This window comes from Vigna umbellata, chromosome 2 (genome assembly GCF_029865625.1).
Source record: "Vigna umbellata cultivar VRB3 chromosome 2, Vumbellata_1.0, whole genome shotgun sequence".
NCBI classification, from domain to species: Eukaryota; Viridiplantae; Streptophyta; class Magnoliopsida; order Fabales; family Fabaceae; genus Vigna; species Vigna umbellata.
Window position 1 is genome coordinate 18,773,625 of NC_142166.1, and position 71,604 is coordinate 18,845,228.

General features: G+C 40.9%; 4 protein-coding genes, 1 long non-coding RNA gene and 1 pseudogene across 6 annotated transcripts; 1 reads left to right on the forward strand and 5 right to left on the reverse strand.

Annotated features, from left to right (window-relative positions):
• Nucleotides 1-862: 862 nt before the first annotated feature.
• Nucleotides 863-3,948, reverse strand: SKIP6 (SKP1 interacting partner 6). Of its 2 annotated transcripts, XR_015784185.1 has the most exons (3): nucleotides 2,742-3,948; nucleotides 1,079-1,279; nucleotides 863-972 (listed from the first exon to the last, which is right to left on the reverse strand). XR_015784185.1 is itself a non-coding variant. In XM_088106353.1 (2 exons), exon 1 carries the CDS (start codon nucleotides 3,841-3,843, stop codon nucleotides 2,752-2,754), a length of 1,092 nt encoding a protein of 363 aa, XP_087962479.1. In that variant the 5' UTR covers nucleotides 3,844-3,948; the 3' UTR covers nucleotides 863-1,279; nucleotides 2,742-2,751. The 2 variants fall into 2 exon arrangements, 1 of the variants encoding a protein (XP_087962479.1); XM_088106353.1 differs by having other exon boundaries at nucleotides 863-1,279.
• A 20,050-nt stretch (nucleotides 3,949-23,998) lies between these two features.
• LOC148203550 (uncharacterized) lies at nucleotides 23,999-25,646 on the reverse strand. Its single transcript, XR_015784548.1, has 2 exons — nucleotides 25,443-25,646; nucleotides 23,999-24,993 (listed from the first exon to the last, which is right to left on the reverse strand). It is a non-coding gene; the product is annotated as an uncharacterized LOC148203550 (long non-coding RNA).
• Nucleotides 25,647-26,547: 901 nt separating this feature from the next.
• On the reverse strand, nucleotides 26,548-32,277 carry DPE1 (disproportionating enzyme). The gene is made up of 15 exons (XM_047312549.2): nucleotides 31,695-32,277; nucleotides 31,518-31,606; nucleotides 31,385-31,445; nucleotides 31,144-31,222; nucleotides 30,465-30,601; nucleotides 30,194-30,352; nucleotides 30,013-30,089; nucleotides 29,405-29,544; nucleotides 29,293-29,324; nucleotides 29,143-29,217; nucleotides 28,579-28,651; nucleotides 28,386-28,474; nucleotides 27,479-27,523; nucleotides 27,236-27,388; nucleotides 26,548-27,072 (listed from the first exon to the last, which is right to left on the reverse strand). Exons 1-15 carry the CDS (start codon nucleotides 32,067-32,069, stop codon nucleotides 26,968-26,970), a joined length of 1,689 nt encoding a protein of 562 aa, XP_047168505.1. The 5' UTR covers nucleotides 32,070-32,277; the 3' UTR covers nucleotides 26,548-26,967.
• Nucleotides 32,278-32,993: 716 nt separating this feature from the next.
• On the reverse strand, nucleotides 32,994-34,183 carry LOC124837242 (MIZU-KUSSEI-like protein (Protein of unknown function, DUF617)). Its single transcript, XM_047312550.2, has one exon. It carries the CDS (start codon nucleotides 34,015-34,017, stop codon nucleotides 33,286-33,288), a length of 732 nt encoding a protein of 243 aa, XP_047168506.1. The 5' UTR covers nucleotides 34,018-34,183; the 3' UTR covers nucleotides 32,994-33,285.
• A 1,147-nt stretch (nucleotides 34,184-35,330) lies between these two features.
• LOC148203551 (uncharacterized) lies at nucleotides 35,331-37,192 on the reverse strand. The gene is made up of 3 exons (XM_088107647.1): nucleotides 36,320-37,192; nucleotides 35,624-36,140; nucleotides 35,331-35,497 (listed from the first exon to the last, which is right to left on the reverse strand). The coding sequence occupies exons 1-3, from the start codon at nucleotides 37,190-37,192 to the stop codon at nucleotides 35,331-35,333; spliced, it is 1,557 nt and encodes a 518-aa protein (XP_087963773.1).
• A 3,873-nt stretch (nucleotides 37,193-41,065) lies between these two features.
• On the forward strand, nucleotides 41,066-43,572 carry LOC148203552 (uncharacterized; annotated as a pseudogene).
• Nucleotides 43,573-71,604: the final 28,032 nt, after the last annotated feature.

Here is a 71,604-nt window from a genome sequence, read left to right on the forward strand (position 1 = left end):
TGTTGATATTTGTCTATGTTTTGTTTATCTTGCTTTGAGGTCCAAACTTGAGAATTGAGATGAAATTGAATTGTTTAAATCATTAGATTAGTTTGAAAATTGTAATGTAAATTTTGTAAAAAAGAAAGCCCATGGACTACCCTGGCCCATAGGGTTTTAGGGATTTTTAGCCATGTGACTTTTTTAATGAAGGGTTTCTTTTGGCTCTGTGGGTTTTTTGGCCCCAACCCACATGGACTAAGGCCAAATCTTATCAAAGGGGCTTACTTGACAGGTCTAATTTGATTGATGTAATAAATAAAAGAAATTTGTTTAATTAGTAAAAATTGAATATTACCAAAATAGCCTTAGTTATTAAAGTAATATAAAATGATTATTGTTAATATTATATTTAATTGTAAAATTGTTTATAAAGAGTAAAAAATTAACATTAATTAATAAAATTAATTTTAAAAATGTACAAAAATTATTATTTAGTAAATTGAATTTATTTTTAAATGTAATATTTTTGTAATATAATTTCACATAATCTTCTCGTTGACACGCACAAGTCATAACCAAAGAATTGAAATACAAAACATCTAATACATACACTAATCCTAACAAATAATTAACCATTGCACAAGACCATTCCAAACATTAATTACTACAATCAAATATTTCAAACCTCGAGCTAATTATTATGACTAGAAAGTTCAAATTCCATGTACAACTGCAATTGTTATAAAAGATTAATACATTGGATTATGGAGGCCTCTCTATTTCAATCAGCCACCCCACTATTCCAGGCAATGCCCACCCCATTTTCCATTTAACCTATATTGTCTCTTTTCCTCTCTCAAATTTGTTTTAAACGACGAGAGCAAGGAATGAAATGCATATTGAAGAGTGAATTTTAGTTTGTCATTGAACAACTGATATTATAACACACTTTTCTAGCATCAAAAGACTTCCTAACGACGATGAAAGCTTCTGCACGCAACAGAGAAGCAACATAAGAAAGAGAGAAGGGAATGAAAATTAAAAAATATTTCTTTATTGGTTTCTCTTAGGTGGAAGGGTGGGTTTTGTTGAGTACCGAGAACTTAAGAACTTTGGCAATTTGCTATCAGAAACATGGATAGGTCCTTGCCGAGATCTTATCAAGTGGAACTGCAAGCTTGAAGAGCCTCCACGTGCCCTCAAACTTGTCCATCTCCTTGGACTCAGATAAGAGCTCTTTATGCTTTGTTCTCAGCCTTGAAGACCAATATACCACTCCACTTGCCAAATGCACGACCTGAAAATCGAATAAAGATGGTTGGAACCGAATACAAGTTGCGGCGGAACCGAATACACTGATGCATTGATGAAGCGAAATCGGATACGCATGTAGGGGAACCCAATACACAATCCTAGAACCGAATAAGCCGGCATTCAATTTTCCTTGTTCAAGAAGAACAAAATACTCATCTTCTATAACCAAATACACCATGCTTTGGCGGGCTTCATTCTTCCTCTTCAGCCTCTTCAACCACTGCTGCCTTTGTCTTCACCCATCATTCTTTCTGTACGTGTTATTTTATACATAGTATTTCACAAATGAAGGAGGACAAATATAACATTTTAATTGAAATCACTGCAAAGCTTAGCACTTCTGCGAAGATTTGAAAACTCCTGTATCTCGCTAATCAATCCAATTCCATCATCTTGTATCACAAGAAACGAACACCAATTTATTTCGCAGTGAAGTAAACACAACCTAAATGATGGTAAAATGATTAGTGATTATCTTGAAAATCCCTTTGGTGTACTTTTATTTGGAATATTATTTATTTTATATGCTGTGCGGTGAAAGAAATTTATAAAATCATAAAAATATAGATTTTATAAAACTCTTGCCACAAAGTATAACTTAAAAGAAAAGCCTTAAAAATATACAGTGAAATTTATATATAGAGTAAACTAAAATCTCATAAAATAATTCATCGAAATGAATTTAGTCTTTAAATTTAGTGTTGAAAGATTGTTCAGGCCAAGCATGAAAATTCAGATCGCTTTATTTTTTCAGATTTCTGTTAAGCTCTAAGTGTATAGGGCACTGTCAATGGAGATGACAGTGGAGATCTGCCACTTCCTGTCCATCTCCTTCTGTGTTTCATTTTAATTCGCTCTTCTTGACAAACTAACTTCTTGAGCAAAGAATCCAACTTTGCATCACTGATAATTATAGCATGCTAATAACCTGTATCTTTCTGTTTGGAAAAAGAATGATGCATACACCAACAAGATGCAGAACACATATTTAGTGTTTAGGCGTAATTTGTGTAAGCACATTTTGACAAGAATTGTGTTGAACTTTTAGGACCAAATATTGTGAATGCATGAATTTGGGTTGCAACCAGAATACAAATTTTCCTAAATAAATGTGCTAGAAGATAGGTATTCTTGGAACTGATTGGTTTAAATTAAACCAGATTATAGTTTCCTGGCTAAAGAAACTGAGTGTCCAAAAATGAAAGGAAATATTTTATTGAGAGATAATAAACAGGTATAGATATACATTTCATGGCATTACCAGAATAACTGGCACCAGTAGATTTACTTACAGCAGCACTGCTAGTTGAGCAGCTCGAGTTATTCACAACTTCACAAACAATGGCACAAACACTGGAGCGATAAATGCCACCAGACCAAACACCAAAGAAACTTATAAGAGATAAAGTGGCAGGAATTCAAAGTAAAGTTTAAAGAATGCTTACAAGAGAAAGGTCACAAGGAAACAGAAGAACAATGCACAACAGAGGAGCCTTTGGGAACAGAGAGAACTTTCCCAAACCAACCAAGTTGACCCCACAGATTCCCATCTGGATCCTTCTGCACTCCAATCTCAGCGCACCAAATCTCCATTTCTTTCCCATTGCCTTGGCACTCCCACACCACACACAATTTCCCACCCAAATCAGCCATGGTGGCCCCACAAAGAAACCTAGGCAAGCCCTTCTCCAACCCCTTCAACTCTTCCCACACCCCGCGCCCCACATCGAAGCCTTTGATTTTCCCCAAATAGTCGTAGCAGTACAAAATACCCTCCACCACGCACGCCCTACCTCTCCACCCGAGATCCAATTCTCCGCCTACGCTCTCCCACGATCCACTGCGCGGCTCGTACGCGATGCCGCCGCGGTCCGCCATCGCGTACACCTTGTCGCCGACGACCGCGCTGGCGTGCATCCACTTCTCCCGGACCTCGGAGGGGCTGGCCACCCTCTCCCAGCGCCCAACGTCGGGGTCTAGGACCTCCGCCCAGTTGGCGGAGCGGGCCCACGTGTCAGCGACGCAGCCACCGAGAACGTAAATCTTTCCACCGAGGACCCCCGCGGCGGCGAACTCCCGAGCGACACGCATGCTTGGACCCGGAAGCCAGCGGTGGAAACGGCAGTCGAGGAGCCAGACGTGGGGGGAGGGGACATCGTTGATGGAGCCGCCGAGGACGTAGATGGTGGAGCCAAGGACGGCGTAGGCGGAGCCCACTGCGGGGGAGGGAATTGGGGGGAGCGGCGTTAAGAGGGGGCTAGGGACTGTGCGGTGGAGCGTGAACCACTGGAGGGAGGAGGCGGGCGTGCGGAGAGTGAGGTAGAGGAGGGGTTGCGTGCAGTTGAGGAGGCAGCGCGTGGTGAAGAAGAGAGGGGTAGAGAGGAGGGTGCGGAAGGGTTTGGAAACGAGGGATAGGATTGGGTGGTGGCAGCGAGGGATGCGTGCTATGCAGTTCAAAGCGACGTCGTCTGGAAGGGACGGGATCAGGTTGTTGGGTGGTGCCTTTGGTGCCTCTGCTTCTCCTTCTGTAGGAGAGGGTTTCCACATGGCTTCTGTTGTTCTCCAACGTTACTTTCCCAACACAACCTACTCATCCATCTCTTTTCTTTTTCTGCCTTCTCAATCTCATTCTTCACATACAATTAAACTAATATTATTTTATTTTTAAATTTTATTTATATCTTTTATTATAATATAAATATAATATTTTATTATTAAAGTAAGTCCCCGAATTATTTTAAAAATGGTATTTATCATAGAATTTCTCTTTTATTATTTGTTTATTTATTTAATAGTTTGATTTTTGTTCAAATGTGTAATAATTGAAAGTGTACCGTAGGATACCTAAATTCACCAACTGTCGACGGGTGCCACGGACGACAGATTGTTGACCCATCTTACGATTGCAATGTCACGATCGCAGGAGTAGCGAACACTTCTTAACGTCAATCGTTTGTTGAGGTCGACACCCATTTTGTTGAGGTCGACATACTGGTAGTCGACAAGCCAGCAACGATGTCCCGACATGTATCGCTCGCACGACGTTTCATATGTTTATGTCGACACAAACAGTGGTCGACATATAGTGAACGATATCATAGTAAACGGTTCAGCAGTTAAGAATAAGCAGTTACAAATATTAGCTCACGCCACGAATCACGCCACGAATCACGCAAGTATTTGACTCAGTATCAAACACGACCTAGCAGTTACAACTTTCAAGTAGTCCACTTCGGTAAACTGTCCGGATTTCCAGGTAAACGGTTTATTTTCCTGTTTTAAATATACAAAGCACACCAGAAAAAAGGTACGTTTTTCCCCTTAGAGAAATTAAGAGAGAGAAATTACTCTTCTTCTTGATCACTTTGAACCAAAAGATTCAGGTGACCCCTTATCTGACTTGAGCGTCGGAGTGCCTTTGCAGGTACCCAGCTCACCTTTTCCCCAGGAACAGAACATAAAGAGAGGAAGGAAGCATTGTGACAGACAACGTAAAGAGAAGCAGTTCAGTTTTGTTAGGTTTGTATCTCGGCCTCCACATCCCTACTGAAACATTTTGGCGCCCACCGTGGGGCCCGAGATTTAACATCCCAACTACGACCACCGGAGCTATGGAAGACTTCAACACTCGTGATTTAATCCAGCAACTACAAACCCAGATCGAGGCACAAGCACAAACTATACGGGAGCAGCAGGAACTCCAGCGCAAGCAGGCGGAGGAGCTGGCGGCACTGAGGGCGCAACGCCCACCGCCAGAAGAATCTGCCTCTAATCGGCAGGGTAATAATGGATCGAGTCACCATGGAGGACCATCTCACCCTTCTGGTGGGGGGAGGAAAGGGCCTACTTCCATGCGCCTCACCAATCTACTTCCGTTCACAGAGGCCATCATGCAAGCGCACATGCCGGACAAACCTCCCCCAACGTTAGAACGTTATGATGGCTCCGCCGATCCCGACAATCACCTGCGCAACTTTGTAGACGCCATGGCATTCTACACAGATAACGATCCTGTCATCTGCAGAGCTTTCTCCTTATCCCTCAAGGATGAGGCCTTGGAGTGGTTCCACACTCTTCCACGGAATTCTGTAGACTGTTTTGCGACAATTGAAACTCTATTCAGAAAACAGTACGCAACCAACAGAAAACCGGAGATGACGGCCGCTGAGTTGGTAAATACCAAGCAGGAAAAGGATGAAACACTGAAAGCGTTCATGCAACGATACAACGAGAAGGCCCGACGTGTGAAAGATATCAATCACACCTTCATTATCAGCAATCTACCTTCATGCTTAAGACCAGGATATTTTGCAGAACAACTATATGCTGACCCTCCAGCATCTATGGAAGAATTGCAATCCACAATTGCAAAATTCATCCGCATCGAGGATCTCCGAAATTGTCGGAAGAAGCAGCAACAAGATACCTCCAATCACGACGTCAAGAAAACCGCAAAGCGATCGACCAGCGACTATAAATCAGATCGACCGCCCCGAAAAGAGTCAGGGTGGACGCCTAAGTACGATCGTTAAGCAACCCTCAACGCACCCAGGGCGAGGGTGCTTGAAGAGGCCTTGCACGCCGAACTCTTGACAGTGCGGCAAAAGGCCACCCCAAAAAACGCAGACAACAACAAAACATGCCGCTTCCATATGAACCATGGGCACGACACCGAGGAATGCAACATGGTAAAAGACGAACTGGAGCGACTTATCCGTGCGGGTTACCTTCAGAACTACATCAAGGATAGAGTTTCCACTAGAGCCGCGACTCCTCACCGAAGAGATCCTTCTAGGCGAAGCCCCCAACGATCACCCCCTGCAGATGATCGACACCGCAGGCGAACGCGCAGTCCGCCTCGACGGACAGAGAGAGAACGCTCGGTCCGAGGCCGTATCGACACCATATCGGGAGGTTTGGCCGGTGGAGGTGTGTCAGCTTCAGCAAGGAAGCGACATTTGAGACAGTTGAAGTCGGTTCATATGGTCGAGCGACAATCTCGGTCGATCCCCGACATCACATTCACGAACGCAGACTTCCATGTACCCGACCCTGATCATGATGATCCTATGGTCATCATAGCTAATATAGCTCGATATGATGTCAGCAAAGTCCTCGTCGATCAGGGGAGTTCGGTCAACATTTTGTATTGGTCCACCTTTCAGAAAATGGACCTATCTGAGGATCTCATCGCCCCATTTAACGAACAAATTGTAGGATTCTCAGGAGAAAGAGTAGATACCAGGGGATACCTCGACCTGCGAACTCGGCTCGGAACAAGCCGGGAGGCACCGAAACTTAGAGTTCGATTCCTGTTGGTCGAGGCAAATACGTCGTACAACACCCTGCTAGGACGACCTTGTCTGAATGCGTTTGGGGCAATCGTCTCTACTCCCCACCTCGCCATGAAGTTCCCGACAGAGCATGGTACCATTTGTACCGTGAGAGCAGATCAACGAACAGCCCGACAGTGTTATGTGGCCGGGCTAAAAGTCACCCCCATTGTTCCAACTAGAAGGGCGAGGGGAGCCGAGGCAGCGGCAGTCGACTTGGACCCCCGAACCAATGTCGACGAGCGTCTGCATCCGCAAGGCGAGGTCAAACTCCTTTCCTTGACGAATGACGTGTCTAAAACCACCAGCATTGGCGGAAACCTCACCTCTAGCGAAGAGCACGATCTGGGGCACATACTGCGGAACAACGCAGATTTATTCGCATGGACGGCCGCCGACATGCCAGGAATTCATCCCGGGGTCATGGCCCACAAATTGTCCATCTTCCGGGAGGCACGACCTGTCGCCCAAAAGAAGCGACGATTCGGGGAGGAGAAGCGCAAAGCCATTCAAGTTGAGGTCGAGAAGTTGATGAACGCCCAGTTCATCCGGGAGTTAACTTACACTACGTGGCTGTCGAACGTGGTCATGGTTAAGAAGTCAAACGATCAGTGGAGAATGTGTGTTGACTTCACAGATCTCAACAAGGCATGTCCCAAAGATTCGTATCCCCTACCTAGCATTGACCGCTTGGTAGATGGAGCTTCGGGTCATGTGATATTGAGCTTTCTCGACGCCTATTCGGGATACAACCAGATCCCCATGTACGAGCCTGATCAAAGCAAGACCGCCTTCATCACCGAACGCGCTAATTACTGTTATGAAGTAATGCCGTTTGGGTTGAAGAATGCCGGGGCCACTTATCAACGCCTCATGGATAAAGTCTTCCATCATCAGATAGGACGATGCATGGATGTGTATGTCGACGACATGGTTATCCGCAACAATTCTGTGGAACAACACCTGCAAGATTTGAAGGAAGTTTTTGGCCAACTCCGACGGTACAGCATTGATGGACAAATTTGTAAGCACCAAAATATGATGTCACAAACTTGTTTCACAATCGGCAAGTATGACCGAATCGTTTCAAGTAATAAACTTGGTAAGACCAAGTATCGTTCTCCCAAAGGACTCACGGCCTAGTTTAGTTATGTGATTTGTTGATTAGCTAAAACTTAAGAACACAATAATTGAAGTTTAATATGCAAAGACGAAAATTAAATATGTATGCATGAATTGATCAATGACAGACAAAAGATAAACACTTTCAAGGAAATATATGAATGAATATGTTGTTGGGGGTCAATTTCATCTCATCCACTCTCATATATTTTAGGAATTCAACATTCAAATCATCATTGTTAATGCCACTCTCTAATGTACCATTCTAGATGGCTTCTCCCTAATCAAATAGTTCATACAATTCCTAGCATTCCTAATGATTAGTTCATGAGTGCAGGAGCTTAAAGGCAACCAATATAATATTGTCAGTATAATATTGGGAGAAATTCCCCGGATCTAGATTTCCCCGTACGTGTCCGTATCAACAAAACCAATAATCATGCATTAGAATGAGTTAAACAATGCAAGCATTGAGCAAAGAGGAAAAACCCTAACTAATGATGAAAGAAAGCATATGTCTTAATTCAAAGATGTACTCAACAAATCCATATATGAGAGCTTCAAGAGATTACTTTGATTCCCCAACAAACATACAAGGTTTAGTTCACCATATTCATGGTGAACCTAGATGAATTACAATGAAAGTATGAAAGAATAAACCCAATAAAGGTGAAGAGGTAGCCTGAGCATCCCAGATCCTCCTTCAAAGGGGTGAAAGAGAGAGTGTTTGCCTCGTTTCTGCCAAAGATGCTAACTATAGGACGTGCAAGCCCTTATATACTAATCTAGAGTTACAAAAGATTACAAAAGTCCAAGCCCAAAAAGTGCCGCTCAGCGGTATTTACCGCTCAGCGGTGATTGCGCGTCTTCTTTCTTCCCCTCAGCGGCCATTTTGCCCCTCAGCGGTTCCAACGTCACCTCTTGAGTGCCGCTCAGCGGTAGTTTGCCGCTGAGCGGTGCCTTCGACTTCTCCTTTTTGCACTCTTTCTTGTCTTTTCGAATGTCCTCTCTCTTATTCTTCACTTCTTTCACCAAATTCACCTCAAAACCTGCACAAGAACACTTAAATCAAGCATAAACCTGTCCAACTCTCTTATTTCTGAAAATATAAACAAAAGGCATGATTTCAAGCTAGTTTCTATGTCTAAAGGTTGCTTTTAGTATCAACTTTAAGCATGAAAATAACAGTTTTTCAACTGTTATCAAGCATGCGCCTTAATGATGGACAAATTTATGAACACCAAATTATGATGTCACAAACTTGTTTTTCAATCGGCAAGTATGACCGAATCGTTCAAGTAATAAACTTGGTAAGACCAAGTATCGTTCTTCCCAAAGGACTCACGGCCTAGTTTAGTTGTGTGGGTTACTGATTAGTTAAGACTTAAAGACAAAATATTTGGAGTTTAATATGCAAGACAGAAAATAAACATGTATGCATGAGGTTTTTTATCAATGGCAAAAAAACAAAAGATAAACACTTTCAATGAAATTTATGTATGAATATGTTGTTGGGGGTCAATTTCATCTTATCCACTCTCATATATTTTAGGAATTCAACATTCAAATCATCATTGTTAATGCCACTCTCTAAAGTACCTTTCTAGAAGGCTTCTCCCTAATCACGAGTTCATACAATTCCTAGCATTCCTAATGATCAGTTCATAAGTGCAGGAGCTTAACGACAACCAATATCATACTGGGAGAAATTCCCCGGATCTAGACTTCCTCGTACGTGCCCGTATCGACAAAACCAATAATCATGCATCGAATGAGTTAAACAATGCAAGCATTAAGCAAAGAGGAAAAACCCTAACTAATGATGAAAGAAAGCATAAGTCTTAATTAAAAGATGTAAAAACAGATTCCATATATGAGAGCTTCACAAGATTACATTGATTCCCCAACAAACATACAGAGTTTAGTTCACCATATTCATGGTGAACCTAGATGAATTACAATGAAAGAATGAAAGAATAAACCCTAAAAAGGTGAAGAGGAAGCCTCAGCATCCAAGATCTTCCTTCAAAGGGGTGGAAGATAGAGTGTTTGCTTCGTTCCAGCCAAAGATACCTAACCCTAGGAAACCCTAAAGCTTAAATACCATTCGTAAATTACAAAAACTTAGGTCCAAGCCCATTAAAGTGCCGCTCAGCGGTAAGTGCGTGTCTTGTTTTCTCCCCTCAGCGGCCATTTTGCCCCTTAGCGGATCTCCCGTGAGTGCCTGAGTGCCGCTCAGCGGTAAACTGCCGCTGAGCGGTGACTTCGGCTTCTCCTTTTGCACTTTTTGATGTCTTTTCTGATTTCATCTCTCTCCTTCTTCACTTCTCTCACCAAATTCACCTTAAAATCTGCACAAAAACACTGAAATCAAGCATAAACCTGTCCAGCTCTCTTATTTCCAAAAATATAAAGAAAAGCATGATTTCAAGCTAGTTTCTAAGTGTAAAGGTTGCTTTTAGTGTCAATTTTAATCATAAAAATAACAGTTTTTCAACTGTTATCCCAACCCCAAACTTAAAACTTTGCTTGTCCTCAAGCAAATAAGATGTAACTCAATCTTCAACCAATTCATATGATGGTTCACTCATTCAAAAATCCTCTTTTTCAAGATAAGTAACAACTTCACTCAAACTTATGACCAAGAGTTCAATCAAGATGTGCACATGCTTTAGTGTTCACAAAGTCATTTAAATTCCAACAAATGCTATTTTCATGAATGATCAATCAATTAAGCATGGATGTTCATGTGTTCATGTAATATTTCCTCACTAAGTCAAGTGTTTCACTCACACTCAAGTGTATAAGAGATGATCACTCATTCACTCTACTATCACAATGTCACATGAATCAACTTTGCCTTTCATTTTACCACAATCAAAAACATTCACATGCATGCATCATCACAAGGACTTTTCTATGGCTTATAATGTGGCTGGGCTAACAAGAAAATTGGTTTTTCTAGATCACAAAACCCTTGAGTTAAGAGAATCATACAACACAATCATCTTATTCTTTCCCAACTTTCTTTTGCCTTTGCATTGAGCTTTGCTTCTTTTTCTTTTCTTTTCTTTTTCTTTGCATATTCTTACTTTTTAGCTCTTAGCTCAATGCTTTTCATGTTTTCCCAACAACCCCAAACTTGAACATTTAACAATACCACACAAGATCTTCTACTTAACTCAAGGTAAAGATTTTTCAATCAAAGGTTTCAGTGTATGTTCAAGGCTAAGGGTTCAAAAGGATTTGAACACAAAGTGTTCTCTTTTAGTGGGCTAATTTTTACAAATTTGGCCAATAAAAAGGTTTCCAAAACGGCCTTGATCATATGATGCAAAACAAGCAATTGATTCAATCATAGAAAACCTGGGCAAAACCATTCATGCTTTCAAAGTAATAGCATTCAACAATAACAACTCTAGAGTTCAAAATCTCACATATAAGCTCATTCACATTTGACATACACATTCTGCTTAATTTCACAATCACAATCATAATATCATGCATTTGTTCACAAAGCTTGTGAATCACCTGTATAAGCATTTTAATGTGCACATCATCTCAACATCAATTAGTCATAAGCATCATTCAGCATTACTTATCACACAATCACAGTTAATAGCAAACCATCACAAGAAACCAGGTTTCAAATAGAGTACATCAAACCCTAATCTAAAAACAAAAACAAATAAGTTCAGAAAACTTAAACCACAAAAGCATAATCATATGATAGCATTTATCAGTAAATGCTATCTCAGCTCCTCATCAGTCTGAGTTGTCCTCTGTATCTTCTTCTTCTTCCTCATCTTCAGCATCTTCAAATGAATCATCATCATCAGCTTCATCTTCTTCCATCTCTCTAGCCAAAGCTTCAGCTGCTCCAGCTCCTCCTCCATGCACTGGCTCCTCTGGCCAAGCTACCACATTATGGAATTCATCCATAGTCCACCTGTGGGCTGGAGGTGTATCATACATCTCCACAATCATCTCAGTAGTGGCCACCTGCCCTCTGTGAATGGACTGCAACTGAGCACCTATAAGAGACATATACATGTCCCTCATCTGGAATGGTTATGCTTCATGTGTATCAGCAGATGTCTGGCTCTGTGCTGGCCCTCTCTCTCTACGAGCCCGGCGTGGTGGAACTGGCTGAGCTGCATCATCACCTCCACAGTACTATCTATAGTAGGCCTCATCAATAGCTTTTCTTGGCCTCTCAAAAGGTGGAGCAGAAGTGTCCACCCCAGCTATCTTGCAAAGGTGCGTGATCAAAGAAGGATGTCCTAGTGGTGCTTTGTTGTTTGAAGTATTGGCGCACACACTAATCTCATCAGCTATCACCTACCCAATATTAACATTCAAGTTTCTGATAGCACAGTAGATGAAGAATGCCCTGCTGAGAGTAATATCTGACACATGTGAACATGGCTGAATGTTGGCATGAGAAAACGCCATCCAATACTTTGCAAGAGGAGTCAAATCTGTCCTCCTAATGTTAACCACTGAGCCAGATCGATTCCTTTGGAAGTGTCCTCCAGGTATACACAGTACTCTCTCCACATCCTCATAATCAGCACCTTCCTCCATGCAAAGAGCAAACTGGCACTGCTCACCAGCCCATACAGTGTCCAGAAAGTTATTAATTGAATCAGGATCATACCTGATAGCATGGCCTCTGACATAGCCCAAATAATTCTCAGCTGGATAATCACCAATCTTCTTTGCATTGGTGTAAAATTCCTTAACCACAGCTATGTTGGCAGGTGCAGGATAAGTAGCTGGCTTTCCCTAGTCATTCCCTAAAACTTGCTCTCCAAATTGAGGAGCAAGGTTAGGTATCATTCCAACCTTTCTCTCCATCAGAAGTCTCCTGTCCTGAACCACTTTAAAGTGCTTCTCATGTTTCCTAGAGAGGAACCTGCTAGAGTGGGGTTGCTCTGGTTCCTTTTCCTTTCTCTTGGTTGCCATGGTTTTCAATCTTTTTCCTGAAGAGGATGCCATTCCTACATTCAAAACACAAATACAAAACCACAGAACATGATGTTAATCATTAGTAAAACACAGAACACAACTCCTTTCGAAGCTAAACCACCGCTGAGGGCCAGAATTCCCCCTCAGCGCCACCAGTACCACATTCCAGATCACAAAAAAACAGAAAAATCAAATCTAGCAGAGTGCCGCTCAGCGGCAGTTTACCTCTCAACGGTAACTCTGTAGATTTTAAAAAAAATTGTTTTAAAGCTTTCCTAACTCCACCCAAATGCAATTTTCAATTTTCCAGTTCATAATCAAGCAGTTTAATCGGTTCAAACATCAAATATATCATCAAATCATGCCAAGAAATCAAAACCCCTAAATCTTCATGCTTTGACAATCATATTCAAAATCAAAAACCCTAGAATGAACAAAATGCATTTTACTTACTTGGGTGGAGATACTAGATGCAATGAGAATGCTTCCAAGCTAGAATGCTCTCTTCCAACCCCAAACTTTGATGGCACACTAGTGAAAAAGTGAGTGGAAGAGAAATTTTCTTAAGAGGGAAGAGTGAAAAGATGTGGAAAACCTTGGAGAAGGTATGTGGGAGTGTTTGTGCAGAGAAAAATCTGAAAGTGTGAAAGAATACGCAGCTTAGGGTTTAAAAATACCCTAATGGGCTCGGGTCCCGCTAAGGGGAACTAAAACCCAATCTGCGAGAGTACCGCTCAGCGGTAAGGTACCGCTCAGCGGCACTTTCGTGATGTGTTCTTCTCCTTCTTTTCTTAACCTACGTGCCTCCTAGACATGCTCCTCACTGGCTCCCTGCAATTCAATGTTCAAAATGCTTATGCAAACCCTAACTAAAACAAATCAAACAGAAATATTCAATCAACTGGGTTGCCTCCCAGGTAGCGCTTGTTTAACGTCACGAGCCTGACCCAAAATCCACCAACACCCATCAGTAGGTGCAAAATTTTCTTACCAACACCCATCAGTAGGTGTTACAGCCATTGTATCCTTCAGTAGATACTTAACCACCTAGCATCCTTCAGTAGATGCTATATCCAACAAAATAAATACAAAAATAATGTCCACAAAACAAAACCAAAATAAAATGAAAAGTTTTTAAATCCACTGGGTTGCCTCCCAGCAAGCGCTCTTTTAACGTCATTAGCTTGACCCAGTAAAGTGCAAGTTCCATCTTCTTTTTCTTCTTCTTTCTACTGAACTTCTTTAGAAATTTAATCAAACCAGGAACCTGTTGTAGTGTCTCAATCATAGGAACTTTAATCTCCAATTTCTTGAAGATTTCCATAAAGCACTTAAATTTCTTTTCCTTCCTATGATTCTTCTTTAGATGAGGATGGGATTTTTCATATGATTCCTTCTTCTTTCCTCTCATATTCTTTTTCTTACGCTTTCTCTCTCCAAATTTTCTCTTTTTCTTTTCTTTTATTTTTTTCTTCCCTTCTCTTTTTCTCTTCAACTTCTTTATTTTCACACAAATTTTCTTTCTCTCTTATCTCTCAACCACTTCTTTTTCTTTTTCTTCATCTTTATCTTTCTCACTCAACTCTTCTTTCTCTTTTCTCTCTACCCTTTCCTCATCTCCCTCTAATTTTTCCTCATCAAGAATCTTGTCACTTTAGTGATAATGACTTGCCCTTCCTCCTTAAGGTTAACTTCAGTATCAACATCATCATTCAATCTCTGATTGATGTAACGAAGTTGCATCTCCATTCTTTTACATGATTCTTCAATGCTTTTCTGAGTAGAGTCGGAATTTTTCAAAAATCGTTGAAGGGTGTCCTCCAACCTATCCAAACTTCCTGATAGAAAGGGTTGTTGCTGCCATTGTTGTTGTGGTTGGTTCTCAAATTGTCCAGCAGCTTGCCAAAATTGGCTTTGATCCATGCTTGAGTGAGGTTCCCACCAGTGGTTGAGATTACTTTGGTGGAATTGAGTGCCCATATAGTTAAATTCTTGACCAAATTGCATTCTGCAGACATTAGGCACAAAACCCTAAAAACAATTGTTAGCACAAAAAGATAGAGAAAAAAAAATCAAAGGATATAATTGAAAAGATAAGAAGATAGGAAATAAAAACAGAAAAATAAAAACAGAAAAATAAAATAAAATAAAATAAAATACAAACAGAAAATAAAATAAAATAAAATAAAATCTAATCTAATCAAATAAAATAAAATCAAATAAAAACCGAAAAATAAAAAACAGAAAATAAAAACAGAAAACAGAAAAACAGAAAACAAAAAAATAAAATAAAATCAAATAAAATACAAACTGAAAAATATAAACAGAAAAATAAAATAAAATAAAAAAAAATTCGAAATTTAAATTAAAAATAAAAAATAAGTCAAAGATAATCAATAATCACACAAATTAACCAGTTAAACCAGAGTCCCCGGCAACGGCCCCAAAAATTTGATGGACAAATTTATGAACACCAAATTATGATGTCACAAACTTGTTTTTCAATCGGCAAGTATGACCGAATCGTTCAAGTAATAAACTTGGTAAGACCAAGTATCGTTCTTCCCAAAGGACTCACAGCCTAGTTTAGTTGTGTGGGTTACTGATTAGTTAAGACTTAAAGACAAAATATTTGGAGTTTAATATGCAAGACAGAAAATAAACATGTATGCATGAGGTTTTTTATCAATGGCAAAAAAACAAAAGATAAACACTTTCAATGAAATTTATGTATGAATATGTTGTTGGGGGTCAATTTCATCTTATCCACTCTCATATATTTTAGGAATTCAACATTCAAATCATCATTGTTAATGCCACTCTCTAAAGTACCTTTCTAGAAGGCTTCTCCCTAATCACGAGTTCATACAATTCCTAGCATTCCTAATGATCAGTTCATAAGTGCAGGAGCTTAACGACAACCAATATCATATTGGGAGAAATTCCCCGGATCTAGACTTCCCCGTACGTGCCCGTATCGACAAAACCAATAATCATGCATCGAATGAGTTAAACAATGCAAGCATTAAGCAAAGAGGAAAAACCCTAACTAATGATGAAAGAAAGCATAAGTCTTAATTAAAAGATGTAAAAACAGATTCCATATATGAGAGCTTCACAAGATTACATTGATTCCCCAACAAACATACAGAGTTTAGTTCACCATATTCATGGTGAACCTAGATGAATTACAATGAAAGAATGAAAGAATAAACCCTAAAAAGGTGAAGAGGAAGCCTCAGCATCCAAGATCTTCCTTCAAAGGGGTGGAAGATAGAGTGTTTGCTTCGTTCCAGCCAAAGATACCTAACCCTAGGAAACCCTAAAGCTTAAATACCATTCGTAAATTACAAAAACTTAGGTCCAAGCCCATTAAAGTGCCGCTCAGCGGTAAGTGCGTGTCTTGTTTTCTCCCCTCAGCGGCCATTTTGCCCCTTAGCGGATCTCCCGTGAGTGCCTGAGTGCCGCTCAGCGGTAAACTGCCGCTGAGCGGTGACTTCGGCTTCTCCTTTTGCACTTTTTGATGTCTTTTCTGATTTCATCTCTCTCCTTCTTCACTTCTCTCACCAAATTCACCTTAAAATCTGCACAAAAACACTGAAATCAAGCATAAACCTGTCCAGCTCTCTTATTTCCAAAAATATAAAGAAAAGCATGATTTCAAGCTAGTTTCTAAGTGTAAAGGTTGCTTTTAGTGTCAATTTTAATCATAAAAATAACAGTTTTTCAACTGTTATCACTTAATCCTTCCAAGTGTATTTCGGTGTCCCTGCAGGAAAGTTCTTAGGCTTCATGCTTACACGTCGAGGTATTGAAGCTAATCCAGACAAGTGCAAAGCGGTGCTCGACATGACTGCTCCAAAAACCCTACGGGAGGTACAACGTCTGGTGGGTAGGCTCACAGCCCTATCCCGTTTCATTCCAAAACTAGCTGACCACATCAAGCCCATCCTGAAGAATTTGAAAAAGGGCACCACTCAACACTGGGACGATGATTGTGAGACAGCATTCAACACTGTCAAACACATCCTAACCAGTCCTCCAGTTATGGCTCGACCAGACGATAGGTCTGACTTGCAGCTGTATATTGCCGCTTCTCAACATGCTGTTAGTGCTGCCCTGATACAGGAAGCACCCTCCCTTAAGTTGATATATTTCATCAGTCGTACATTGCAAGGGGCTGAGGAACGATATTCTCGAATTGAGAAATTTGCATTGGCCCTACTCACAGCTTCTCGTCGACTTCGACCATATTTCCAGAGCCATCAGGTGGTAGTCCGCACAGATAACCCCATAGCCAAGATCCTCCGCAAACCAGACTTGGCAGGACGGATGGTTGCCTGGTCCGTGGAACTGTCAGAGTTTGGACTCTGTTACGAGCCACGCGGGTCCATCAAGGGTCAACATTTGGCAGACTTTGCAGCTGAGTTAATACCTGCACCAGAGGACTCAACTACAAAGTGGTTACTCAGTGTAGATGGTTCCTCCGACAAAAGGGGGGGAGGAGCCGGTGTCGTCCTAGAAGGACCGGACGGTTTAGTCATAGAGCAAGCCATCATATTCAAATTTCCAGCTAGCAACAACCAGGCCGAGTACGAAGCCTTGATTGCTGGCCTATCCCTGGCCAGAGAGTTCTCGGTCGATCGTTTAGAGTGTCGGATGGACTCAAAATTGGTAGTTAGCCACGTGAACGGAACCTATCAAGTCAAGGATAATCAACTATTGCGCTATTTCCACAAGGTTCAGACCTTACTCCAACATTTCGTCGAGTTTAGTGTCATCCATATACCTAGGGAGCAAAGCGCAAGAGCAGATCTCTTGTCTAAGTTAACTCATTCTAAGGAGCGAGCACATTTATCCTCAATCATTAGGATGACGCTCGACCGTCCTGTGGTGGAAGCTTTCGTTAGCAATGTGTCGACACCCGTAACAGACTGGCGACAGAAGGTCAAAGATCTCATGGAGAAGCAGGATAAAGGCGATAACATTACTGTGGCTGATTCCAAACGCATTGCACGTTTTGTGTGCATAGGTGACGACCTATACCGTCGCGGCCATAGCACTCCTCTGTTGAAATGCATATCAGAGGAAGAGGCAGACTATGTACTGCGCGAGCTGCACACCGGGATATGCGGCTTTCACTCTGGCAAGCGGACCCTGAGAGCACGTGTTCTCCGCGCAGGATATTACTGGCCTACACTAGACCACGATTGTGAAACATTTGTCAAGAAGTGTATCTCCTGTCAGGCCCATGGTCACGACATCCATGCACCTCCCAAAGATTTGCACAATATTGTCTCTCCTTGGCCGTTCGCTCAGTGGGGTCTTGACATAGTTGGACCACTGCCGATTGCCAAGGCGCAAAACAAGTTCCTACTCGTGGCGGTCGACTACTTCACAAAATGGATAGAGGCCGAGCCGTTGTCCATTATCAGTGCCCAACGAGTGCAGAAATTTATTTGGCACCTCATCTGTCGGTTCGGTCTCCCTCAGAAGATCATCACCGACAACGGTCGCCAATTCATCGAACGTAAGTTAGAAGATTTCCTTAGCAATTTGGGCATCAAGCATGTCACCTCGTCAGTCGAGCACCCTCAAACAAACGGCCAAGCCGAGGCCGCAAACAAAGCCATTCTGACAGAGTTGAAGAAGCGACTTGGTGAAGCCAAAGGTTTATGGGTGGAGGAGCTACCAGAGGTTCTGTGGGCATACAGATGCACTCCCCATGGATCTACAGGGGACACGCCATTCAACTTAACCTACGGCACTGATGCCATGCTCCCAGTCAAGGTGGGCGAGCCCTCATTGAGGCGTCATCTCACTGATATGTCCCTTAATGAAGAACAATTGCGGACCAATCTCGACGTCCTTCCTGAACGTCGAGAGATCGCCACCATCCGTGCCGAGGCGTAGAAGCGAATGCTATCTCGAAGGTACAACACCAAGGTCAAGCCCAGAGCCTTCAAAAGCGGAGATCTGGTGTGGCGAAAGCGGGGGAAGGCTAGGAAGAATCGAGCACACGGCAAGCTTGCAGCTAACTGGGAAGGACCCTTTAGAGTTGTAGAGGACATGTCGAACGGTGCATATCGACTCCAGCTCCTTGATGGCCAACCAGTTCCCAACACCTGGAATGCCACTCATCTTAAATACTACTTCAGTTAGCATTCATTTCTTGTTGGTTATTTTTACAACATTTCCTAATTCTGTTTCCAAATAAAGAGCACGTTTCATTATGATTAATACTTAGTGTCATTTATTACTTCTACCATGTCGAGTCCCAGGGTCACCATCTCGGGCACTTTCGCACACAAACGAATTGGGATACACTCCCACTGGTAGATGTTCACCCTTGAACACCCAGTTCGCTTGGGATACACTCCCACTGGTAGATGTTCACCCTTGAACACCCAGTTCGCTTGGGATACACTCCCACTGGTAGATGTTCACCCTTGAACACCCAGTCCGCCTGGGATACACTCCCTCTGGTAGATGTTCTCCCTGGAACACCCTACTCGAGCCTCACTCTCAACGGTCGTACACCGCGTCATCCACACACTCGACAATGACACTCAGCGATCGCTACAGTAAACAAATTGCAAAATCGGCAAAGTTAAACGCTACATACAAAGAAGTTCAACTAGTTCTACGTCCACGTCAAACATTCAAAACTCAATACACTTCGACATTCACAGTCATTAAACAATCCAAGTTTAGCATTTAACAATTCATAAACTCCTAATCTATTACAATGTCGGGTGGGTTGCCAGCGACATCTTTAACCGCCTCAGCAGCTGGTTCATCCACAGCAACTGCTTCCACGGGTTCCTCGGTCACAACTGCCTCTTCATCTTCTTCTTCGTCCATAAAGGCATCTTCGGGAATTTCATTAAGGGGTTTCAGTTCCCCCTCATACACATCTTTCCGGACATCCAACTCCACTCCATCAGTCGACACCTTCAGCAAGTGTGCAACTTGTCTCACACCTTTCCGAAACCCCCTAGTATGTTCGATCATCACCGCCTCCTTTAATTCTTCTATAAGCTCTCGGTCCTCTTTCCCTTCTGCCCTTAGCGCATCCCGCTCCTTGCTCGCCGCCGCCCCTATTTTCTTGGCTCTTTCTAGCTCGATCAACAGTTCATCACGCTCCTTCCTTAATGACAAGCCAGCATCCCGGGCACCGTTCAGCAGCACTTGAGCCTTTCTCAGCAGTTGCTCTGACCGTTTCTGCCTTGCATCACAACCAGCATGAGCCTCAGTAAGCTCCTTCAGCTGAATCCGCGCCTTGTCCAACTCGCCCCGCAGCGCACCTCTGTCGGAGGCATATGCAAGATGCCACGCCAGCATCTGTGACCGAGTCGTCATTTCCAGCAAATCATCAGTCATTTGCTGCTCAATCATGCCCTCGACCACCTTCTTCTCCGAGTTATCCAAAATGGGTTCAACCCTATGGCTCATGGTAAAGGAGGGATCCCATACACCGAGAGGAAGGGGACGTTCTGTCTCATCTACAATCTCTTTCCTCTTCTTTGACGCGGCAACATTAGCGTCGACCACTTTCCCTTTCCTTTTTCGTATCAAGGGCTGCTCTTCAGCGGTCGTGATCTCTTCAGTCGAGGCCACCGCCACCACTGGCCCGATTGGTTGCACTTGACTACGTTGTAGCCCCTACATACGTCTAGAGGATGACCCAGGAAGATCACCTTCGGTCTTCTCGTTGTCGATAGCCTGGAACCAATTACGGCCACTTCCCTTTCTTCCCATTATCTCTGCACAACAAAAGTCAACCTAGAAAGTCAACAACTACCACACAACAAATACAAATAACAAGAAGAGGATCATACCAAACACCCTCGACTCAGCATCGTCATGTTCAAGGCAGTTTATGAGCCGACGGGAAGAAAAGGGGCGTGGCAAGGCCCTCAACACGTTCAACGCCTCTAATTCCTCGATCGTCATTACATCCTCAGCCCACGAGGTAAACCTCAGCGGATCCTGCGTCCAGTACAATGGAAACTTGGGGTTTCCCTCTCCATCAAAAAAGTGCCTCCGTCCAGAGTCAAGGATCGACACTTTGAAGAATTTATTTTTAAAACCCCTATACGATTGCAGGAACAGCTCCAACAGAGCATTACCCGGCTCAGAAATTAACGACACCCAACCCTTTTTCGCAGCAGGTCGACACCTAAAGAAATGTAAAAACAAAGCCACTGTCGGCCTAATAGCCAAGGCTCGACACAGAATAGCAAATGCTTGCAGATATCCCCAACTGTTGGGATGCAATTGACTAGGCGCGACATTTAAGGTCCTTAGCACATCCATTTGGAAGATTGTGAAGGGCACTCTCACATACAAATCGTAAAACGGCGACGCATAACAGTAAAAAAACTCATGGGAGCTATTCTCCCTCCCGTGAAACACCCTCTCATCCTCCCTACAGGCCACCACCTTCACACACGATTTGTACCCTAGGGTTCTCAGAATACAGCTATTTTCTACCCAATCTGCTAACACAGCCCTACTCCTAAATAAACTACTATATTCGTCAACTTCACGCGCCACCCAAGCATAATCGCCGTCACGAGCCGGCGATGTTCCACGCGCCTCTGGACCTTCACTCTCCACATCTCCATAAAAAAATGCATTTTCACCGAAAGGTAAAGTGGTAACATCGGGACATTCAGACGATGATGACGGGCCCGGTAGTTCTGTACCGGTGCTCCGCCCCTTTTCTTCCATTTTCGGTTAACAACAAACCACACGAGGACGAAGACAAAGTTGGATATTTACCTGGAGAATTGCGTCTGAAGGTCAGCAGGTTGAACGATTTGGCAGCACGCGGGATAGCTCTCACCGGCGGACAGATAACGTTCTCAAGTTCTGGAAAGCACAGCGCGTCTTTTCATCTTCGTTTCGTATTAAAGAAGCCAAAATCACAGATACATCCAGCGCCGTCAGATCCAGTCCCATCCTGCGGTTATAATTTCTCGTCTCTTCGCTTCCTCATAAAGGCGGGAAAACCCTAAAAATTCCAATCCCGAAACGGTGCGTATCATTTCCCCAGTACACCACCACTCGACGTCCTTCAGTAAACTCACACGCAAAATCCGTAATCGTTTACTAGGACTCGGGGGGCATGTACCATAGGATACCTAAATTCACCAACTGTCGACGGGTACCACGGACGACAGATTGTTGACCCATCTTACGATCGCAATGTCACGATCGCAGGAGTAGCGAACACTTCTTAACGTCAATCGTTTGTTGAGGTCGACACCCATTTTGTTGAGGTCGACATACTGGTAGTCGACAAGCCAGCAACGATGTCCCGACATGTATCGCTCGCACGACGTTTCATATGTTTATGTCGACACAAACAGTGGTCGACATATAGTGAACGATATCATAGTAAACGGTTCAGCAGTTAATAATAAGCAGTTACAAATATTAGCTCACGCCACGAATCACGCCACGAATCACGCAAGTATTTGACTCAGTATCAAACACGACCTAGCAGTTACAACTTTCAAGTAGTCCACTTCGGTAAACTGTCCGGATTTCCAGGTAAACGGTTTATTTTCCTGTTTTAAATATACAAAGCACACCAGAAAAAAGGTACGTTTTTCCCCTTAGAGAAATTAAGAGAGAGAAATTACTCTTCTTCTTGATCACTTTGAACCAAAAGATTCAGGTGACCCCTTATCTGACTTGAGCGTCGGAGTGCCTTTGCAGGTACCCAACCCACCTTTTCCCTAGGAACAGAACATAAAGAGAGGAAGGAAGCATTGTGACAGACAACGTAAAGAGAAGTAGTTCAGTTTTGTTAGGTTTGTATCTCGGCCTCCACATCCCTACTGAAACAGAAAGGAACATCCTCAGGTGATGTGACCTATTCTTGGCCACTTGCTTATGACCTAACAGTGCTGATAATGGTTCACTCCTATGATCCAAGAATGAACCCAAAAGTGATTAATTAGACTTAATTTATTTCTTAATGAAAAGAGATGAAACTTTTTTTTTTCATTTATTTAGTAAAGAAAGGATGTCCATGATTATTTAGATGGTGTCCTCTTCTTTTAAGTTGTTAGACAAAATAATTTATAAGGTGGAAAAAGTTATAAATTAGCATTTCCAAAATAAGAGTTGGAAAAGCTGAAAGTTAATAATCTCGTTCTAACAGATATAAAACAGCGGAATGAGTACCATGGTAAAACATTTTTGAAGGGAGCAACAATGGTAAATGTCCAGGTGATAAACTAATGAATGCCAAAAATTTGTCTCATCTACTGAGGCTCATTTTCCCCGAGGATGTGGTCTTGTAAAAACATCAATTGAAAACTACATTTTGACTCAGGAATGAATCTTATTTCCTGTACAAGTGTCCCTAGGAGCAGGTGTATAACGGTTTCTATATAAATTAATTTGTACTTGAACTTATTTTAAGTAGTTAGAGAGAAATTGATTTCATTTTTTTTTTCTCTCCTAAAACTCATTAACGTGATTACGGAGAGATTTCTCCACGTATAAAGACATTAAGGTTTTGTATCAAATTTCAGGTTCTAACTCATGTTGTTTGTAGGATGCAGAAGAGGTCCAACATCTGACAAAAATCTTGACGTCATTTTAAAATTCAAAGAGCAATAAGATAATACTATAATGATATTTCTACTCCAAAATTTGACAAACATTTAACTGCAACACGTGCATGTCTCTGATTGGTTCATGTGAAAAGATTTAAAAATTTAAAAATAACGTGGAAATATTTATCATTTGGGTGAGAACATTTAACTCCAACACGTGCATGTGTCTAATGTTTTGCGCAGCGACAAATCCAAAATTTCAACTATATAGATAAAAAAATTCATAAATGGGATGATCATAATAATTTTAGTTATAATTCTTTTGATTTCAGAATTTCCTATCTGATAAAACTTTTTTAGTTAGAGATAATAAAAGAAACAATTATTTCACATATTTAGATATTAAAAAAAAACTTTGGATATTATCAACACAATTCATGACATAAATTTTTAAGTGAAATTTCTTTTTTTTTTAATTTATGGATATAGAAGTCATCTTAAGACAATGATGATCACATTTATATCCAACTCCGTCACAAGGAATTCAGTTTTGTATAACTCTTGCTGCAAAAATGGGTGGGGATCAAAGGTCAAATAAGTGGGGACCTAAGGCTAATGTTTTGCACAACTAGGTCAATAGAACTCATCATGAATTTTTAAGTGAATTTTTTTTTTAAATTTATGGACATAGAAGTCATCTTAAGGCAATCATGACCTTATTTATATCTAACTTCATCACCAAGGAACCAATTCTTACTACAAAAATGGTGGTGACCAAAGGTCAAATAAGTAGGGTCCTAAGGCTTTTGCACAACAAGGTCAACACAGTTCATGAAATGAATTTTTAAGTGGAAAAATATTTTAAAAAAAATTTATGGACATAGAAGTCATCTAAAGGCAATGATGACCACATTTGTATCCAACTCCATCACCAAGGAACCAAGTTTTGTATAACTCTTGTTGCAAAAAATGGATGGGACTAAAGGCTAAATAAGTGGGGACCTAGGTCTATGTTTTGCACAACGAGGTCAACACAACTCATGACATTCGGATTTGGTGGGGACTACACTAAAAATATGTAACACATAAAATGCTTTCAACCTTGTTATAATAAAACATCTATATTTGGTGGGGACTACACCAAAAATAATAAATCACCCACAACTATAACCCTGTCACAACTACAATTCATTTATACACCAACCTGTAATACATAAAATTATCATTCTTATCTTCAAAACCCAATATCACATTGAAAGCAACACTAAAATATAGGAAAATGCAATTTTATTATCAATAAATGTAACAAATACATTTCTTTCAAGATTTCTAACAAAAATTATGTACTTCAATGGTCATTAATAGATTATCAAAGATTTCTAACAAAAGCACAAATGGCATTGCAACAATCTTAATTCTACAACAACATCAACAACCCTAATTGTTGCATCACTTTGTCTCTACAGTGTCCAGAATTCAATCACAACCAAATTTCTCCCTAAACTGTTGGAATTCCTCCTAAAAACAATAAAATGCACACAAAATTAATAAAATGCCCAATCTTTTATTAAAGGTCCAAAGTATAACAATTTTTCTAACTTACGCTTGTGTGATTGGACATTATTTTCCCTTCGTATTTATCTACACCATCTTACAACTCCATAAATTTCATAACAATAACTCCATGATCATACCTACATCAAACAAAATCCAAAATACAAATAACTTCACAGTACTTCAATCAAACGAACAAATATTATAATAAAAAAAACCAAGACCAAAGTCCATTAATTTTTAAAAAAAAAAATATTTTTTCACTTCAAAATTCATGTCATGAGTTGTATTGACCTCGTTGTGCAAAACATTAGCCTAATTCTCCACTTATTTGGCTTTTGGTCACTACCCATTTTTACAGTAAAAGTTATACAAAACTTGGTTTCTTGGTGACAAACTTCACTCTGTTCACCAACTTTCTCTATTGCAACGATACCTACCATACACCAAATAAGGTCCAAAAAACCAAAATAAAACCAAAAAAGCAAAACAACTCCAAAATGGTAAAAAAAAATTAAAAACAAGTCAAACTTATCGAACAAGAATAAATGTTAACCCAAATGAACGATGAAAAGCTGTAAAAACCCACATCAACGATGGTTTTTGTCTTCAACGATGCTTTAAAACGACGGTACGTTCAGCCCGAACGATAGCAAAGATAAGTTCAGTGAACTATGCCAATTCGGTGAATGGTGCAAAGGCGATGAACGACCAGTTCTGGTCATGAGAAGTTTGTGGGTGATACGAGGGTTCTCTCTCTCGCAAATGAGGTTCCCAATTTTTGAATCCTACGAAGATGATAACCCAAATGCTAGGTATTTACACGTCATTTTCAAATTTTTAAATCTTTTTCACATGGACCAGCTAGATGCCGACACGTGTTAAAGTTAAATGTTTGTCAAATTTTGAAGTTGAAATATCATTATCCTACTATAAATCCAATACAGATCATCCCATAAGCCCAACAGCATCAACAATATCTAATATTTGCAGGCCTCTAAACATAACCTAATATTGAACACTAAATGTCCTCCAACAGGTAAGATTCACATCATCTAAAACAACAGGAAGATAGAAATGAAACAAAATAACATGAAAGCTTGTAAGATAAATTTTCTTTTGCATATTAAGTGTCCAAGTACCAAATGAAAACGTATTCAGCAAGAACTTGAAGTATTGAAACAGAATGTGGATATTAGCTATTCAAATTGTTCACTTTAGTATTGTATGGCTATGTATATCAAACCAACTTCACTACTTATCCCTATTAGATACGGTATTAAGAGGTTCGATATCCACAAAGAGAAAATTGAAGTCAATTTAAGAACAAAATAACATTTAAATTAAATACCTAAACCACAAAAGGGTGTGCCCCAAAAAGTAAAAAAAGTAGTTATTGAGAACAACAAACAGGAAGAATAGTGAAGAACACAATAGTTCACATAGCAAATAAGCATCCAGCAAGAAAGCACGAAGAGTAAATGCAACAAGAAAATAAATGAGAAGGGGAGAGTAAAATAGAGAAACTGCGTCCATCAAAAGGGCTAATCGATTCTGGATGAAGCAAAAGCCACAAGAGGTTACTTCATACACAACGTAGTTTTTATCAGCCAGGTTTTGCTTCTTAGAAACCAAAGATCCCGAATTTGGGCAAAAGTGATTTGATCAGGATATGAATGCAATTGGATGCAACCACCACGAAACCAAACATGAACTTCCAACACTAAAGGGTGCACAAATAGCTCAAGACTCCACATACAAAAAGTATAGCTGATTGTACTCCTACGTTACAATTACATTATGACATTCAATCTTCTGAGATATTATTTTGTTAATAAACATTTCTATGAAATGGTACTTGATATAATATAACATACGACATTTTTCCTATTTAAACAAGCATGTTACATAGTATTACAACACTTAAGAGATCGGCATTATCCTTTTTACAAATTTCCATTGAAGCATCCAGCCTTCTCAAATTACTTGACCCCAACGCAAGCACCCAGTTTTCATTTATCAACATCATGCATACTTTAGCATTTTCCACTTAACTTAAGCTTCCGTCAAAAAGAGAACTCTTCAACTTTACACTCAAAAAGGAATTTCCATAATCAAAGCCGGCCATACATTAAAAGCATTTCTCTGAGTCTGTCTGCCTCTCTCTCCAAGCCATCAAAGCTCACCGAACTAGCAATTCTCCAACCCCAGTTCCCAAACTGCATTTGTCAGGGGATCAACGAATGTCATTTTTTATTTATTTATTTTGTGCGTCGGTCCAGATGTTACAAGTCATCTAACACATTTTTATTTTCTTTGTTCAGGTTGAATAGATCAAAATGTTGCCCGAACAAACAATGAACATCATGCATAACATTTTACCTGTGTTGCGGGAATATTCATCCTGGCAGAATTACCCAATCCAAGAACATCTTGCATAGGTATTATTGCTGTTTGAGAAACAGAGCCCAATACTCTCTGGATTAGAGCCCAAGAAATGTCATCTCCCTCATTTAAGGAAAGATAAGTTAATGCCTGAAATATAAAATGAAGAGGAAGATTAACTCTTCCCTCAACTTGGTTAAAAAATGCATTTCATTACTTCACAAAGACAAGCAAACCTACTTTGGATTTCTCTTCTTGGTTCAAAGCTTCCCACCAGCCTCCGATCTGTAGCAGAAAGGCAATTCTTCTCAAGGTTTTTAGTATTGACAGGTAATACTTTTTAAGACATGACAAAAGTATACAAATAAAACAACTAAGATATCTTAAGTTATACATCAATTTCATTAGGTAAAACATTCTACAAAAGAGGAAAATATGGGTTCTCCATATAGAAAATCCTCTCTAAGTAAGCACAATCTATTAGATATTGTTGAATAGTTAATGAGCGGGGGGTGAGTTAGAAAAATAACGCATGTTGCATTTAAATAAGAAAAAAGGGATGAGAGAGAGAGAATCTTTTCAATTTGTGAGGTAATATGAGCCTTTGGACACTAAAAGGTGCTGAACCTCAAAGTTCAGTAGCATATTCGTTCTATTTTGTATACTGGAAAGTTCTTCCCCAGATTTTATAATTAAGATATCAGATCCCTACCCTATTTGGTAGGATACTAAGAGTCTATGAGAGGAGGAAAATGAATTATTAAAGTAGTTAGGAGGTTAGGAGGATACGGTTATGACTGTAACTGTTAGCTCTCAGCGAAACAATTAGTTAGAGGGAGGGGAGCCTTATAAGAAGGCTGGGGAACTCGTGTAAAGGGTTAGCTTTGTTAATTCTGTTGTATAGACAGGACATCTTTATCCTGTGGAGGGAGAGTGCTCCCTTGGATGATTGTAGTGTACATTGTTGCTCGTTATAGAGGAAATATACAGACTTCATTTCTTTTCTATTTTAGTGTGTGCTGTGAGAGTAGATAGATAGATTTCTTGACTAAAGAAACCTATCACTATCACAATCTTCAACTGATTTCTGCAAAGCAAAGACCCAGGCCTATAAGATAGATATGCAACTGGCAGAAGAAATTCTTACTGTGTCATTGTCATGAGTCCCTGTATAGACAACTTGATTCCACTCATGATTATGAGGCAAATGAGGGTTCTTAGCATCGCCTCCAAATCCTAGATAAAGTAAAATAGATAAAAAAATATTCAGGCACTCTGACTTTAAATTACTTGGAGCATGAAACTGAACATCGTAAACAAAATTAGTAATCAATCATTACCGAACTGGAGAACAGCCATTCCAGGTGCTCCAATGGATCTTCTTAGCTGGACTACATCCTCAGTGATAACTCCCTTTCATAAATCACAAACCCAAAATTTTACAATGAGTACCCTAAGAAAGAGTCAGGAATTAATGAATGCAATGATCTCATGGTTTGAATATGTTTTTATTCCTGCAAATTTGGGATAAGTTTGATTTGGTCTCTCAAATTTAAAATTGATTTTTTTAGTCCTTGTGAAAAATAATTGCTTTATTACTTTTGTCCCAAGTACTGTTAAAATTTGTGCTTGTTACATAACTAACAATTATAAATTGTTTACATGACAATCTATTTCAGTTTTGCATTCTTACCATCAAATACCCTACCACATTTACTTTCCTTTCAAAGTATTTATGTTGACTACATTATATAAGCCGTTTGAACAAATAGACTAAAACAAACTTTTTTGTCAAATTACAGGAACTAAAAAGATCCATTTTAAAGTACCAAAAACAAACTTAGTTCAAATTTGACAAACTAAAATCATATTTAAACCTATTGAGTTTGTTTTATAATGCATACCAGGTCTTCTGCTATTATATTAATCCTTCCAACAGCGCTGAAAATGGCATCAAACAAGGACATCCCAGGTCCTACCTATCATTTAAATGATACAAAGAGTATTATAGTTTGATCAAATAGATTTAAAAAATGAACATGAGAGGTTCTGACCTTCCACTTTCCAAGCATAGCTACTTTTGCTTCTGCACATTTGTAGAGCACACACATGTCACAACAACCCACCGAGCAAGTGAAATAATCTTATTCTAGAGTGTATACTTACCAGCGGGAACAGCCCAATAGCCAGCAAATCCTCTAAAGTGGTCAATTCTAAATTCATCAAACAGATTTTGTGCTCGTTTAATGCGTCGTATCCACCATGAGTATCCATCTTTCTCCATGGCTTTCCAATCATACAGGGGGCTTTTTCATTAAAAGTTGACAATACAAAACATGAAAATCAGTAATCTATATGGGACAGGAAACCTTCTACAATGTACTAGAGTATAACATGATAGTAGTTATTACAATAAAGAAAAAAAATATATCAAGGAGAAAAAGGCTGAAATAGGGTCTAGAGATAGTTAAAAAATCATACATTGACTAGAAATAAGACCTAGGCAATCCACTCCTGAGCTAACTTTGGGTTTGAGTTAGTTCCTGTCCTTTTCTAATAGAAATATTCAGGCAGGAAGGATACATTGTCGTATACAGGCACAGATGGTTAAAGCATGGACAGTGAAAGGAACTAAATTGAGTTAGGACAAGTCAAAGGAGATGCCTTTTGATCATAACCACAGAAGCAGATAAAGAATCAGGACGAGAATTGAATAAAAAGCATGGAAAATCGAGATATATCAAAAAATATTTATCATGGTATTAACTTCAAACCTGCCCCATAGCTGACCAGTTTCACTGAAAGCATCAGGAGGAACACCACTCACTAAAAGAGGAAAGCCTTTCCGGTTCTGCCAGATAAATAGAGATATTTTATGATCAAAAGGTACAATTTGCTCCAAAAAATTAGAAATGTTATGTCAGACTTCAGCGACATTCTTTAGGGACTACTAACCAGTAAAAACTGCTTCTTATTTGCCCAAACATCTGCGCTATGATAACCAACATATATTGGCATGTCTCCCATTATGCTGATTCCCTTACTCTGTGCATAGCTGCGGACTTTCTGCCACTGCCTTTGAAACAAGAACTGTTGGGCAATAAATACATTTATCTGCATGCAAAAGTATAAATGAATCATCAATATCCCTTCTGGGCTATAAGTACAAGTATAGCAATAACAAGTAGACGAAAATTTGAGCTATAAGGATAATTCATGTCCTTACAAAATCTTGTTTCTGTTGGTAAATGTCTTCTAGAGCTACAAGATGGCGATTTCTTAAAGGTTCAGGCCAATTGTACCAGCTGAATTTGTTTAAACTGTCATCAATAGCAGCAAAATATGCTGCATCTTCAAGCCAGCCTACAGTATTGCGAAGATATTACTAGTTAAAACCATACCAAAGAAAGAAATTCCTAAAATGAGTTTTGAAAGACTTTCCAAATTAAGTCTCGCAAACTGATAAAAAGTGACATTAAGAAAGATGCATGTATCTTCAAACCCACGAGAAACCTCTCAATGCTTAAGTCCTCTGCCCACTCACCACCAATCCTAATGTTTCATATTTTTTTTTTCTAGCTTGAACTAATTAACTTGTTGCAATTGTTTGATTGGAATTTGCGATCACAACAAACTTCCAGATTTTATTTATTTTCCCGTTTGAATTGTTTTCAATAAACAAAAAGCTGCACTAACTGGGGAAATAGCACAAATAGGAGGACAAAATCCAAAAAGGCTGTGGGAAGAAAACAGGTAAAAGAACAATGAAAATATGCACACGACTAACTGTGCACTTACATATAAATAATATAAAATAATTGTATAATCAAATTATTATTTCAAAAGGTACTGAAACTAAAAGAGATACATGCAAATCATAGAACTGAAAAAAATGAGTGTCTCACTTGATATGTCAGGGTCTCTTCGAAAATTCTCCAACTCCGTTTTGAGTTCTCCTTCACTTGAAATGAGCCTCTCTGCAGCCTATATATGGAATTTCAAACAGAGGAAAGTCGATATAAAACACCAGACACACAAAGATGCCTATGAAAAAAAAGGAAGAGTCACAAAAAATAAAATAAAAAAAAAGGCAGATGGATGAGGTCAGGAACTATTCTAGCAATAAGAAAGCTGTAAACACCTTACTTTGGTTATCAGAGGATCCTTAAGGTCAGCAACAAGTGAAAAGTTGACGCGCTCTGCATCACTGCATTCATTTAACAAATCGTTGAACAAAAGAAAATTACAACAAATAAAACTGGAAAACTACGCGACTCACATCGGTTGTGGAAGCTCGTGTTTTTCCAACAATCCATCGTCGACGAGGCCTTGAAGAGAGATCAAGAGCGTGTTGCCACAATTCGCGTCCTGAAAATCGCAATGTAAGAGGGAATGCATTACACCGAAATTTTTTAGCAAAAAAAAAAAAAAGTATCTGAACCGAATGGAATCGAACCTGGCCAGAGTAAGGGGATCCTTCTTCGTTGGCTTTTCTGCCAGGCGGCACGAGAGGAAGAACCTGCCAAACGGAGCAACCGGCGCGGTGGAGCCAATCGATGAAACGGAAGGCCTCGTGACCGAGATCGCCGATGCCGTGGGGCCCTCGAAACGACGTCGGATGGAGTAGAATGCCGCATCTTCTGCGAAGGTCGGAGTTGGGAATCCAATCGCTGTAGTTGTCGGGCAAATCTTCACCTACGGAAACGCCGAGTTGCGTTAACGAGGAGAAAGCGGAAGCGGTGGGGAATGAGAGAATCGGTTTTGAGGGTTTGAAGAGAGCGGGGCAACGCTGGTGTGGGAAACAGACCGAGATGTTCAATGCGAGAGCCATGTGTTATCTCGGTCTATCTACAAATTTCAGTGTGAATTTGGAAAAAGAAAATCAGCACTTGAAGAGTAGAGTGAGCGGTGGCAGGAAACTCGTGAAGGCACAACCAGACAGAACCTGTCTGTCATCGTCACAGTGTGATCCGAGGCAAACCCAACGGACAGCAATGTATGAAATTGTGCACATTCCATCATGTCTTATCACTTACTATTACAGTGAATCACACTGAACTGTCGTATTTTTGTTTTCCTTTACAAGTGAATAATTGTTTACTTTCTAAATTTTCAAAGAATTATCATTGTAAAGAACTAATATTTCAAAGTACGTTTGGCAAAGTGGTATGCAATAAACTCTGATTAATCAATTATTTTAATGATACTTCCTTAAACAACGAGGTAAAAGGAAAAGATAAATAGGTAAAGCAGGAGGAAGGTGAGGAAGGTGAGAAAGGGAAAACACACACTACGAGGAAAGAAAATCGGTGCTGAAGAGAAGGACCAAGATATTTTTCTGGTCTGGTTTGGTTGTTTCTCAATGTAGTAGCAGAGTTCGGAATATTTGGTAAGATTTATCCGTTTTACTTTAATGGATTTCGGATGAAAAAGTTAGATTGTTTAGATGCATCAAGTGAAAATTTGATATAAATATTTTTTAATAAATGTGAATGAATCTGAATTATCATTAAGTTAAGAGAAGATGGACAAAAAAAGGTTAAATAATCACAAGTGAAAAACTTACTAATTCCATGAAAACTATTAAATTCCCAAAATTAGTTGGAGAATTTAGAAGATTAATTTAATTAACAATCTATTAGTTGAAGCGAGTTTGATCACATTCACTTGATACAACCCATTTCTTTTTAACTCGAGCAGACGACATCGTTTTGAAGTTTGGACCTTGGTCTTTCATTTTTGGCATGCAGAAGTGTAACCAAAAAGCCTTCTTCCATTTGTTTATTTATATATGTGTCTATGAAAGCTAACCAGAAAACCTAAACACTGATCATGCAGGACCTAAGAAAAGCTTGAAAAAAAAAGGGAGAGAAAGTATAGATAGATATAACATGAGAGAAGGCATGATCGTAGACAGAAGAACCTCAATTACTACGTAGACTAATCCTGGATGGGATGAATCCTAATTCACCCAGAAATACAAATGAAGCCTCTGATCAAACTCACAGACAAGAACACTCACTGTACATCATTAATCTCATTGTGAATTAAACCCTGACAAAAAATATAGTAAGATCGGGTCCACTGTTCCCCTGCAAGTCCGGGCTCATCATATAGAGAGTCTCGGAATCTTTGGATCCCACTACGTGCTCGAAGGGTGCTCGCATGTACGCCAAGTCTCCTCCGTCGCCGCCCTCCTCAACCTCCGATCTCAACGGAAGAACGCCGGCGCCCATCGACACGGCCTTCAGAAGCTCCATCACGTACAGGTCCTCCTCCGTCGCCTCCCTCCGCACGCCGTACCCATGCTTCTTCCCGTTGCAGTACATTGTCCACAAGGGTTCCTCCGAGATCCTTGTTTTGTCCTTCTCCGAACGCTTCTCGCACTCCAGCGCCACCCTCACCATGCCGTTGGCCAAGTCCTTCTGCAAGGTGTTGGTGTGTATGGAGAGCTCGACGACGAGGGACGGGAGGCAGCGGGGGTTTTCTTGGACGGCGAGGCTGACGCGGCCCTTGCGGCGGCCGAAGAGGGTGCCGGTGACTTTGACGCCATTGTTGATGGTTTTGTGGAGGTAGTTGTTGTTGTCGGGGGGGAGGGAGGGGAACTTGCAGGAGGGAGTTATGATCGGTAGGGAGCGGAAGACGGAGCGGAAGACGCGGATGACTTTGGGTTTGAGGCGCTTTTTCTGGGAGGGTCGGACGAGGGAGAGGGACATTGGTGGTGGTGGCGGCGGAGGTGGTTTTGCTGGTTCTGCTGCTGAAGATCTTTTCTCCCCCATTGGTTGGCTTTCACAAACCTACAGGAAGAGAAGACCAATGCCATGAGAGACAGAGGAAGCTTTTCTTTGTTTCAAGTTTTGGAAACCCCACGTTCTCTTTTCTTCTGCTTTTGCGGCTTCACATTCCTATTTCTCTGCTCACTCGTTCACCACCTATGCATATTCCTTCTCCATCCTTTCTTTAAATAGCTTTTCTTCTTTACTCTTACATAATCTTTCATACTCTCAAGGTCCTACACATCAAACACACATAACACATTATATCAATTAACACAAAACATCAAAATTAATCTCTCTACTATCATTAATCTCATCAAAATAACTCTTTTCGTCTCTCTCTCTCTCTGTCTATTCCTCAAAACAAGTTTTTATTGCATACCTATTCAAAATAAAATTTCTTTATATTTTAATTTATACCCTCGCTCACTTGAAATATGTCTATCAAATGGTTTCAATGAAAAAACACTCGTGAAAAATTAAGAGGTGACAATGACATATGTAAGAAAGTTATAATTATATGGACTTATGTCTAGAAAACAAAGTGATGATAAAAGAAAAAAATAATAATAATTTTTTTTAGGAGGATGGACATTCTAAGAAGCCCCTTAAACAACTAGTTGCAACATCTTTTGGATTGGGTAAAATGTGTTTTAGATGGAGCGTCAAAAGAAAATCCTTTGTGATTGTATTTTAGAGATCATAGCTAGAGCATTTGTGATCAGGTGCAGACTACTTCTTAAATAAATGCTACAAAATGATTTTATCAATCAACTAAAAATATTGGTTTTTGCACGAAAGTAGGCAAATGTGCCTTATTTATTACCAAAATGGGCAAATTTTGACCTAAAGTGAAGTCGTGGGGGCCAAAACGACTTCAAATGAAGAAGTCGTGGCCCCCATGCACGACTTCACACTGTTCATATGTACAGTGTTGAAGTCGTGCACCCCAAAAACGACTTCTGGGTCCTGTAATCGATTACATTGAATTGGTGATCGATTACAGAGTGTTGAAATAGTGACACTGTAGGACTTGAATTGAGTAGGCAGATAATGTACTGGTAATCGATTACGACATTTCGATAATCGATTACCAGGGTTGTTGTGTTGCAAGAAGCACTCTGGTAATCGATTACAGGTTTGTTGTAATCGATTACCAGTGTGTTTTTGATTGGTTTATGAAAATGATTTTGCATTTTACATATGTTATGTATTGGTTGTGTTATAGGAAAAGAGAAAATAAATATTAATAAGAAATATTAATAGTAATATATCAGTCATCGATTTGATTACAATTGGGTAAGATTAAGAAATAACTAATGACGAAAAGGACAATTTCCACTATGATGACCTTCGTTGCGGCAGTAAGAGCATTTTTTTGGCTTATCTGGATTGGATTGATCCATTTCATTATGAAGCCTATTTGTTGATGGTCTTCTGGATGCCTTGCGTCGCATTTTAGGATCTGGTATGAAGTTTGGACCTGTATACACAGACCAATAATCTTAATTTTGGATTAGGTGAAATTGTACTTCGTATGCCTTGAAAATGTTGTTAAGACTGTACACTGGATCGATTACTTGGGTTAGTGGGATATGCGAAAATGCACAAACAGCAATGACATGATGACATGGGAGACGAGTAGCCTGGAAGTGTCCACAATCACACCACCATTCATTTAGGCTGACCTTGTAGGAAAGTGGAACAGGGCGGTAGTGGTGAGGTGTTGAAATTTCCTGAACATCAAATTCAGAATTTTCACGGTTGTAGCGATGAACATGACAAAATGCGGATTGTTGTTGATTTTTCCTAATGATGTCGGCGATTTGTTCAGGATATTGGTGTCCTGCTTGTAGCATACAGTTCGCCTTTAATCCGCGTTCAACAAACCATGATTGTGTCCTCTCAAATGTTGTTCTGATGAGAGCACATATTGGTAATGAACGTGCTCCCTTTAAAATGGAGTTGGTGCAGTCAGCAAGATTAGTCGTCATATGTCCATATCTTCTCCCTCCATCAAAAGCCTGAGACCATTTTTGTAATGGGATTTTATCTATCCATTCAACTTGTTGTGGGTATTGGTTTCTCAATGCAGCAAGTTTTGCCGTCACAGTTGGTTGCTTGACCTCGTAAGCCGTAATGATGTAATAAATAAATAAATTAAAGAATAATGTTAACAAAATTATAAAAGTATAAGTGTTTGAAGAATGTTTGTAGTAGTACCTAAATTGATGAATTGTTTTTTGAGGTCGTGATTTTTGAATTTGTTGTTGAAGTTGGATGCTAGATGACGTATGCAATACACAGAGTTCAAACCATCTTGTTCCCAACCAACTTCTTCTGATCTTAAGGCGGATAGTATACCCTTTCCTCTGTCAGTGATGATGCAAATATTTTGTTGATGGCAAACATGTTCTCGAAGTAGTTGAAAGAACCATATCAAGGCCTCCTTTGTCTCACCTTCTACAATGGCAAAGGCCAATGGGAAAAGATTTCTATTGCCATCTTGACCTATGACGGTGAGCAAAGTTCCATGATATTTACCCGTTAGAAATGTACCATCAACTTGGAGAATGAGTTTACAGTATTTGAATCCTTCTATGCAAGAACCGAAAGACCAGAAAACTCTTTCCATAATATAGCAATTATTGTCGGTTTGTCCATCAATATGCACCAGAGAACCAGTGCATTGTAAAATTGTACCTGGGTTTGCTTCCTTGACGGCATGCAACCACCTCGGCATGTGGTTATAAGAGTCCTCCCAGTCTCCAAACTCCATAGCAAGAGCCTTCTGTTTAGCGATCCAAGCTTTTCTGTATGACACAGAATATCCGAATCGACCCTTAATATCTGCAATCAAACTCTTGATTGGAATGGATGTGTTTGTCCGGATTGAATTTGATATGATCGCGGCAATGTGACTACTATCAAGATTTGTATGATCTTGAGATAATATTGTTGAGAAACACGAATGTTGTCCGTCTATATTTTTGATTTCCCAATATTTACGGACTTTGCTATAAGCTGCCCTCAGACGCCATTGACAACCGTTGTGATATTCCAGACAACGAATAACATAAATGTTGGGTTTGGACTCAACGACGGTGTATTTGTAACCGTTGGTTATGTGATAATGTTTGATTGCAAGAATAGTTTCCTCCTTTGACTGGAACTGCATACCTTGATTCAACTCTGGAACGAGATGTGCAGATGATGTGTGATGTGGTCGTCGTCGTTGTTGTCATCTTCGAGCATGTTGTCTAATTCATCATCGATGCTGAAGTCATCAACGTTATCCAATATTAAAGGTTGTTCATCGATCAACTGCGATGATGAAGATGCTGGTAAGTTGCCTGATGCCATATTTGAATAAATGTTGGGTAGAGTTTGTAAGATTGGAGGAGTAGGAGAGCTCTTAGACGTGCAGTTTGGATGTGAAGATGGAGTTCTTATAGAGCGTATAAACGTCCATGAATATAGTGGGTGTTACGGTCTAAAATAGGAAGTATTAAACAATAATATAGCACTGTGAATATAGCAATGTGACTATACCACTGTTAGTGATTTGCAGTGTCCTCTCATATAAGCTTTTCTCCACCCGTTTTTTAAGTAGTTATTGAGAAAATAATTTGTTTAATTGTTGTTAACAAATAAATAACGTAGATATTATATTTATAATAATAATATAGTTTATAAATAATTAAAATTTAAAAAACATAAATTATACAATTAGAATTTAAAAAAAAATCAAAAAAGGGAAGTTGTGGGGAGGGGGCACGACTTCAATATAGGTGAAGTCGTGTACCCCCTACATGACTTCAATGGTTGAAGTCTTGTAGGGGGTACACAACTTCACCTATTGAAGTCGTGCCCCCCACCCCCCCCCCCCCCCCCCCCCTCCCCCAACTTCCCTTTTTTTTATTTTTAAAAATCCTAATTTATATTATTTTGTACAATTTGAAAAATTTTGTTGTAAACTCTAATAAAATGCTTAAATATTGGATAATATTTTTACAATTCATAAAAATTGATTACATACATTTAATAATATTCATTAGAAATTTTTAAAGGGTATTTATGGATGCATCAATATTATGTGGTACGTGACAAGAGATTGTACACATGCATTGTCCACATTTGCCTCTGACCACCAATAATGCTATTCAACTTTGGTCTTGAACTTTGCTATTCAACTTTCCTATTCATGTTCCTATTCATTTGCATGCCTACATTTAGTGCAGATTTTACCTTCAAAGTTACTACTATTCAATCACATGCCTCTCTTTTTTTTTGCAGGTTTGAAGATTCTTTGAAGAGCACTCATTACAACTTATATGAATTGTCATTTCCATGTCCTCATTCATCTGACTTTGAAGATTCTTGGGCATCAATGCTTGAACTTAAATTGGTGGAGGGTGCATTTCATTTCTCCCACCGTGTTCTGACTTCCAATAGCCAAACCCTTTAACCATTGTCTTTGCTTTCATATCCCACTTCTCTACCCATTTCAATTGTGAGTTCCAATACCCAAAGTACTTCTCCTTTCTCATTGCTTTAATAACCCACTTTCACCCACAAAATTTAATATGGCTTCTGCCCGTCAACTTCCCATTGATATGTCCCTTCTACGTCTACAAGATAAACACATCGTGAATTCTATTTGGGAAGGCAATGAACGAGTCATTTGCCCTCGAAGACATGCAATTTGGATAGCAAAGCATGTCCACGAAATAAATGCTACAAAATGATTTTATCAATCAACTAAAAATATTTAAAATACTAATTCTCCTTCTCTTATATTCTATACCACCTCTTTTTATATACACTTCTGTTACTACCGAGGGCGGGCAACCGACCAGGAAGGTTTAGACAAAGCCGAGCGGGTAGAAGCAAGGCTAATATGTCCGATCGGGTGTCTCAGCTTGATATGTCCGATCGGATCCTTCAGTTGCAATATGTCCGGTCGAGCAGATATCTAAAACTGTGGACTGGAGACAGCAGTTGAAGGCTCATGAATGTGTAGTTAATGAGGTAACGGTCATTGTCGAGTATTTAAGATACGCATTGAAAGCCATTAAAAGGTAAATTAATGGGTAATATTCTCTGAAATCGTATAAATAGCAGTCAAAGGAGAAGGTAAACTCTCTGTTCTTTGATAATTATATAGACTTGCAAAAACCCATTCTGACTTGAGCGTCGGAGTGTTTGTTGCAGGTCAACCCATTTGTGTTACGAACAAGCACGAGGAAAGCGAAGGGAGAAGGACCGATCGGGCTAGGAGGAGTGTTTCCGGGCGGAGGCAGCAGGAGTTTTCCCCGGTCCCATTCAGCAGAAACATTTTGGCGCCCACCGTGGGGCCGAGGATTATTGAAGACAACCTTTACGACCGTAAGGATGGAGCAAGACCTGACAGCGTTTTTACAGGAGATGAGAAGGAGAATGGAGGCAATGCAGGCGGAAATTGAAACCCTTAGGGCCGAGCGTGATGCGGCCAGAGGGGCGCAAGCTAATCATCCATCTTCCGCACGCGCCCAATCACCACCAATTGTAGAGATGTCAGAAACCAAGCCAGACTCAGAAGAGGACACAGATCTCATTCCTGATAATTATTATCACGGAGAGGAGCAGTGTGAGCCTGGCTCGCAGCGGACCGCAAACCGTCCGGCCCTGGCCGGTCGGGCTAGAGCGTTGCATCCGTTCACGGCTGCAATCATGGAAGAGCAGATTCCGGAGAGAGCATTTCCGGTCCTGGAGAAGTATGATGGGTCAGGGGACCCAGAGGAACATTTGAGATCCTTTGTTGACGCCATGACTATTTACTTGCCCAGGGAAAATGTGTGGTGTAGAGTTTTTTTGTTGTCAATAAAGGGAGAAGCGTTAGCATGGTTCCACTCGTTGAGGCCTCGAACCATCAATAACTTTGCCACTTTAAGAGATATGTTCGAGCGGCAGTTTTCGGCTGGTAGAGCGCGAAATCTAACATATATGGAGTTAACCAACATAAAGCAGGAGAAGGGAGAGAGTCTCAAGGACTTCATGGATAGGTTCAATAGAACCGCACGGTAAGTAAGGGGAGTAGGCAAGAAGTTTACTATCAGTACTCTGGCTACTGCGCTAAGGCCTTCCCCATTTACCGATAACTTGTTTGCAGAACCCGCGTTAACCCTGGACGAATTGCAAGAGAGGGCCGCTCGGTTCATCAGAATAGAAGAAATGAGGGCGGTCCAGAGGCGATAGCAAGAGCAAAACGCGAGTTCAGGGCAGGAGAAAAAGGAGGGCAAGAAACCGTTCGTACCGGGCGAGCGGTCGAAGGGCCCGAGGTATAGAGATGGCCCGAAGGGGGCTCGGTACGAAAGGTACACCCCGTTGAACACGCCAAGGGCTAGAGTATTGGAAGAAGCCCTGAATGCAGTTTTGATAAAGGTAAGACCCTCCCGGTCATCACCTAAGGCAGATGGAACCAAACATTGCACCTATCATCTAAACATAGGGCATAACACCGAGGACTGCACGGTGTTGAAGGATAAGGTGGAAGAACTGATCCGAGCGGGTCATCTTAGGAAGTTTGTTAAGGAGGAACGAAAGACGAGAAGTCCACCCAGGAGGACTAGGATCGAGCGAAGTGACAGGAGAGAGGACAGGCGTCCCGACCGCAGGCGGAGTAGAAGCCGCAGCCATGACCGATCGCTGCGGGGAACAATAAACACCATTTTGGGCGGATTTGCGGGAGGGTCGTCGCGTCCGCAAGGAAGAGAAACCTGAGGGAGCTTAAAAGCGTCCACAGGGTAGATGTGAGAAAGCGCTCCATGCCGCCAATCACGTTTACGGATGAGGATTTCCACGCTCCCGATCCAGATGAGGACAACCCGATGGTAATATCGGCGGTCATTGCCCGGCATAGCATGGGAAAAGTGTTGGTGGACCTGGGCAGCTCTGTTAACATCCTGTATTGGAAAACGCTCCAGCAGATGGACATATCCGAAGATCTAATCGCCCCGTACAATGAATAGATAGTGGGATTTTCGGGGGAAAGAGTAGATACAAGAGGAATATGGACCTTAGAACATGCTTGGGAACTGAGCGGAGTAAGGAGGTGAAAACGAGGTTTTTGCTGGTGGACGCGAATACCTCTTATAATGTGCTGTTAGGACGACCATGTCTGAACGCATTCGGGGCAATTGTTTCCACACCCCATCTCACGCTCAAGTTTCCGTTGGGCAATGGAACTATTTGTACCGTTAGGTCCGATCAGAGGATAGCGCTAGAATGTTACATGGTAGGATTGAAGGTTCAACCATCGTCGTCGGATCCGCCCAGCCAACATAGGAGGAGACGATCGGAGGTAGCCATGGCAGATCTAGACCCACGGACTAATACTGATGATCGGATCGAACCGATGGGAGAGACAAAGCCCTTCAGCCTTGGGCGGAAGGAGGAGCAGGTTACTTCCATCGGAAGTGAGTTGGAGGAGGATCAGGCCGTGTTAATAAGCGCTGAGTTGAAGAAAAACCAAGACTTATTTGCGTGGACTGCAGCTGATATGCCAGGAATCCACCCAAAGGTTATGTCGCACAAGCTGGCATTGCTCAAAGAAGCCCGACCGGTGGCTCAAAAGAAGAGAAGATTGGGGGAGGAGAAGCGGTCGGCAGTAGTAGTCGAGGTAAAGAAGTTGTTGGAAGCAGATTTCATCCATGAAATCAAGTACACAACTTGGCTGGCAAACATTGTGATGGTGAAGAAGATGAACGGGCAGTGGAGAATGTGTACGGACTTCACGGATCTAAATAAAGTCTGCCCCAAAGATTCTTACCCACTACCAAGTATTGATGCGTTAGTGGACGGGGCTTCAGGGTACCATGTGCTAAGTTTCCTGGATGCGATTCAGGATACAATCAGATCCCCATGTTTCCCCCGAACAACGACAAGACAGCGTTCATCACCGAGCGGGCTAACTATTGTTATGAGGTTATGCCGTTCGGGCTGAAGAATGCGGGGGCTACTTACCAAAGGCTGATGGATAGGGTTTTTGCTGACCAGATTGGCAGGTGCATGGAGGTGTATGTAGATGATATGGTGGTGAGGAGCCGCTCGGTTGAAGACCATGTGAGAGATCTTGCGGAAGTGTTCCACCAGGTTCGCAAATATAACATGCGCCTTAATCCGATGAAGTGTACTTTCGGGGTGCCGGGGGGAAAATTTCTGGGATTCCTGCTGACAACTAGAGGTATCGAGGTGAACCCCGACAAGTGCAAAAAAATACTGGAGATGAGAAGTCCGCAGAAGCTGAAGGAGGTTCAGAGGCTGGTGGGGAGACTAACTTCATTATCCCGCTTTATTCCAAAGTTAGCCGAGCAGATAAAGCCGATAGTGAGAATCATGAAGAAGAGTACGGGTGCTGATTGGGACGACCAGTGTGAGGAAGCTTTTAACGAAGTTAAACGCATACTGGTCAGCCCACCGTTTATGGGAAGACCCGATTCGGGGCATGCGTTACAACTCTTCCTGTCAGTCTCGGAGGACACGGTCAGCTCGGCTTTGGTGCAAGAGCAACCTGAGTTCAAGCTCGTGTACTTCGTCAGTCGAACTTTGCAACCAGCGGAAACCAGATACAAGCGAGTCGAGAAGATCGCTTTGGCACTTGTGATAGCAGCGCGACGCTTAAGGCCATACTTCCAGAGTCATCAGGTGATAGTTCGAACAGATCACCCGATCGCGAAAATCCTACGCAAACCAGATCTGGCCGGGACAATTGTAGGATGATCCTTGGAGGTTTCTGAATTTGGACTCCAGTTTGAACCGAGAGGGTCAATCCGAGGGCAACATTTGGCCGACTTTGCGGTCGAGTTACCTTGGGAAGAAGAAGGTCACCAAGAGTGGATCCTCTATGTGGATGGCTCTTTTGAGAAGGCCAGTGGTGGAGCAGGAATTGTGTTGGAAGGACCGGACGATTTTGTTGTGGAACAGGCAATTGTCTTTCGGTTCAAGATAAGTAATAACCAGGCTGAGTACGAAGCAGTACTGGCTGGGCTCGAGCTGGCTAAGGACTTGGGGGCAGTCTCGGTCAAATGCCGAACGGATTCCCAATTGGTGGTAGGGCAGCTGACTGAGAGCTTCCAGACCAAAGATGATCAGCTGCTTCGCTATTTTCATAAGGTGAAGGAGTTGGTAAAACAATTCCGAGCGGTGGAGTTTAGGCATGTGTCAAGGGAGCAGAACGCGAGGGCGAATATCCTATCTAAACTCGCCAACAGCAAAGGGAAGGATTACTTGTCGTCGGTCATAAGGCAGGTTATGATGAACCCTTCGGTGGAGTGTCTGGCAATTCACGAGGTCTCCGACCGACCTGATTGGAGGAAGGCCATAAGAGAAGCCATTCAAAGGCAGGAGAATGGCTTGCACATCCGAGCATCTGAGGCAAAGAAGGCCGCTCGGTATTTGTTGATAGGAGAGGATCTGTATAAAAGAGGCTTCTCCTCACCCTTATTGAAATGTGTATCTTCGGAGGAAGCTGAGTATGTGATGAGGGAGCTGCACGAGGGGTGTGTGGAATGCATATAGGGCAACGAGCTTTGCGTGCCAAGGTCATAAGAGCGAGCTATTTCTGGCCGACGGTGGAAAGAGACTGCAAAGAATTTGTGCAAAAATGTTTGAAATGCCAGGAACATGGCAAGAATCTCAATCTTCCACCAGTCGAGTTGCACAGTTTGATGTCACCGTGGCCGTTCGCGCAGTGGGGAGTAGATATTGTTGGATCCTTCCCGATGGGCCGAGCGCAAAAAAAATTCCTACTGGTGGCAGTTGATTATTTCACTAAGTGGGTGGAGGCAGAACCGCTCGCAACGATCACGGCCGCGAGGGTTCAAACGTTTGTATGGACGCTCATCTGCAGATTTGGAATTCCCAAAGTCATAGTTACGGATAACGGGCGACAGTTCATTGATAAAGGATTAGGAGAATTCTACAAAAAGCTGGGAATTAAGCATGTCACGAGCTCGGTAGAGCATCCCCAAACGAACGGCCAAGTGGAAGCGGTCAACAAGGTAATCGTCTCTGAGTTGAAAAAAAGGTTGGGGGATGCTAAAGGAGTTTGGGTGGAGCAACTTCAGGAAGTTCTGTCGGGGTACCGCTGCACGTCGCACGGTACAACTGGGGAAACCCCGTTCAACCTAACATATGGAATGGACGCGATGTTGCCGGTCGAAGTAGGGGAACCTACCATACGAAGGGAAGTGCAAAGTTTGCAGGATAATAATGACAAGTTGCGTGTGGAGCTAGATACTATAGATGAACGAAGAGAGATAACAATGATTCGAGCGGAGGCTAAAAAGAGATTGTTGGCGAGGCGTTACAACACCAAGGTCAGGCCACAACAATTTGTTGAAGGAGATCTTGTGTGGAGAAAAACGGCTGAGGCCCGACGAAACCGATCGGCGGGAAAGTTGGCCGCGAATTGGGAAGGCCCCTTCAGAGTGGTGGAAAGCTTACAAAATGGAGCGTACCGCTTGGAGCACTTGACGGGAAAGGCTCTACCCAATACATGGAATGCATCCCATTTAAAATTTTACTTCAGTTCAGAGCTGTGTACTTATTCCATATCCATAATATTATGTTTCATGAAATTTTCACCATGTCTTAACAGCCGAGTAGGTGAGGCAGATTTCTTTCGTGAACTCTCACCTTGGTCTTAGGGCACGCTTCTAGAGAGCTCCTAAGACCTAAACCGAGCGGGTGAGGCAGATTTCTTTTGTTAACTCTCACCTTGGTCTTAGGGCACGCTTCTAGAGAGCTCCTAAGACCTAAACCGAGCAGGTGAGGCAGATTTCTTTTGTGAACTCTCACCTTGATCTTAAGGCACGCTTCTAGAGAGCTCCTAAGACCTAAATCGAGCGGGTGAGGCAGATTTCTTTTGTGAACTCTCACCTTGGTCTTAGGGCACGCTTCTAGAGAGCTCCTAAGACCTAAACCGAGCGGGTGAGGCAGATTTCTTTTGTGAACTCTCACCTTGGTCTTAGGGCACGCTTCTAGAGAGCTCCTAAGACCTAAACCGTCCGGGTGAGGCAGATTTCTCTCGTGAACTCTTATGAGTCAATATTTTGTTCACTTCACTTAGTTTATTGTGCTAGAATTAATCGGGGAATTGTGCTTAATTGTCCAGTATTTTCCCATTTTTACTAATTATGCTTAATTTGACCAAAAATTCTAATTTTAATTAATTTGGATTATTTGAGCAAATTATTTGCATTATTAATTGCAGGGAAAATGTTGGAAATACAATTTGGAACATTTGGAGGTCAAAAGAAAATGCCACATCAATATACTTTAAACTAAAATGAGTGAGGAGGTGTGGATTTAAATTATGGGAGTGCACATGGAGATGGGCTTGATTGGAGAAGCTCCTTTTTCTTTACTTTAAGAATGAACGAGCGGTCTAGCAAGCTTTGGAGCTGCAAAATGAAGAGAACGCACGGCCTGGTTTGGCTTCACGCGAATAGCAGCGTCCAGCTGGGGAAGCGAGAAGACCTTCATTTGGCGGTCCAGCACAGCAGCTTGGGGGTGCGTCCAGCAGTAGCGGGTGGCGTCCAATGCGGAAGACTCCATCACGTCCATCACAGCAGCTGCACGCGGAGTAGAGGTCCAGGAGAGGACAGCAGCAACGGACGTCCACGCGGGGTTCACACAGAGACGGCCCATGGGGAGCGTCCAGCAGCTTGGAGAATAACGCACGTCCAGCAGAGAATTCCACAGTCTAGCGTGAAGGGGGAAGAACGCCCAGCAGCAACACGCACTTGGGCTTGGAGAAGCAGCAGTGACGGACAACATTTTCCAGCAGCACACGCGGCCCACATCTTCATTTATCCAGCAAAGACTTCACGATCCAGCAACGGACGTCCACGCGGGCTTCACGCTTCCAGCAGCTTGGGAGATAGCGCACGTCCAGCAACTCTGAAGAAGACAGCGCACGTCCAGCTGGTAGGAGAAGAAAGGGTGGCATCCAACATTTTCCAGCACTCACGGTTCCATTTGGAAGTGCACGTCCAGCAAATTAAAGGGCTGATTGGTTTTAATTGAAGAAGTGAAGCAGCTTGGAGGGGTGACATCCATCAAAAGCACACGTCCAGAAGCTGGATTCAACTGGGAGGCACACACGTCCCAATAGCAGCAGCAAGCTGGCCCAGAAAAAGAGGTGTGTGCTTGGAGAGAACGGGAGGTGCACACGGAAGAAAGCAGAGGCTGCTGGCTGGAAAGAAGCATGAACACGCGTCCAGCACTGATAACAGTTGAAAAACTGTTATTTTCATGCTTAAAGTTGATACTAAAAGCAACCTTTAGACTTAGAAACTAGCTTGAAATCATGCCTTTTGTTTATATTTTCAGAAATAAGAGAGTTGGACAGGTTTATGCTTGATTTAAGTGTTCTTGTGCAGGTTTTGAGGTGAATTTGGTGAAAGAAGTGAAGAATAAGAGAGAGGACATTAGAAAAGACAAGAAAGAGTGCAAAAAGGAGAAGTCGAAGGCACCGCTCAGCGGCAAACTACCGCTGAGCGGCACTCAAGAGGTGACGTTGGAACCGCTGAGGGGCAAAATGGCCGCTGAGGGGAAGAAAGAAGACGCGCAATCACCGCTGAGCGGTAAATACCGCTGAGCGGCACTTTTTGGGCTTGGACTTTTGTAATCTTTTGTAACTCTAGATTAGTATATAAGGGCTTGCACGTCCTATAGTTAGGTATCTTTGGCAGAAACGAGGCAAACACTCTCTTTTTCACCCCTTTGAAGGAGGATCTTGGATGCTCAGGCTACCTCTTCACCTTTATTGGGTTTATTCTTTCATACTTTCATTGTAATTCATCTAGGTTCACCATGAATATGGTGAACTAAACCTTGTATGTTTGTTGGGGAGTCAAAGTAATCTCTTGAAGCTCTCATATATGGATTTGTTGAGTACATCTTTGAATTAAGACATATGCTTTCTTTCATCATTAGTTAGGGTTTTTCCTCTTTGATTAATGCTTGCATTGTTTAACTCATTCTAATGCATGATCATTGGTTTTCTTGATACGGACACGTACGGGGAAATCTAGATCCGGGGAATTTCTCCCAATATTATACTGACAATATTATATTGGTTGCCTTTAAGCTCCTGCGCAAAATAAACTAATCATTAGGAATGCTAGGAATTGTATGAACTATTTGATTAGGGAGAAGCCATCTAGAATGGTACTTTAGAGAGTGGCATTAACAATGATGATTTGAATGTTGAATTCCTAAAATGTATGAGAGTGGATGAGATGAAATTGACCCCCAACAACATATTCATTCATATATTCCATTGAAAGTGTTTATCTTTTGTCTTTGTCATTGATCAAAATTCATGCATACATGTTTATTTTCTGTCTTGCATTTTAAACCCAAATATTTCGTTTGTAAGTCTTAGTTAATCAAGAAACCACATAACTAAACTAGGCCGTGAGTCCTTTGGGAAGAACGATACTTGGTCTTACCAAGTTTTATTACTTGAACGATTCGGTCATACTTGCCGATTGTGAAACAAGTTTGTGACATCATATTTTGGTGCTTACAAATTTGTTCATCAAGTTTTTGGCGTCGTTGCCGGGGATTCGTGGTTTAACTGGTTAATTTGTGTGATTATTGATTATCTTTGACTTTAATTTTGAATTTCTGTTTTTATTTTTTCTGTTTTTATTATTTTATCTTTTTAGATTTTATTTTTATCCTTTAGGTTAGATTTTATTTTTATCTTTTTAGATTAGATTTTATTTTAATTTCGAATTTTTATTTTATTTTTCTGTTTATATTTTTCAGTTTGTATTTTATTTGATTTTATTTTATTTTTTCTGTTTTCTGTTTTTCTGTTTTCTGTTTTTCTGTTTTCTGTTTTTATTTTTTTTTTTTTTCGGTTTTTATTTGATTTGTTTTTATTTTATTTTATTTTATTTAATTAGGTTAGATTAGATTTTATTTTATCTTTTAGGTTAGGTTAGATTTTATTTTATTTTATCTTTTAGATTAGGTTAGATTTTATTTTTTTTTTAGGTTTTATTTGATTCTATCTTCTAAATCTTTTTATCTTTTGAATATATATCTTCTTCTATATCTTTTTGTGCTAACAAATATTTCCTAGAGTTTTGTGCCTAATGTCTGCAGAATGCAATTTGGTCAAGAGTTTAACTATATGGGCACTCAATTCTACCAAAGTAATCTCAACCAATGGTGGGAACCTCACTCAAGCATGGATCAAAGCCAATTTTGGCAAGCTGCCGGACAATTTGAGAACCAACCACAACAACAATGGCAGCAAAAATCCTCTCTATCAGAAAGTTTGGAGGACACCCTTCAACGATTTTTGAAAAGTTCCGACTCTACTCAGAAAAGCATTGAAGAATCATGTAAAAGGATGGAGATGCACTTTCGTTACATTAGTCAGAGATTGGATGATGAGGTTAATACTGAAGTTAACCTTAAGGAGGAAGGGCAAACCAATGTCACTGAAAGTGACAAGATTCTTGATGAGAAAAAAATAGAGGGAGATGCGGAAAAGATAGAGAGAAAAGAGAAAGAAGAGTTGAGTGAGAAAAATAAAGATGAAGAAAAAGAGAAAGAAGTGGTTGAGAGAGAAGAGAGAAAGAAGATTTGTGTGAAAATAAAGAAGTTGAAAAGAAAAAGAAAAGGGAAGAAAAAAATAAAAGAAAAGAAAAAGAGAAAATTTAGGGAGAGAAAAAGGAAGATGAGAGGAAAGAAGAAGAAATCATATGAAAAATCACATCCTCATCTAAAGAAGAATCATAGGAAGGAAAAGAAGTTCAAGTGCTTTATGGAAATCTTCAAGAAATTGGAGATTAAAGTTCCTATGATTGAGACACTGCAACAGGTTCCTGGTTTGATCAAATTTCTGAAGAAGTTCAGTAGAAAGAAGAAAAAGAAGAAGGAACATGAGCTTTACTGGGTCAAGCTAATGACGTTAAAAGAGCGCTTGCTGGGAGGCAACCCAGTGGATTTAAAAACTTTTGATTTGGTTTTGTAACTTTTAAATTGTGGACATTATTCTGTAAATATTTTTGTTGGATCCAGCATCTACTGAAGGATGCTAGGTGGTTAAGCATCTACTGAAGGATGCTAGGTTTGTAACACCTACTGATGGGTGTTGGTGAGAAGATTTTGCACCTACTGATGGGTGCTGGTAAGTTTGAAACACCTACTGATGGGTGTTGGTGGATTTTGGGTCAGGCTCGTGACGTTAAACAAGCGCTACCTGGGAGGCAACCCAGTTGATTGATTGTTTTCTGTTTGTTTATTTTTAGGATTTGCATAAGCATTTTTAACATTGAATTGCAGGGAACCTATGAGGGGTATGCTAGGAAGGCACGTAGGTCAAGAAAAGAAGGAGAAGGGCACATCACGAAAGTGCCGCTGAGCGGCAATTACCGCTGAGCGGTACTATCGCAGATGGGCTTAAGTTCCCCTTAGCGGAACCCGAGCCCATTGGGGTATTTTTAAACCCTAAGCTGCGCGTTTTTATATTCTTTCAAGCTCTTCTCTGCACTAAGACTCCCTCATATCTCCTCTTAGGTTTCCCACATCTTTTTACTCTTCCCTCTTTAGAAAATTTCTCTTCCACTCACTTTTACACTAGTGTGCTATCAAAGTTTGGGGTTGAGCATTCTAGTTTGGAAGCATTCTCATATCATCTAGCATCTCCACCCAAGTAAGTAAAATGCATTTTGTTCATTCTAGGGTTCTTGAAATTGACTGTGATTGTCAAAGCATGAATATTTAGGGGTTTTGATTTCTATGCATGATTTGATGATATATTTGATGTTTGAACCGATTAAACTGCTTGATTATGAACTGGAAAACTGAAAATTGCATTTGGGTGGAGTTAGGACAGTTTAAAAACGAGATTTGCAAAAAAATCTGCAGATCACCGCTGAGCGGCATTTACCGCTGAGCGGCACTCTGCCAGATTTGCTTTTTCTGGTTTGTTGCGTGTTTGAATGTGGCACTGGTGGCGCTGAGGGGAAATTCTGGCCCTCAGCGGTGGTTTAGCTTCAAAAGGAGTTTTGTTTTGTGTTTACTAATGATTAACATCATGTTCTGTGGTTTTGGATTTATGTTTGAATGCAGGAATGGCATCCTCTTCAGGAAAGAGATTGAAAACCATGGCAACCAAGAGAAAGGAAAAGGAACCAGAGCAGCCCCATAATGGCAGGTTCCTCTCTAGGAAACATGAGAAGCACTTTAGGGTGGTTCAGGACAGGAGACTTCTAATGGAGAGAAAGGTTGGAATGATACCTAACTTTGCTCCTCAATTTGGAGAGCAAGTGTTAGGGAATGATTGGGGAAAGCTAGCCACTTATCCAGCACCTGCCAACATAGCTGTGGTGAAGGAATTCTACACCAATGCAAAGAAGATTGGTGATTATCCAGCTGAGAATTATTTGGGCTATGTTAGAGGCCATGCTATCAGGTATGATCCTGACTCCATCAATAACTTTCTGGATACTGTGTGGGCTGGTGAGCAATGCCAGTTTGCTCTTAGCATGGAGGAAGGTGCTGACTTTGAGGATGTTGAGAGAGTATTGTGCATACCTGGAGGACACTTCCAAAGGAATAGATCTGGCTCAGTGGTTAATATTAGGAGGACAGATTTGACTCCTCTTGCAAAGTATTGGATGGCATTTTCTCATGCCAACATTCAGCCATGTTCACATGTGTCAGATATTACTCTCAGCAGGGCACTCTTCATCTACTGTGTTATCAGAAACTTGAATGTTAATATTGGGCAGGTGATAGCTGATGAGATTAGTGTGTGTGCTAACACCTCAAACAACAAAGCACCACTGGGACATCCTTCTTTGATCACTCACCTTTGCAAGCTAGCTGGGGTGGACACTTCTGTTCCACCATTTGAGAGGCCAAGAAAAGCTATAGATGAGGCCTATTACAGACAGTACTGTGGAGGTGACGAGGCAGCCCAGCCAGTGCCACCACGCCAGGCTCGTAGAGAGAGAAGGCCAGCACAGAGCAGGACTTCTGCTGATACTCATGAGGCAGAACCATTCCAGATGAGGGACATGTATATGTCTCTTATAGGTGCTCAGTTGCAGTCCATCCACAGAGGGCAGGTGGCCACGGCTGAGATGATAGTGGGGATGTATGATACCCCTCCAGCACACAGGTGGACTATGGATGAATTCCATAATGTGGTAGCTTGGCCAGAAGAACCATGGCATGGAGGAGCTGAAGCAGCTGAAGCTTCAGCCCGAGACATGGATGAAGATGAAGCTGAGGAGGAGGATGCATTTGATGAAGATGATGATGAAGAGGAAGAGGAAGATACAGAGAGCTCGGACTGATGAGGAGCTGAGATAGCATTTACTGATGAATGCTATCATATGATTATGCTTTTGTGGTTTAAGTTTTCTGAACTTATTTGTTTTTGTTTTTAGATTAGGGTTGATATACTCTATTGAACACCTAGTTCCTTATGATGGTTTGCTATTAACTGTGATTGTGTGATAAGTAATGATTGAATGATGCTTATTGATTGATTGATGTTGAGATGATGTGCACATTAAAATGCTTATACAGGTGATTCACAAGCTTTGTGAACAAATGCATAATATCATGATTGTGATTGTGAAATTAAGCAGGATGTGCATGTCAAATGTGAATGAGCTTATATGTGAGGTTTTGAGCTCCAGAGTTGTTATTGTTGAATGTTGTTACTTTGAAAGCATGAATGACTTTGCCCAGGTTTTCTATGATTGAATCAATTGCTTGTTTTGCATCATATGATCAAAGGCCGTGTTTTTGAAACCCTTTTTATTGGCCAAATTCATAAAGTTAGCCTTCTAAAAGAGAACACGTTGTGTTCTATCCGTTGAACCCTTAGCCTTAAATATACACTGAACACCCTTGATTGAAAATCTTTACCTTGAGTTAAGTAGAAGATCTTGTGTGGTATTGTTAAATGTTCAAGTTTGGGGTTATTGGGGAAACATGAAAAAGGAAAAAAGCATTGAGCTAACAGCTAAAAAGTAAGAATATGTAAAGAAAAGAAAAGAAAAAGAAGCAAAGCTCAATGCAAATGTAAAAGCAAAGGCAAAAGAAAGTTGGGAATGAATAAGAAGATTGTGTTGTTCTGATTCTCTTAACTCAAGGATTTTGTGATCCAGAAAAACCAATTTTCTTGTTAGCCCAGCCACATTATAAGCCATTGAAAAGTCCTTGTGATGATGCATGCTTGTGAATGTATTTGATTGTGGTTAAATGAAAGGCAAAGTTGATTCATGTGACATTGTGATAGTGGAGTGAATGAGTGAAACACTTTACCTCTTATACACTTGTGTGTTGAGTGAAACACTTTACCTAGTGAGGAAATATTCCATAAGCACATGAACATCCATGCTTAATTGATTGATCATTCATGAAAAATAGCATTTGTTGGAATTTAAATGACTTTGTGAACACTAAAGCATGTGCACATCTTGATTGAACTCTTGGTCTTAAGTTTGAGTGAAGTTAGTACTTATCTTGAAAAGAGGATTTTGAATGAGTGAACCATTATATGAATTGGTTGGAGATGGAGTTACATTTTATTTGCTTGAGGACAAGCAAAGTTCGAAGTTTGGGGTTGTGATAACAGTTGAAAAACTGTTATTTTCATGCTTAAAGTTGATACTAAAAGCAACCTTTAGACTTAGAAACTAGCTTGAAATCATGCCTTTTGTTTATATTTTCAGAAATAAGAGAGCTGGACAGGTTTATGCTTGATTTAAGTGTTCTTGTGCAGGTTTTGAGGTGAATTTGGTGAAAGAAGTGAAGAATAAGAGAGAGGACATTAGAAAAGACAAGAAAGAGTGCAAAAAGGAGAAGTCGAAGGCACCGCTCAGCGGCAAACTACCGCTGAGCGGCACTCAAGAGGTGACGTTGGAACCGCTGAGGGGCAAAATGGCCGCTGAGGGGAAGAAAGAAGACGCGCAATCACCGCTGAGCGGTAAATACCGCTGAGCGGCACTTTTTGGGCTTGGACTTTTGTAATCTTTTGTAACTCTAGATTAGTATATAAGGGCTTGCACGTCCTATAGTTAGGTATCTTTGGCAGAAACGAGGCAAACACTCTCTTTTTCACCCCTTTGAAGGAGGATCTTGGATGCTCAGGCTACCTCTTCACCTTTATTGGGTTTATTCTTTCATACTTTCATTGTAATTCATCTAGGTTCACCATGAATATGGTGAACTAAACCTTGTATGTTTGTTGGGGAGTCAAAGTAATCTCTTGAAGCTCTCATATATGGATTTGTTGAGTACATCTTTGAATTAAGACATATGCTTTCTTTCATCATTAGTTAGGGTTTTTCCTCTTTGATTAATGCTTGCATTGTTTAACTCATTCTAATGCATGATCATTGGTTTTCTTGATACGGACACGTACGGGGAAATCTAGATCCGGGGAATTTCTCCCAATATTATACTGACAATATTATATTGGTTGCCTTTAAGCTCCTGCGCAAAATAAACTAATCATTAGGAATGCTAGGAATTGTATGAACTATTTGATTAGGGAGAAGCCATCTAGAATGGTACTTTAGAGAGTGGCATTAACAATGATGATTTGAATGTTGAATTCCTAAAATGTATGAGAGTGGATGAGATGAAATTGACCCCCAACAACATATTCATTCATATATTCCATTGAAAGTGTTTATCTTTTGTCTTTGTCATTGATCAAAATTCATGCATACATGTTTATTTTCTGTCTTGCATTTTAAACCCAAATATTTCGTTTGTAAGTCTTAGTTAATCAAGAAACCACATAACTAAACTAGGCCGTGAGTCCTTTGGGAAGAACGATACTTGGTCTTACCAAGTTTTATTACTTGAACGATTCGGTCATACTTGCCGATTGTGAAACAAGTTTGTGACATCATATTTTGGTGCTTACAAATTTGTTCATCAAGCACACTACACACGCACGTCCAGCAGAGTGGAAAGCAGCGTCCATGGATTGAATTAGAAGAAAAGGGCAGCAACATTCCACGGCCCACATCCAGCACGAGCAAGGGAGAAAAAAGTGTGTCTCGGGCTGGAGAATAAAAACACGCTGGTTCATTAGGGCAGGACACGTGGAATTTGGAGATTCATCTTTCACACAAAGGTCACCACGGGTCATTCAACCTTCAAATAAGGGCAGCTGCAACCTAGGAGGGATAGAATCTTTCACTTAGAAAAAAGTAGGCGGACATTGAAGCATGGAGGGCTATGGTTGAAGAAAAGAAATGGTGATTGAAGCTTTTAGAAAAGAAGAGTAGGCGCTGATTCCATTAGGTGCTACACGGAGATTGAGAAGGAAGTGGTGATATGGTGATGGATTTCTTTTCTTTACTGGAATGAATAACAGGGATGTTACGGTTGTTGGAATGATTGTAGTTTTTGGTTCTTTTGCTTTCATAGAATGAGAAGTGGATTAGGTGAGAGTTTAGGATGATGGGACGTGCAGCAGAGAGGAGAGTAGAGTAGAGTAGTCTAGGAGTAGTGTAGAGAGCCGTGTGGAGGAGGTGCAGTAGGGAAGAAGTCCACCAGAATGTTGGACACCAGGGGCTGGAATGGGACAGAGGCTGGATAGTAGAGGAACTGCACGACACAGAGAGAATGGAGGGTTACGGTTGAGTTCATCTTCTTTGCTGTATTGTTTGAATTCCAATTTAGTTTTCATGTTCTTGTTTGCTGTAACAATTTATGAGCACTTTAAAGTTCAATTCAAGTTTGGTTTAATTTTCTGTTTCTAAAAAAATTCCAAGTCTAAATTACTGTTTTTGCTGCTATAATTTTGATTCTGTTTTCATATTTGAAATTTACTGTTTTCTGTTTTTTACTATTTACTGTATTTTCATTTTCTGTATTTTTGTTTTCTGTTCCAGATCTGTTTTTACTGTTTCATGTTGTTTAAATTTCGTTTTACTGTTTTGAATTTTATTTCAACGCTTTTTAATTTTATCCGCAACCAAAAAGATTCACAAAACCCCCCACTACGTGTTTGATCTGAGACTGAGCCACAATTTGGTCCTTGAGAGACGACCTACGAGTCACTTCCTAGTCTATACTGCATTAATTTTGCAAACAACTTTTATGTGAGGTATGACCTTCTCAACAAACTCTCACTGTGGTCTTAGGGCATGCTTCTAGAGAGCTCCTAAGACCTAAACCGAGCGGGTGAGGCAGATTTCTTTCGAGAACTCACCTTGGTCTTAGGGCACACTTCTAGAGAGCTCCTAAGACCTAAACCGAGCGGAACCCTTTCAGGGCAAAACAAGCACGAAACGAAAAGGCTATCCGCGAAAGGATAAGTAAGCAGGAAAGTACGAGAGATATGGAGAAGGCAAAAGGGGCAAAAGACAACGTATATTCATTAAACTGCAAAGATGTTACAAGGTAAAAGTTGAAATAAAAAGCAATAAAATCCTATGTCTAACTTAGGGCTGGTCCTCCGCTTCACAGGTCTCGCCGATCACTTCGACGGCAGCGTCGGCATTCTGAGCGACTAGAGGAGATGGGGGAATGTGGATTGGAACTAGTTTATTATCCACCACCATCATGCTCACGTCGAGGCGGGGATCGTCAGTAGGCACTTGGAAAAGAAGATTACACTAGGCGAGAGCCTTATCAAACCCGAGCAGATGCTCGTTTACCACCTCATCGCCCAGAAGCTTGTTTTGTCTCCAACTTCGTCACCCGATCTTGGAGGGAGTCCCGCTCGGCCGTCACCTTCGTGATAGAAGAGGTGGCCTTTTGGAGGTCGAGGTTAGCATCGTCCAAAGACCATTGCATACGACGCTGAGTAGCGTGAGCCTCGGCCAACAGAGTGCTGACTTTTTTCTTGTCTTCTGCTGCTATCCGTTCAGTCTCGGCCAGTTGAAGGGTAAGGTCCTGGTTGGCCTTGAAGGTGGAATCAAACTTCGCTTGAAGAGCTTGAAGTTCTGCGGAAGCAGAAGCTCTCTTCTGGGCGGCATAGGACAAACACATGGCCGATCGCGTTGTCAACTCCAGAGCCATGTTGGAGGCTTCTTCCTCGGTCATCCCACTGACTAGGGCCTTTTCCTCAGCAAAAAGGTCGAAATGGAGGTGCTTGGCCACCCATGAGTTTGGACTTAGCAGACCGGGGAGAGGAGGCCCGTCGGGCAGACTCCTCTTAGCATGCTTAGACTCGGCCGAAGTCTCCCGAGCGGCCTTTCGTTTCCCCTTCTTCTTCGGTGGGGACTCGCGTGGGGGAGCTTGATCGGCCACAACCTCGACCGAAAGTGGAGGAATGGAAGCCTGTTGGACTGGACGGGGAGTGGCAGGTGTAGCGACTGTGGATGGGGCATGGGACGAGCTCCCGCCCGGTTTTCTCACTTCGCCCCCCCCCCCCCCCCCCCCCTCTAAGCGAACAGGCAGGCGAAGGTGTTGTTCTTGGATGGATCCATCTTGGACAGATAATCTACAAAGCGGAAGAAAATTCAGATAAGTTCCAAATGGCTGCTCAAGGAAAGGCGATCAAAAATAGCTTACCGAACACATTAGATGGAAGATTTTTGTTGCCCAGAAAACCGATCAGAACACGGCAAGAGGATTTAGGGGGTAGCTGACAAAGCTGGTTTATCAAGTCCAGATCCTCGGGAGCCATCTGGGGCTTAGGCCAGGAAAGGACCTTCCGGGGATCTCTAGTCCAGTAGAAAGGAAACTTGGCCTCTTTGGTCGGAGAGCAAAAGCTCTGATATCCAGTTTCCGTGGGCACGACTTTAAAGAAGTGCCCTTTAAAGTCTTTGTAGGAGCAATTGTACAGGGTCAGAAGGTGCTTGTTCCCGACCGTCCGAAGGGAAACCCAAGGTTTGGACGGGTGAGGCTGTACATGAAAGAAATAAAGGAAGGCTGCAGGAGTCGGTTTGAGAGCTAAACCGGAGCAGATGGCGGAGAACGCTTACATGAAGGCCCAACCGTTCGGATGAAGCTGGGTGGGAGCCAAGTTAAGTGTTCTCAATACACCCATCTGGAAGTCAGAGAAGGGCAGAAGAACCTTCAAATCCTTGAACATTGTGGCATAAACGTAGAAGAAGTCGGTGGGGTAGTTACCCCGACCGTGGCAGACACGCTCGGTCCTCTGACAGATGGCTAGTTTGAAATGCCTGGCGTCGGCAGCCGCCTTGACCAGACAAATGTGGTTGATTAAATCACGGAAGGCTTGGCGATGGTAAAAAGAAGAGGGAATTTGCCTAACTTCGTGAGGCACCCAGTCGTAGCCGGGAACAGGTGGCCAAGCTCGGGGCTTCCCATCCCAAGCGCCGGTTGAGTCCACGTGGATGGCAACTTCGTCAGGAGCATCGCTATCAACCAGGAGATCAGAGGAATTCCCCGAAGGCGAGGCCCTAGCACCGGGACCGGTAAAGGCAACCAGAGATGAAGATGGACTGGCGATGTCATTGTCAGCATACCCCCTACCCTCGTCGCTGGAGAAATCAGAAGACATGGTTACCTGAGGTGAGGAGGACGAAAAGAGCAGAGGAGATTCAGAGGAAGGAGAGGCTGGCGACGGTGAGGAGATTGAAGTAAAAAATTAGGGTAAAAGTATGGGTATTTATACGAAGATTAAAACCGACTCAACTGGTATATTCGAAGCGTCAAACGTCAAGAGATCTGACGGTATGAGTGACGTGACGTTTCAGTGATAGAGAAATCTGACGGTTCAGGCGGTAAGACGTTTCGTTTTTTCACATTTCCCGCCTAAAAGCTACAGCCATGACCTTTCAGTTCCCACTAGAGCAAGGGCCAGCGTGTTAAAGACTGGGTCAGAGAAAGAAGAAAATCGAACGGAGATCACTTCAAACCCTACGCAAAGGTATTTTTGCTAGGGCTTGGGGGACTTGTGTTACTACCGAGGGCAGGCAACCGACCGGGAAGGTTTAGACAAGGCCAAGCGGGTAGAAGCAAGGCTAATATGTCCGATCGGGTGTCTCAGGTTGATATGTCCGATCGGATCCTTCAATTGCAATATGTCCGGTCGGGCAGATATCTAAAACTTTGGACTGGAGACAGCAGTTGAAGGCTCGTGAATGTGTAGTTAATGAGGTAACGATCATTGTCGAGTATTTAAGATACGCATTGAGAGCCATTAAAAGGTAAATTAATGGGTAATATTCTCTGAAATCATATAAATAGCAGTCAAAGGAGAAGGTAAACTCTCTGTTCTTTGATAATTATATAGACTTGCAAAAGCTCATTCTGACTTGAGCGTCGGAGTGTTTGCTACAGGTCAACCCATTTATGTTACGAACAAGCGCGAGGAGAGCGAAGGGAGAAGGACCGATCGGGCTAGGAGGAGTGTTTCCGGGCGGAGGCAGCATGAGTTTTCCCCGATCCCATTCAGCAAAAACAACTTCCATACTATGTAATTTGGCCCGAATTGGTTCAACTAGACTTGATATATGAATTGTACTTCATTTTTTTAGAATAATAAAATTTGTTAAAAAAATTATCAGAATGTATTTAAATATTAATTTTATTGGATAAATTTGCCACTGTATATTTTGACGAGTAGTTATACAACATATATCCACTGTCTGTTTTGTAAAAAATATATGACATGTCTATAGCTTTTTTTTACTATTATGGGCTAATTTGTTTATGAAATTAAGAAAATGATGTAACTTTTTTAAAAAAAATAAAATTGGATATGTTTTGTGAAGGCAACCCTCCAAGCAAAGATGGTAAAAAATTAGAAGAGAGACTAGGGTTAGGTGATGTTAACGGAATATGATGGGCAAAGGGAGATGGAATGTAGAAGTTATGGTTGGAAAAGGAAGAAGGCTCATGGCCTAAGGTGACGATGACTCACAGAGGTTAGATTAACTCTAAGAGGAAAGTGACTAAAGGAGTCTTATGGGTTGCTCTACGATGAGTAGTATGATCAAAAATAGGCAGCATAACATTACTCAATATCAAAGATGAATAAATGAGAAGAGACACATTTATTTATAGGATAAAGGTGTCTTCTAAAACCTTTAAAATCAAAACTTTGCATGCTTACCCAAGTGACCCTCTAAGTAGCGGACAAGTGTCCACAAATCCTCTCCATTAAGGGAAGGACATGTGACCACTAACTTTTAGAAATCCTCTCAATTCCTAGAGTATCATGTGGCCAATTGATGGACAAATTTATGAACACCAAATTATGATGTCACAAACTTGTTTTCAATCAGCAAGTATGACCGAATCGTTCAAGTAATAAACTTGGTTAGACCAAGTATCGTTCTTCCCAAAGGACTCACGGCCTAGTTTAGTTATGTGGTTTTTTGATTAACTAAGACTTACAAACGAAATATTTGGGGTTTAAGATGCAAGACAGAAAATAAACATGTATGCATGAATTTTGATCAATGGCAAAAAGCAAAAGATAAACACTTTCAATGAAATATAGATATGAATATGTTGTTGGGGGTCAATTTCATCTTATCCACTCTCATATATTTTTAGGAATTCAACAGTCAAATCATCATTGTTAATGCCACTCTCTAATGTACCTTTCCAGAAGGCTTCTCCCTAATCTCGAGTTCATACAATTCCTAGCATTCCTAATGATCAGTTCATAAGTGCAGGACCTTAATGACAACCAATATAAAATTGGGAGAAATTCCCCGGATCTAGACTTCCCCGTACGTGCCCGTATCGACAAAACCAATAATCATGCATCGAATGAATTAAACAATGCAAGCATTAAGCAAAGAGGAAAAACCCTAACTAATGATGAAAAGAAAGCATAAGTCTTAATTAAAAGATGTAAAAACAGATTCCATATATGAGAGTTTCACAAGATTACATTGATTCCCCAACAAACATACAGAGTTTAGTTCACCATATTCATGGTGAACCTAGATGAATTACAATGAAAGAATGAAAGAATAAACCCTAAAAAGGTGAAGAGGAAGCCTCAGCATCCAAGATCCTCCTTCAAAGGGGTGGAAGAGAGAGTGTTTGCTTCGTTCCAGCCAAAGATACCTAACCCTAGGAAACCCTAAAGCTTAAATACCATTCGTAAATTACAAAAACTTAGGTCCAAGCCCATTAAAGTGCCGCTCAGCGGTAAATTACCGCTCAGCGGTAAGTGCGTGTCTTGTTTTCTCCCCTCAGCGGCCATTTTGCCCCTCAGCGGATCTCCCGTGACTTCTAGAGTGCCGCTCAGCGGTAAACTGCCGCTGAGCGGTGACTTCGGCTTCTCCTTTTTGCACTTTTTGTTGTCTTTTCTGATTTCAACTCTCTCCTTCTTCACTTCTTTCACCAAATTCACCTTAAAACCTGCACAAAAACACTTAAATCAAGCATAAACCTGTCCAGCTCTCTTATTTCTGAAAATATCAATAAAAGGCATGATTTCAAGCTAGTTTTTAAGTGTAAAGGTTGCTTTTAGTATGAATTTTAAGCATGAAAATAACAGTTTTTCAACTGTTATCACAACCCCAAACTTAAAACTTTGCTTGTCCTCAAGCAAATAAGATGTAACTCAATCTTCAACCAATTCATATGATAGTTCACCTCATTCAAAAAAAATCTTCTTTCAAGATAAGTAAAAACTTCAATTAAACTTATGACCAATATTTCAATCAAGATGTGCACATGCTTTAGTGTTCACAAAGTCATTTAAATTCCAACAAATGCTATTCTTCATGAATGATCAATCAATTAAGCATGGATGTTCATGTGTTAATGGAATATCTCCTCACTAGGTAAAGTGTTTCACTCACACACAAGTGTATAAGAGGTAATCACTCATTCACTCTACTATTACAATGTCACATGAATTAACTTTGCCTTTCATTTTACCACAATCAAAAACATTCACAAGCATGCATCATCACAAGGACTTTTCAATGGCTTATAATGTGGCTGGGCTAACAAGAAAATTGGTTTTTCTGGATCACAAAATCCTTGAGCTAATAGATTCATAACAACACAATCATCTTATTCATACCCAACTCTCTTTTTGCCTTTGCATTGAGCTTTGCTTCTTTTTCTTTTCTTTTCTTTTTCTTTGCATATTCTTACTTTTTAGCTCTTAGCTCAATGCTTTTCATGTTTTCCCAATAACCCCAAACTTGAACATTTAATAATACCACACAAGATCTTCTACTTAACTCAAGGTAAAGATTTTTCAATCAAAGGTTTCAGTGTATATTCAAGGCTAAGGGTTCAAAAGGATTGAACACAAAGTGTTCTCTTTTAGTGGGCTAACTTTTACAAATTTGGCCAATAAAAAGGTTTCCAACAAACGGCCTTGATCATATGATGCAAAACAAGCAATTGATTCAATCATAGAAAACCTGGGCAAAATCATTCATGCTTTCAAAGTAATAGCATTCAACAATAACAACTCTGGAGCTCAAAATCTCACATATAAGCTCATTCACATTTGACATACACATCCTGCTTAATTTCACAATCACAATCATGATATCATGCATTTGTTCACAAAGCTTGTGAATCACCTGTATAAGCATTTTAATGTGCACATCATCTCAACATCAATTAATCATAAGCATCATTCAGTATTACTTATCACACAATCACAGTTAATAGCAAACCATCACAAGAAACCAGGTTTCAAATAGAGTACATCAAACCCTAATCTAAAAACAAAAACAAATAAGTTCAGAAAACTTAAACCACAAAAGCATAATCATATGATAGCATTTATCAGTAAATGCTATCTCAGCTCCTCATCAGTCTGAGCTGTCCTCTATATCTTCCTCTTCCTCTTCATCTTCATCATCTTCAAATGCATCATCATCATCAGCTTCATCTTCTTCCATCTCTCTAGCTGAAGCTTCAGCTGCTCCAGCTCCCCCTCCATGCACTGGCTCCTCTGGCCAAGCTACCACATTATGGAATTCATCCATAGTCCACCTGTGGGCTGGAGGTGTATCATACATCCCCACAATCATCTCAGCCGTAGCTACCTGCCCTCTGTGAATGGACTGCAACTGAGCACCTATAAGAGACATATACATGTCCCTCATCTGGAATGGTTCTGCTTCATGTGTATCAGCAGATGTCTGGCTCTGTGCTGGCCCTCTCTCTCTACGAGCACGGCGTGGTGGAACTGGCTGAGCTGCATCCTCATCAATAGCTTTTCTTGGCCTCTCAAATGGTGGAACAGAAGTGTCCACCCCAGCTAGCTTGCAAAGGTGAGTGATCAAAGAAGGATGTCCTAATGGTGCTTTGTTGTTTGAGGTGTTAGCACATGCACTAATTTCATCAGCTATCACCTGCCCAATATTAACATTTAAATTTCTGATAGCACAGTAGATGAATAGTGCCCTGCTGAGAGTAATATCTGACACATGTGAACATGGCTGAATGTTGGCATGAGAAAACGTCATCCAATACTTTGCAAGAGGAGTCAAATCCGTCCTCCTAATGTTAACCACTGAGCCAGATCTATTCCTTTGGAAGTATCCTCCAGGTATACACAATACTCTCTCCACATCCTCATAATCAACACCTTCCTCCATGCAAAGAGCAAACTGGCACTGCTCACCAGCCCACACAGTATCCAGGAAGTTATTGATAGAATCAGGATCATACCTGATAGCATGGCCTCTGACATAACCCAAATAATTCTCAGCTGGATAATCACCAATCTTCTTTGCATTGGTGTAAAATTCCTTTACCACAGCTATGTTGGCAGGTGCAGGATAAGTGGCTAGCTTTCCCCAATCATTCCCTAACACTTGCTCTCCAAATTGAGGAGCAAAGTTAGGTATCATTCCAACCTTTCTCTCCATCAGAAGTCTCCTGTCTTGAACCACCCTAAAGTGTTTCTCATGTTTCCTAGATAGGAACCTGCTAGATTGGGGTTGCTCTGGTTCCTTTTCCTTTCTCTTGGTTGCCATGGTTTTCAATCTTTTTCCTGATGAGGATGCCATTCCTACATTCAGAACACAAACAAAACCACAGAACATGATGTTAATCATTAGTAAAACACAGAACACAACTCCTTTCGAAGCTAAACCACCGCTGAGGGCCAGAATTCCCCCTCAGCGCCACCAGTACCACATTCCATATCACAAAAAACCAGAAAAATCAAATCTGGCAGAGTGCCGCTCAGCGGCAGTTTACCCCTCAGCGGTAACTCTGCAGATTTTTGAAAAACCTGTTTTAAAGCTTTCCTAACTCCACCCAAATGCAATTTTCAGTTTTTCAGTTCATAATCATGCAGTTTAATCGGTTCAAACATCAAATATATCATCAAATCATGCAAAGAAATCAAAACCCCTAAATCTTCATGCTTTAACAATCATATTCAAAATCAAAAACCCTAGAATGAACAAAATGCATTTTACTTACTTGGGTGGAGATACTAGATGCAATGAGAATGCTTCCAAGCTAGAATGCTCTCTTCCAACCCCAAACTTTGATGGAACACTAGTGAGCAAGTGAGTGGAAGAGAAATTTTCTAAAGAGGAATGAAAGGAAAAATGTAGAGAACCTTGGAAAAGGTATGTGGAAGTGTTTGTGCAGAGAAGAGCCTGGATAGAAAACCTAAACCGCAGCTTGGGGTATAAAAATACCCTAATGGGCTTGGGTCCCGCTAAGGGGAAACTAAAGCCCATCTGCGAGAGTACCGCTCAGCGGCACTTTCGTGATGTGCTCTTCTCCTTCTTTTCTTAACCTACGTGCCTCCCATACATGCCCCTCACTGGTTCCCTGCAATTCAATGTTCAAAATGCTTATGCAAACCCTAACTAAAATAAACAAACAGAAATATTCAATCAACTGGGTTGCCTCCCAGGTAGCGCTTGTTTAACGTCACGAGCCTGACCCAAAGTCCACCAACACCCTTCAATAGGTGCAAAATTTTCTTACCAACACCCATCAGTAGGTGTTACAGCCATTATATCCTTCAGTAGATACTTAACCACTGATAACAGTTGAAAAACTGTTATTTTCATGCTTAAAGTTGATACTAAAAGCAACCTTTAGACTTAGAAACTAGCTTGAAATCATGCCTTTTGTTTATATTTTCAGAAATAAGAGAGCTGGACAGGTTTATGCTTGATTTAAGTGTTTTTGTGCAGGTTTTGAGGTGAATTTGGTGAAAGAAGTGAAGAATGAGAGAGAGGACATTAGAAAAGACAAGAAAGAGTGCAAAAAGGAGAAGTCGAAGGCACCGCTCAGCGGCAAACTACCGCTGAGCGGCACTAAAGAGGTGACGTTGGAACCGCTGAGGGGCAAATGGCCGCTGAGGGGAAGAAAGAAGACGCGTAACCACCGCTGAGCGGTAAATGGCGCTGAGCGGCACTTTTTGGGCTTGGACTTTTATAATCTTTTGTAACTCTAGATTAGTATTTAAGGGCTTGCACGTCCTTTAGTTAGTATCTTTGGCAGAAACGAGGCAAACACTCTCTTTTTCACCCCTTTGAAGGAGGATCTTGGATGCTCAGGCTACCTCTTCACCTTTATTGGGTTTATTCTTTCATACTTTCATTGTTATTCATCTAGGTTCACCATTAATATGGTGAACTAAACCTTGTATGTTTGTTGGGGAATCAATGTAATCTCTTGAAGCTCTCATATATGGATTTGTTGAATACATCTTTGAATTAAGACATATGCTTTCTTTTCATCATTAGTTAGGGTTTTTCCTCTTTGCTCAATGCTTGCATTGTTTAACTCATTCTAATGCATGATTATTGGTTTTGTTGATACGGACACGTACGGGGAAATCTAGATCCGGGGAATTTCTCCCAATATTTTACTGACAACATTATATTGGTTGCCTTAAGCTCCTGCACTCATGAACTAATCATTAGGAATGCTAGGAATTGTATGAACTATTTGATTAGGGAGAAGCCATCTAGAATGGTACATTAGAGAGTGGCATTAACAATGATGATTTGAAAGAGGAATTCCTAAAATATATGAGAGTGGATGAGATGAAATTGACCCCCAACAACATATTCATTCATTTAATCCATTGAAAGTGTTTATCTTATGTCTTTGCCATTGATCAATTCATGCATACATGTTTATTTTCTGTCTTGCATTTTAAACTCAAATATTTCGTTTGTAAGTCTTAGTTAATCAAGAAACCACATAACTAAACTAGGCCGTGAGTCCTTTGGGAAGAACGATACTTGGTCTTACCAAGTTTTATTACTTGAACGATTCGGTCATACTTGCCGATTGTGAAACAAGTTTGTGACATCATATTTTGGTGCTTACAAATTTGTCCATCAAGTTTTTGGCGCCGTTGCCGGGGACTCGTGGTTTAACTGGTTAATTTGTGTGATTATTGATTACCTTTGACTTTAATTTTGAATTTCTGTTTTTATTTTTTCTGTTTTTATTAGATTTTATATTTTTAGATTTGATTTTTATCTTTTAGGTTAGATTTCATTTTTATCTTTTTAGATTAGATTTTATTTTATTTTCGAATTTTTATTTTATTTTTCTGTTTTCTGTTTTTCTGTTTTCTGTTTTTTTATTTTTAGGTTAGATTTTATTAGATTTTATTTTATCTTTTAGGTTAGGTTAGATTTTTATCTTTTTAGATTAGATTTTATTTTATTCTTATTCTATCTTTTAGGTTAGGTTAGATTTTATTTTATTTTATCTTTTAGATTAGATTTTATTTTTTAGATTAGGTTTTATTATATTTTATTTGATTCTATCTTCTAAATCTTTTATCTTCTTATATCTTTTCAATCTTTATTTTCTTCTATATCTTTTTGTGCTAACAAATCTTTTCTAGGGTTTTGTTTTCTTGTGCATGCAGAAGGCAATTCGAACTAGAAGTAAGAAAACAACAGAACCACTACTTGAAGGACTAGACGAGAGTAGAAGGAGGAGAAGAATCAGAACGTCCAGAGAACTTTTCCCTTCTCCTGAAACTCTCCTACAATCATCACCACAAGGTTCTGTTCATAGCACAGGGAGTATGGAGAACAATAATAATGCTAGAAGAACTCTTGCAGATTACACTAATCTTGCTGGACCTCAGCACTTCAATAGCATAGCTCGGCCTAGAGTCAATGCAGCCAACATGGAGGTCAAACCAGCATTAATTCAACTGGTAAAGAGTAATCAATTTACTGGGTTATCACATGAAAGCCCATATGAGCACCTTACAACATTTAATGAGATCTGCAACACGGTCAAGATCAATGGGGTGCCAGACGAAGCTATCAAACTTAGCTTGTTTCCTTTCTCATTGGGAGGCAATGCTAAGCTTTGGTTGAACTCTTTTCCAGAAGAAAGTTTCACGGAGTGGGAAGCAGTGGTTACAAAGTTTCTAAGCAAATACTTCCCACAATCTAAAGTGACTAAAGGAAAGCAAGAGATATCTTCATTCAAGCAGGGCATGGAGGAATCACTGGGACATGCATGGGACAGGTATAAAAGCTTGTTACGTAAAACTCCTACGCATGGCTTTGAAGATCAAGAAGTAGTCCTAACTTTCCTTGGAGGGCTTGGTTCACAAACCAAGATGATGTTGGATGCCTCAGCTGGAGGCAATATCAAATGGAAAACTCCAGAGGAAGCAACTGAAATTATTGAAAATATGGCTACAAGTGATAATGAGCTTCACAATGAAAGAGGCGCCCCTATGCAACAGAAAGGGGTTCTTCAATTACAAACCCATGATGCTCTGCTAGCACAGAATAAGATTCTAACTCAACAGCTGGAAACTCTGACCAAAACTCTTGCTTCACTACCTAAAGAGTTAAAATCTGCTGCACAGGTACAAACCCAGTTGTGCGAACTGTGTGGAGGTGATCACATCAATGGCCAGTGTGCTTTTCCAGTAGAGGCCTTGGAGGATGTTAACTTCATGGCTAATCAGTTTCCATACCGTCAAGGGAATTATAATCAGGGTTGGAAACCACATCCAAGCATTGGCCAAGGACAAACTGGGCAGGCTAATCAGTTTAATAAGCAGCAGCAGCAACCAACTTTGTGGCAACAATTATCTATGCTTAATGACAGATCAACAAAGTTGGAAGAAACTCTTCAGCAATTCATCCAAAAAACTGAATCTTCTCAAAAGAGCACTGAAGCTGCTATAAAGAATCTGGAGATTCAGATGGGTCAGATCACCAAGCAATTGGAAGAAAGACCCAACAGAAACTTTGGGGCTAATACTGAGGTTAACCCCAGAGAAGAGTGCAAAGTGGTCAAGAGTGTAAATGAAGAGATCATTGAGTTGGAAGAAGAAGAAGAAGAAACAGAAGAAAGAAGAGAAATAGAGAGTGAAAATAATTTTCCTTTTCCAATAAATCAGGAGAAACAAATGGATTTCACAGAATTATTTAATATGTTGGATAATGAAGCACCTTGGGAGCAGATTCTACAGAAAATCACAGTTTACACAAAATCTGATGAGAACATCTCTACAAAGAAAAGACGTAGAGATGAGGAAGCAAAGAAGTGTATAGCTGTTAAAAAAGAGTCATTCCCTCCTAAAGCATCTGATCCAGGCAGCTTTTCTATCCCTTGTTCTATAGGGAAGAAAAAGGTAAAGAAAGCTCTCCTTGATTTAGGTTCAAGTGTTAACTTGATGCCTTATTCTTTACTGGAGCAAATTGGCAAGGTTAAAATGAAACCTGCAAAGGTTAGAATAGTAATGGCCGATGGATCTTCAAAGGAGTCAAGTGGAATTGTAGAGGACATTATAGTTTGTGTTGGCAAACTTCAGTTCTTGGCAGACTTTGTGGTGATGAAGATGGAGACCGAGAAGATACCTATCATACTTGGAAGACCGTTTATGAAAACGGCCAGGGCTATCATTGATGTGAATGAAGGTATAGTGGTTCTCCAAGACAGAGAGGAGAGAGTGGTGGTGGATGTGTTCAAAGATGAGATACAAGCAAAGGAGGAAGAAGCCAGTTATAAAGCTGCATTTCGAGATGCACCCATAACTAGAGGTAAAAATAAAAATCTTAAGGTTTCTGATAACCATTGTTTGTATTTTCAGGCACCCAAGGTAGAAGAGATTGGAAAAGGAGAAGAAGTTCCTAGAGACTGGAAAAAATTAAGACTCCAACTTGGCACACCTGTAAGACTCAAGAACAAGTTGTGGGTTATTAAAGGCTTTAAAGAGAAGGAGATGATAGAGATAGAGTCTCCATATTCTAGAGAATCTAAGACAGTCCAAAGGAAGCAGTTGAAAGGTTGGTGGAAGGACTACGTCAACTATAAAGAAGATGGAACGTGAGCTTTAACAGGGTCAAGCTAGTGACGTTAAAGAAGCGCTTGCTGGGAGGCAACCCAGTGATTGACAAACTTTTGATTTTGATTTTGGTTTTGTAATTTTTAAGTTGTGGACTTTATTTTGTAATTATTTTGGAGATAGCATCTACTGAAGGATGCTAGGTGGTTAAGTATCTACTGAAGGATACTATATTTGTAACACCTACTGATGGGTGTTGGTAAGAAAATTTTGCACCTACTGATGGGTGCTGGTAAGTTGGAAACACCTACTGATGGGTGTTGGTGGAATTTGGGTCAGGCTCGTGACGTTAAACAAGCGCTACCTGGGAGGCAACCCAGTTGATTGATTGTTTTTGTTTGTTTTAGTTAGGGTTTGCATAAGCATTTTTAACATTGAATTGCAGGGAACCTATGAGAGACATGTAGGGAAGGCACGTAGGTCAAGAAAAGAAGGAGGGGAGCACTTCACGAAAGTGCCGCTGAGCGGCAATTACCGCTGAGCGGTACTATCGCAGAGGGGCTTAAGTTCCCCTTAGCGGGACCCGAGCCCATTAGGGTATTTTTATACCCCAAGCTGCGTTTTAAGGGTTTATTTTCTGGCTTCTCTCTGCACAAACACTTCCACACACATTCTCTTAGGTTTTCCACATCTTTTCACTCTTCCCTCTTAAGAAAATCTCTCTTCTATTCACTTTTTCACTAGTGTGCCATCAAAGTTTGGGGTTGGAAGAGAGCATTCTAGTTTGAAGGCATTCTCATTGCATCTAATATCTCCACCCAAGTAAGTAAAATGCATTTTGTTCATTCTAGGGTTCTTGAATTTGAATGTGATTGTCAAAGCATGAATATTTAGGGGTTTTGATTTCTATGCATGATTTGATGATATATTTGATGTTTGAACCGATTAAACTGCATGATTATGAACTGGAAAACTGAAAATTGCATTTGGGTGGAGTTAGGGAAGCTTTAAAACTGATTTTTCAAAAATCTGCAGAGTTACCGCTGAGGGGTAAATTACCGCTGAGCGGCACTCTGCCAGATTTGGTTTTTTCTGATTTTTGCGTGTTGGAATGTGGCGCTGGTGGCGCTGAGGGGAAATTCTGGCCCTCAGCGGTGGTTTAGTTTCAAAAGGAGTTTTGTTTTGTGTTTACTAATGATTAACATCATGTTCTGTGGTTTTGGATTTATGTTTGAATGCAGGAATGGCATCCTCTTCAGGAAAGAGATTGAAAACCATGGCAACCAAGAGAAAGGAAAAGGAACCAGAGCAGCCCCATAATGGCAGGTTCCTCTCTAGGAAACATGAGAAGCACTTTAGGGTGGTTCAGGACAGGAGACTTCTAATGGAGAGAAAGGTTGGAATGATACCTAACTTTGCTCCTCAATTTGGAGAGCAAGTGTTAGGGAATGATTGGGGGAAGCTAGCCACTTATCCATCACCTGCCAACATAGCTGTGGTAAAAGAATTCTACACCAATGCAAAGAAGATTGGTGATTATCCAGCTGAGAATTATTTGGGCTATGTTAGAGGCCATGCTATCAGGTATGATCCTGACTCCATCAATAACTTTCTGGATACTGTGTGGGCTGGTGAGCAATGCCAGTTTGCTCTTAGCATGGAGGAAGGTGCTGATTATGAGGATGTGGAGAGAGTATTGTGTATACCTGGAGGACACTTCCAAAGGAATAGATCTGGCTCAGTGGTTAACATTAGGAGGACAGATTTGACTCCTCTTGCAAAGTATTGGATGGCGTTTTCTCATGCCAACATTCAGCCATGTTCACATGTGTCAGATATTACTCTCAGCAGGGCACTCTTCATCTACTGTGTTATCAGAAACTTGAATGTTAATATTGGGCAGGTGATAGCTGATGAGATTAGTGTGTGTGCTAACACCTCAAACAACAAAGCACCACTGGGACATCCTTCTTTGATCACTCACCTTTGCAAGCTAGCTGGGGTGGACACTTCTGTTCCACCATTTGAGAGGCCAAGAAAAGCTATAGATGAGGCCTATTACAGACAGTATTGTGGAGGAGAGGAGGCAGCCCAGCCAGTGCCACCACGCCAGGCTCGTAGAGAGAGAAGGCCAGCACAGAGCAGGACTTCTGCTGATACTCATGAGGCAGAACCATTCCAGATGAGGGACATGTATATGTCTCTTATAGGTGCTCAGTTGCAGTCCATCCACAGAGGGCAGGTGGCCACGGCTGAGATGATAGTGGGGATGTATGATACCCCTCCAGCACACAGGTGGACTATGGATGAATTCCATAATGTGGTAGCTTGGCCAGAAGAACCATGGCATGGAGGAGCTGAAGCAGCTGAAGCTTCAGCCTGAGACATGGATGAAGATGAAGCTGAGGAGGAGGATGCATTTGATGAAGATGATGATGAAGAGGAAGAGGAAGATACAGAGAGCTCGGACTGATGAGGAGCTGAGATAGCATTTACTGATGAATGCTATCATATGATTATGCTTTTGTGGTTTAAGTTTTCTGAACTTATTTGTTTTTGTTTTTAGATTAGGGTTTGATGTACTCTATTGAACACCTGGGTTGTTATGATGGTTTGCTATTAACTGTGATTGTGTGATAAGTAATGCTTGATGATGCTTATTGATTGATTGATGTTGAGATGATGTGCACATTAAAATGCTTATATAGGTGATTCACAAGCTTTGTGAACAAATGCATAATATCATGATTGTGATTGTGAAATTAAGCAGGATGTGCATGTCAAATGTGAATGAGCTTATATGTGAGGTTTTGAGCTCCAGAGTTGTTATTGTTGAATGCTATTACTTTGAAAGCATGAATGACTTTGCCCAGGTTTTCTATGATTGAATCAATTGCTTGTTTTGCATCATATGATCAAAGGCCGTGTTGTTGAAACCCTTTTTATTGGCCAAATTCATAAAGTTAGTCTTCTAAAAGAGAACACGTTGTGTTCTATCCTTTGAACCCTTAGCCTTAAATATACACTGAACACCCTTGATTGAAAATCTTTACCTTGAGTTAAGTAGAAGATCTTGTGTGGTATTGTTAAATGTTCAAGTTTGGGGTTATTGGGGAAACATGAAAAAAGGAAAAAGCATTGAGCTAACAGCTAAAAAGTAAGAATATGTAAAGAAAAGAAAAGAAAAAGAAGCAAAGCTCAATGCAAATGTAAAAGCAAAGGCAAAAGAAAGTTGGGAATGAATAAGAAGATTGTGTTGTTATGATTCTCTTAACTCAAGGATTTTGTGATCCAGAAAAACCAATTTTCTTGTTAGCCCAGCCACATTATAAGCCATTGAAAAGTCCTTGTGATGATGCATGCTTGTGAATGTA

Coding starts and splice junctions, on each gene's coding strand:
- DPE1 (XM_047312549.2), bottom strand. CDS start 32,069: ATGGCTCTCGCATTGAACATCTCGGTCTGTTTCCCACACCAGCGTTGC. Junction 31,223..31,384: donor AGGATCCTCTGATAACCAAA/GTAAGGTGTTTA, acceptor TTCCATATATAG/GCTGCAGAGAGGCTCATTTC. Junction 29,218..29,292: donor CTATGCTTGGAAAGTGGAAG/GTCAGAACCTCT, acceptor TTTAAATGATAG/GTAGGACCTGGGATGTCCTT.
- LOC148203551 (XM_088107647.1), bottom strand. CDS start 37,192: ATGCAGTTCCAGTCAAAGGAGGAAACTATTCTTGCAATCAAACATTAT. Junction 36,141..36,319: donor AACAAGATGGTTTGAACTCT/GTGTATTGCATA, acceptor ACGGCTTACGAG/GTCAAGCAACCAACTGTGAC. Junction 35,498..35,623: donor TCATCATGTCATTGCTGTTT/GTGCATTTTCGC, acceptor CTGTGTATACAG/GTCCAAACTTCATACCAGAT.
- LOC124837242 (XM_047312550.2), bottom strand. CDS start 34,017: ATGGGGGAGAAAAGATCTTCAGCAGCAGAACCAGCAAAACCACCTCCG.
- SKIP6 (XM_088106353.1), bottom strand. CDS start 3,843: ATGTGGAAACCCTCTCCTACAGAAGGAGAAGCAGAGGCACCAAAGGCA.